Source organism: Amblyomma maculatum, chromosome 3, assembly GCF_055883805.1.
Source record: "Amblyomma maculatum isolate TAMU_Amacu chromosome 3, ASM5588380v1, whole genome shotgun sequence".
NCBI classification, from domain to species: Eukaryota; Metazoa; Arthropoda; class Arachnida; order Ixodida; family Ixodidae; genus Amblyomma; species Amblyomma maculatum.
In genome coordinates, this window is record NC_139346.1 from 59,032,742 (window position 1) to 59,104,830 (window position 72,089).

Sequence of the window (72,089 nt, forward strand, 5' to 3'; positions counted from 1 at the left end):
ATGCATTTGGTTTCACTGACCTACCTGAAGTACATTATTTTGTAACCCTTGGTTCAAGTTAGCTGGGACACCCGGTATATATATGTATATATATATATATATATATATATATGGGAACAGGCGTTTAACACAATAAATGTACAAATCTCTGAAAAACAAAGTTCGTTATAGAGGTTAGCCAATAGATAGAACAACGAGGTGCACGCCTAATTTCGGAAGACAGCATAGGTGTAAAAAACAACAAAAAATAAAATATAATAGAAATGAGATAGGAAGCGTGCAGAGTGGGTCATAGAAATAACTCAAGTTGCTGACATTCTAGTGGAAATTAAGAAGAAATGGACATGGGCAGGACATGTAGTGCGAAGAGAGGATAACCGATGGTCGCTTAGGGTAACAAACTGGATTCCAATGGAATGAAAGCGTAGCAGGGAGCGGCAGAAAGTTAGGGGGGCGGATAAGGTTAAGAAGCTCGCCGGGGTCGAGTGGATGCAGCCAGCCCAGAACAGAATTCTAATTAAACCTTGTAGAGTTACGAGAGCTAGATACCCTGGCTCTGTTTCGTTTTTGTTTGAAAGTAATCCTCATTGCTTACGTAACGCCTTGATATTTATTGTTCATTTATTTAAAACACATTCAGGGTACAGATATGCGTTACAGAGGGTTGGGGTGGTTTGGTTTGTGGGGTTTAATGTCCCAAAGTGACTGAGGCTATGAGAGGCGCCAGTAGTGGAGGACTCCAGGAATTTCTACCATCTGGGATTCTTTAACGTGCACTGACATTGTACAGCACACGGGCGCCTCGCTTTTCGCCTCCATCGAAAAGGGGCTACCGAGGCCGGGATTCAATTCCGCATCCTTGAGAACAGTAGTCGAGCGCCATAACCATTGCGCCCCCACGGCGGGGTGGAAGGTAGGGGCGGATACAGGATATATATATATATATATATATATATATATATATATATATATATATATATATATATATATATATATATATATATATATATATATGCATAGAGCGAAGTGTGCGCTTCATTTAAAGAAACATTTTATTGGACCCGATGTTGCGACCAGAAGCTGGCATTCATCAGGAGTGCGAATGCAAGCGACGGGGGTAGGTTCTATATGCAAAGAGTGGAAAAAGAAACAGGTGGCGCATAGGCGTACAGTGGCATGGTAGTGGTGGGTGGGGTAAAAAGCAGCTGCAGGCGGGGAGCGAAAGAAAGTGCAGGTGGGGAGTGCGAAAAAAAATATAGACGGCACAGGGAAGGAAGCATAGTAATAGGTATGATCACAGGCGACAAAAGCAGGAATTGTGTGACCTTCGTTTTGTGTATGGTGGGGGAGGCTGACATTCCTTCGGTCTACCGGCAGTAAGCTAGTATATATATATATATATATATATATATATATATATATATATATATATATATATAGGGAAGGGGTTGAAGCTCGAATGGGTCCGGTAGGGCATAGACGTAAAGTAGTTGACACACGGTAGAAAAAACAACACTTTATTCCGACGTTTCGGCCGGGGTCCGGCCTTTGTCAAGGAATGTACATTCCTTGACAAAGGCCGGACCCCGGCCGAAACGTCGGAATAAAGTGTTGTTTTTTCTACCGTGTGTCAACTACTTTACGTCTATATATATATATATATATATATATATATATATATATATATATATATATATATATATATATATATATATATATATATATATATATATATATATATATATATACTAGCTTACTGTTCCCATATATATATATATACCGGGTGTCCCAGCTAACTTGAAGCAAGGGTTACAAAATAATGTACTTGAGGTAGGTCAGTGAAACCAAATGCATACAACTGCTAGCTTGTTTGCGCACTACAGGCAATTTTTTGTTTTGCAATTACTTAATTAACTAATTATGTTAATTTCTCTAATTTATTAAATATCGACTTTAGAGCAAACATGTGAATTGGCAAGTTGTAGAGCACCTTCAGAAACCCACATTCCATTAACTGCGATAAAGAAAGTCTCACTTGTATCCTTTTTTCCGGGCTCAGAAGAAAGCGCGCGAAATACAAATATGCCACGTGACTAGCGCATTTGCGCACCGCGATTGTGGTGCTCTCAGTCGTGGTTTGAGCGAACGACATAAGCTGCGGCTGTGACCCGATGGTCCCGTTGCAGCGGCAGGCAGGAATGTTGGCGATGGTTCGAGCGAGCTCGAGCTCGCCCGTCGCCACCGCGATTTTGGCCAGGCCTGCGCACCGCAGCAGCCTACATCACGACAGGCGGATGGCGATAAAAAACCGGCAAATGAAGGTGCAGCGCTAATTTTAGTCGAATCACATGATGTCATCTCGCCCCTTTACCCAAGCCTGTATGCGCAGATTCAGTGGCTGATACCTTATCGCTCATTCGTTTGTCGTGACGTTCGCTGATGGGAGAGAAGGAGGCCTTGTTACAATGTCGGTTGTGTTGGCTCGCCGCTCTTGCTGCTACTGCACCGTCACGTGGGCCGGCTGTCTGACGCGGGCGAAGAAGCCATCGCTGGCATATCGGCCTGCCGCTTTAACGGGGCTAAGAAGACACGGCCGCAGCTGATTTCGTTCGCTCAAACCACGATTGAGAGCACCACAATCGCGGCGCACAAATGCACTAGTCACGTGGTATTATTTGTTTTTCGCGGGCTTTCTTCTGAGCCCGGAAAAAACGATACACGTGAGACTTTCATTATCGCAGTTAATGGAATGGGGGTTTCTGAAGGTGCTCTACAACTTTCCAATTTACATGTTTGGTCTAAAGTCGATATTTAAAAAATTAGAGAAATTAACATAATTAGCTAATTAAGTAAATGCAATACAAAAAATTGCCTGTAGTGCGCAAACAGGCTGGCAGTTGTATGCATTTGGTTTCACTGACCTACCTGAAGTACATTATTTTGTAACCCTTGGTTCAAGTTAGCTGGGACACCCGGTATATATATATATATATATATATATATATATATATATATATATATATATATATATATATATATATATATATATATATATGGGAACAGGCGTTTAACACAATAAATGTACAAATCTCTGAAAAACAAAGTTCGTTATAGAAGTTAGCCAATAGATAGAACAACGAGGTGCACGCCTAATTTCGGAAGACAGCATAGGTGTAAAAAACAACAAAAAATAAAATATAATAGAAATGAGATAGGAAGCGTGCAGAGTGGGTCATAGAAATAACTCAAGTTGCTGAAATTCTAGTGGAAATTAAGAAGAAATGGACATGGGCAGGACATGTAGTGCGAAGAGAGGATAACCGATGGTCGCTTAGGGTAACAAACTGGATTCCAATGGAATGAAAGCGTAGCAGGGAGCGGCAGAAAGTTCGGGGGCCGGATGAGGTTAAGAAGCTCGCCGGGGTCAAGTGGATGCAGCCAGCACAGAACCGGGTTAATTGGAGAAATATGGGAGCGGCCTTCACCCTGCAGTGGGTATAGTCAGGCTGATGATGATGATTAATAGAAATGACAGAATACAATATGATAAACAATTAACTATAGAAAACGTTTATTACTTGTCAAGAAAGAAGGCTTCCAGCGTGAATTAAAATTTTTCGTCTTCAGGTATACTATTTAGGGATACAGACGGGATATTCCAATTTTTACATATCCCGGAAAGAAACAAATTACAATTGGCAACTATGTTTGAGTGCAAGATGTTTACCCTTTGACTGTGGTTACGGTGAAACGAAATGTAGGATGGTTGTTGACCCTATAAGAAGCACAATGTCTAAATATGGGAATATATTTTATGAAAAAGTGACTGGTGGGATAGTATTCTTCGAGTCGTCGATAGCAGCAGGAGATGTAAGAATGCTTTTATGCTTTCAGTATGCTTTTATAGCACTGAAGACATGAAGGTGCTCCTGTGGTCAGTAAAGTAGTGAGATGGTTTCCGCTTTGTCGATACCATGGGTGGAATCAGTAGAGGTGCCCTGAAGGATTCTGTTTTGGGGCTCCTGCGCCACTCGTGGCCTTTTGAACTATCTGCACTCATTCCACTCCGTCTTTGTGCGCGTGGAGGTAGCGCAACTGCTCCTGTGCAGACTTTATCGCGGTGCGTGATATGTGTTCGGCATGAGAGTGAGCCTTAATGAGGACAGTGGAAAGCCAAGAACGAGGATTCCGAGACAACGCGGCTGGGACACGATCATGCTGCTAGCAAGCGGTACGATGCATCCTGGGTGAACACGGACACGGAGCGGAGCCAGACCAGGATGAAGACGGAAGCGGTGCGTCCGGAGAAGGTTGGGCTGTTTGCTTGAATTTTTGCACGCGCGAAGCATTGCATCTGGTGCCGCTATGAGTGGTTTTGCCGTGCCGCATCCCCATATTCGCGCCCAAGTTGGTTTTGCCTTGCCGCGACGCGTAAAAGCACAGTCCCCTTTATTTTAAGGCGAAAGCCTTTAATGAGTCATCGTTGTTAGCAGGAGCTGTCGGCAGAGACGGCTATCAGGGCAGAGGGTGTCACACTTTCGAAGGAGGTAGTTAAAAATGAATAACTAGACTTGCCTCTACCGGAATCGAACCTCTATTCCTTGCATCCGCAGCCGAGCGCTTTACTAACTGCACCACACCCCGGATCAGGAGCAAGTGTTCATAATTCCCGTTGTCTATCGTAAGAAAGCGTGATTCCGCTAGTGACAGATACTGCGTGTTTAATTTTCTTGTAAACAAATTCTAGAACGCCGGGAACTTGATACGTTCAATAAAATGCTGGTTGGGTTCAACAAGGGACGCGCCATATATGCCGTAATGACTGGTCATGACTACGTCACCAGGCGATAAATGCATAGACAAAGCTGCAGCCGTCGGGCGCCCAATACAGGCGTCCGTGCGGCGCCTTTATTTTGTCGCTTTCTCGAACGCCACACCACAGAGTAAACAGAAGCAAACAGACCCAGATGTCTAGAGGCGTTACTAAAGCAGGCATCAGCGGATTTCAAATTGATTTACAGGGCATAAAGGGCGCAATATTTGTTACAGTTCTCCACGAACACATCTACCATGTAGTAAAGTAAGGGAGGAAGGTGAGGGTGAAAGAAGTGAGGGAAATAGCGATGCCTTAGGGGAGGGCTACTATCCACCGCGCAATAATGGCTTTCACCTCATCGCACTTTAAGGGTCCTAAGCGCCCTCTAGAAGTTTTTATAATATTGGCATAGCGCTACAACCAGCCTCGAATGTACGGTTCCCTCTAGTGTCTTCCGATGTATCATTCCGAAGTGCCCTTTTCTTTACCCGGAATAAACCGGCGTTTTAGAGCGCAGCTCTTTGGCGTCCGTTCCTGGGTTTGCGTCGGCGTCGTCGTCGGCCTCGTAACCAGCTCCGCCCCCCTTTCATCCCCCCAGCGCTAGCAGCGACCGACTGATACCGCTGGATGCCGCTTACGCCGCTAGAGAGTCAAGATAACGTGACTGCATAGAGCACCGTCGCCGCCATGCAGAAAGAGGAGAGGAGGGTCCCCCCCCCCTGTTCCTGTGTGGCGGATAGGGTGCTCTTCAGTTGCCGACGCGCCGGTTATTTCACGTAGGCCCCGGCAAGTCGACGAATACGTGACCACCTTCCCACGGCTAGACCTGGTTGTTGGCGCTGCGGAAGCGAGGGTATCATATTGTTTGCGTCGGCATCGGCGGCGTTGTCCCTGAAACCAACTCCGCAGCTGGGGTTGACTCACTATCGGCGTCAGCAGCATCAGTCAGTCGCTGCTATCTCTTCCCTCCTCCCTTTATCGCGTTGTCCGCTTGCTGCGCGCGCTTCTGCCCCGATCGTTTGCCGCTGGGTGTACACGCCGCCCCCCTCCCCCCTCTTCCTGCGAGTCTCCGGTTGTCAAAGCACCGGCTCGAACTTAATTCCTTTCTTCGCTCTTCCTCCAATGCAACCCCTGTGCGGTGGTAATCAGAGAGCCAGATCGGTGGCGGCGGATCTGTATATGTGCACCGCCCGAGCCGACACAGATGTTAGTAGTGGGGGACTTTAATGTTGACATAAAGACAAACAGGAATTTCTTCACACTTATGCGGGAGAACATGCCGTTCCTCTCGCTCGTAACGCGTCCCACGGCTGTGACAACCTCGCGAGGCACTTGTATAGATCTCGTCTTTGAGAATCAAGCATTGGTGTACCAAGTCGAACATATATCAGTCTATTTCTCCGACCACAAAGCTTCCTTCATGACTGTCAAGAACTGTTAGTGGAGTCTTTGTTAAAGGAATACGTGTGAAAAAAAAAATCTGTGATAGCGCATACATGTGTTGCTCGATTTCTTGCCTCAATCTATCGAAAAGGTGAAACAGCTTATTTGCTGCGCTCAAATTTCGCATTAGGAAGTAACGTAATCGTTGGTAATTTTTTTATACAAACTGTAGATTTGTGACTGGTTAGGCAAGACCATTTCCCGCGGAGCCGTTTTCTAGAAGGTTGAGCCTTCATTTGGCGTCCAACGCGATTTCTGCTCGAGCATTGGTTTGCCCCGCGAGTGTCGTAGTTTTAGTTTCATGCGTTTCATGCGTGGCCATGTCGGACTATTTCAATGTACCGTGCGTATGCACCCAACTGACAGATGCAGTTCAGCCTCCCACCCATGCGCGTTTTGTACAAAAAGGGGCATTGAGGGGCAATTCACTTTTTATTGAGTATTTGTCGAATCTATAAACACTATAAATTCGCAAATTTAATTGAGTAATTTCTATAAAACGCCAATATGTTATTTATTCATATGCAGGATTTGAGAGTTAATCGACACAGTTTAATTGAAACTCAAGCCACACAAAATCAATTAACAGCTGATTTCTCACTTAGTCAAAAAAATAATAATATGACGAATAAAAAGTTGATTGCCTGAAACCTAATTAAACATCAATGAAAAGTAACTTAATATACAGTCAATTCCTTACAGAGTGAATAAGAAGTAAAATTTCCTTGATTCATATGACCAATATAAAGTTAATTGCCCGAAATTCAATTATAACTGAAGTCATAGAAAACGAATTTTTTGCAAATCATTAAACAGTCAATATATTCTAGAGTAATATGGCCAGACACAAAGTTAATTGACTACAATTTAATTAAAACTCAAGCAACAAAAAGATAATTTCTCACCAATAAATAAACAGTTTTATTGACAGATTCGTGTAACAGAAGGTAATTGAATATAACCTAAATAAAACTCTAACAAGAGAAACCTATTTCTCATGAATCATCAGAAAGCCTATATGTTCTTCACTGATATGGCCTAATATTAAGCGAATTGAATACATCTTAAAGTGGTCACGCAGCTAACATTTAAGCAAAAAACTTATTATTGCATTTCACTCCACACACGTTAATTATATATCCTCGAAATTTGAGCTCATTCGCTGCAGTATAGATATAGTTCTAAATTAAAAATTTTATTGTTATTGTTATCGAAAACAGCTTCCTGGTCTGGCAAACGTTGGCCACTGAAATCATAACGAGATTCCATCCGCATTACATCTGCTATTCGCGGTGTCGGCTGCACTCTTCTGTGCACGTTGTGGACGGTGGTAACTGAGAGCGTTTTTTTCGGCAAAACTGTTTTATGCGTATATTCTATTTTTAGTTGAGAAGTCTTCACTATAATATGCGACCTTAGTGATCCTTGGACTTGTTTTAGGCTTCATTTAGAAATTGTCGAGAAGGCCGACATCGATGGGCTCGCGCTGTATTATTTAGGTATACAATCAGAGCATATTAGTCTTACGTTATGTGAGTTAACTTCGTTTAACAACAAACGCGGCCACGTGTAGAAAGGTACATGTCCAACGTTTCCCTCCGCCGCTTGAGCCGTGACAGGGAGGAGGGGTTGATGTTTCCTTGCTGATTATTGAGCTATTGCCCTTCGCTCTTTCAGTTCAAAAACTAAGAGAAAATCCCAGACAAGCATACGTTGACGCGAGAGCACATCTTGCAACATAGATGAGCAGACAAAAATTTTGAAAGAAGCGGTACCTCTTGATTTTCTGGTATAGCGCGTACGTGTTAGTCAAAATGAATTATTTCGGCAGGTAAAGAATTTTTGCAAAACTATGTTCAGTCTGGCCAAGGCCAGCGCACGAAAGCATGCGCAGCCGCCGTCTCAGGGCCGTCATCGCAATACCCAACGCCATTCGAATATGCTGTATTGCCCGCACCGAGCAAAACCTACCATATGCCGCCGTCTCCGTCTTGCCTCCGCCACAGCCGCGCGCGCGAGTTGCGGCGGAGGCGCAGCGCGCGCCTCGTGTTACTCGCTGCAGTGGCATGCTTCCTCACGTGCGTTCTGATGCGCGGACTGCTCTCAGCGTTCTTGTGTGTTACGCCTGTCGTTGCGGCTCTCGCTCATTTGTGGTCCGCGCGAGTCAGCACGCTGAATACCGTCCTCGTTTTTCTGTTCTTGGCTGCCTGGTGTAAAAACGTTTTCGTTGGAGTTTCGAAAACAAGAACGATCTCGCTTATAATAGCCCACGGCGAATATCTCGCGATAACTTCTTTATTTAGCTTCAATGCTAAAAGTGCTACGACAAGCGACGGGAAAAGTTTTAATAAAGTAAGTGTTGAGCCATGCAGAGGGGTGGGGGGGAGAGGGCATGTTCTGTATTATGCAACTTGCGACACAAGACCTCAACGTCTTCAAGAATTCCTTTCTCGTCTTAATCAAAAATTGCCCCACAATGAAGAATTCAGGAATGATTGTCTTTTTAACCGCTAATGCTTGTGCTCTTAATTGCACCAGATTAGGGTTAGAGAGGAGTTTATTGCTCAAAAACAATTTTTCGAACAAGTAGTTTTTTTGCTTTGATGTATGCAGTTCATACAGCTGTAGCAATGATTATTCATAATAGAAATCTAGGAAATCAAAATGGCGTTTATCGAATTCCCAAGATCAAGCTTACATCTATTACAAAACAACAAAAATGGCGCATTTTCATTTTCTCTCCATTTTTAATATTCTGTGCAAATGCTATTAGATAATTGCGACTGTAATTAAAGTTAATTTTTTATACTTACTGACCTGTGCTTAGTTAATTTAGTATTATGCTGTATGGTAGTGGCAATGAGTGAGTCATCATATGTGAAAAACGCTATTTCAACCCAACCCGCCAAGCACTCCATCTTCTGTTGATGTTGACAGGCTGCAAGCAGAGAATGAGCTACTCCATATTGAAAATTAAGGTCTCAAGTGGGAGTAGACAAGTTTGGAGAATTTTCGAGATTAGGCCGCAGTGGTTATTTGTTTGACCTTGTTGGGCTTTTAAAAAGGGTATGCCATTTTGTGAGTTTTTCATCCCCTAGCACACAGTGGTTTATCTGTGTATATGACAACCGAAATACGCTTGACCACTCTCATATATCTCTACAGATGGACATTGTCAGAGGAGGTCTAGTTGAAGAGGGTGCCCTGGCAGTACTCCAAAATTGCCAGGGGTTTGTACCGCCTTGTTTTTGCAGCGGAGAACATGCGAGGCAAATCCCTTTATGGGAGGCAGTGCAATGTGGGCAAGGACATACAGCCCAAGGAAGCCTTGCGTCTGGTGCGACTTAATGCTAACCATGGTATGTTTCGCTTTTCATACATGACTCCATAATTATATGAAGCAGCTGCTTCATTGTGGTACTCATTTAAAATATAAGCATATGAGCTGTGTCGAGGCAAATAAGAAAGCAAGACTAGCCTTACAGTTGAGTTGCAGGAAATAGTGTTCATTCTGAACAAAAGAGCTTGGTTTTCAACACGGAAGCTGAGGTTTTGAGTCCTATAAGTGATGTAGACCATTAAAATTGATTGGCCTGCATGAAAGCAGGAATGACATGCCTGATGTTTTTCTCCTTATGGATACCAAAACGGTCCAATGTTTTCATGTAGAAGTTGTTTCTGCTACTTATGCCAAAGATACAATCTTAGTGCCATCCAGATGCACCACTGCCATGGTCAATTTCAATGAGAATGGGTAGGGAGCATGTGATTCGAAGCAGATATTGAAGTTCAATTTTTATGTGATAGCTGATGCAGCTCGCTCGGTCAAACATCTGTCGGATACGTTGTAGTAGTAGTAGCAGTCGTCGGCACCGAATTTCGTAAACAATCGGGGGCTCCGGTAAAAACTTTGTATTGTCGGAATTTGTGGTTGTAGTGACTGATTAATTATTGCTGTTTTACGTGCAATGATGAGTTGAGGAAGTCATTGTTTGATTAAATGATGAATAAAGAAATGTGAAATACGGGGAACAAGAGGGGTCAAAAGTGTCAATATGTTGAGAATATAGAGCCAGTGCTTGACGATGTTGAGACAGGCTATGTGGTTGTCAGTTATTTGATTGAAGTAGCAGAAAAAAAGAAGTTTGAAAAAGTTCAATGTGTCAAATTGCACAGAATTTTAAGCTAATGCTTGATGATGAAAATATAATTTAAAGTATATACTTTATCCATAAAAAGAAATAACTTAAAAAAGCAAAACTTAGAAAATGGGTTTCAAAATTGTAGAATGTGCAGAACGTAAAGTCAATGCTTGAAGGTACTAAGACGATTTAGAGTATGAAGTTTGTAATTTATTATTTGCACTTGACAAATTTTGAAAAATTAGGTTCAGAGATGTCAAATTGTGGAGAATAGAAAACCAATGCTTGATGAAGCTGATTTAAAAAATGAGAGTAATTGATCATTTAAAATATGAGAAAGTGAGAAAGGATGCTCAAAGATGTCAAAATGATCAGAATGAGAAGTAAATGCTTAATGCTAATTACAAAATTTTATGGTTATTGATCAATTAATTGGAGGAGTTGAAAAAACGAAAAATGCATTCAAAGTGTCAGACTGCTCAGAATAAAAAGCCAATGTTTGCTGATGCTAATATTGATGTGTCAAAAACAAAAACAAATTCACGTAAATATTAATTTAAAATTAAGTGTCTCCCTAATTTTTTGTAATTTTTGAAGGCTATTCAAATACTTCACAGTTTGGCATGGTATACAAATAGTGATGGCCAGTCAGATATGTTGTTGTTGTAGTGGTTATTTATTGTATGTACAATACAAAAGGAAAGAAAAGATCTTTGCCAGCCCCAGTATCTGCTATCTTATATCTGAAGCACCTGAACTGGGGCGACGGAAATAAAGGGATAGCGAGGAGAAGGTAGAGGAAATCAAAGAGGTGAGTGATAGGGAGAAAGAAAAGGGTAGGTAAAAATTTGTTTCAGGAGCATTCACTGCTTGCTTTTGGAGCTGTAATTTCCCAATGGTTTGTTTCATTTTAGCCACAATCAATGCTGCACTCTGCAGCACTAGGGTAGATGTAGACGCTAATACTTACTTGACTTGGTTTTGCATATTTTGTTTTCAAGAAATAGTATGAGCACTCCAGTTAAAGTACGACTTACTGGTTCAGCATTCGTATCAAAATTGTTTAAATTATAATTCTGTGCAAAACAGCATGTTGCCATACAACTCTGCCATGATTTGAAGACTATATTCTGCTATATAAGCAATTTTTTCTTGCTTATTAAACTCGAAAAAGGTGTACTGAAGCATTTCTTGAGAAGTACTAATTACTCTAATTGCATGCCGACCTGTATTTCGTTTTAGACTTCCCCACCGGAGAGTACAAGGGATGCAAGAGCTGTGACACTGCTGGCCTGAAGACAAGCACCGCAACAATACTAGCCAGGAAGGTCAAATAAACAAGTAATATGATGAGTTTCATTTCAACATAGAAAAATTTGTGCCAGGCCTCTTTTTTTAATTCACAGCACTGGGTGCCTGCGAGGTACATTACATCGATGGCAACTAAACATATGGAATTCTTCAGCGAAATTCACAGGGCAACAAATCCTGAGCAGGAATGTGCCATATAAGACTAACAAGTTTTGCCAAATAATGCTTTTGTGCAAACATGCGACTGCATATTTTAGTTGTCAGTGTAGCACACACGCATGGCGGATTCTATATATATATATATATATATATATATATATATATATATATATATATATTCCAGACAGTGGCATCGTGATCTCCGCCGTGTTGGACCTGACGGTGTCCGCTGTTGCTGTGCTCGCCGCTGGCCTGCCCAGTCCTGCTGATCGAGTCCTGCTGAAATGATCAATAAACCCCTATCTTACATTTCGTGCAGCTGCCGGTTAAGATCTATCCTCTCGCCCTGGAACTACCCAGCCGCACATTACGACCTCCTGCGATGCCTGAGGACGTTAACCAACAAGCCGTACAAGTTGGCTCGGCCATTATCTGCCCCGGCTCCCTCCGCCAGCGAGACTCCGCCATCTTCAGGGGCGCTGACGACCATGACGTCGAGGACTGGCTCACATCATATGAGCGAGTGAGCGCTTATAACAAATGGGACGCGGAAACGAAGTTAGGCTACGTGATATTCTATCTTACCGGCATAACAAATTTATGGTTTCGCAACCATGAAGCGGACATACCATCATATTCCGTGTTCAAAGCTGGCTTCGCTGAAGTTTTCGACCGTCCGGCCGTGAGAAAACTCCGCGGTGAACAGCGCTTGCGTGCGCGGTCTCAGCTAGTTGGTGAGAATTTCACAAGTTATATCGAGGACGTCGTCGACTTGTGCAAGCGCGTGAACGCACAGATGTCAGAGGCCGACAAGATTAAGTACATTCTGCAAGGCATTGATGACGACGCCTTCCAGATGCTGAATGCTCGAGATATCCGCACCGTCGCCGAAGTGGTCACACTGTGTCAAAGTTATGATGAACTGGGCAAACAAAGGGCCATAACTCGCGCGAACACCATGCACTCTGAGTCGCTTTCTGGCCTGACAGATACAGCTGAACATTCTGCGCTGCTGCCACAAATCAAGAGCTTCATTCGGAAAGAAGTTGCTCGACAGCTCTCCCTTATCTCCGTCCATGAAGAGCCTTCCTCACACCTAGCTCCCAGTTTGCGCCAGATTATTCAGGAACAAGTAGCTGAATCTCTTCCTCCAGCCCCTCAATCTATGCCTGTCGCAGCCCCATTGATACATGCGGCTGTTGCTGCCCGACCACCACCTACGTATGCTCCGCCGCAACCTGCCTACGTTCAGCCGCCTCCTGGTTCTGCTCGAGGACCTGCGCAGTTTATTCGACCGGCCCCAAGACCGCGCAATCCCTGGCGCACGACAGATAACCGCCCAATTTGTTATATTTGCGGACTGGCTGGACATATTTCTCGTTATTGTCGAAACCGTCTCCCAGTGTCGGCACCACCTACTCATGGTTCTGGGTACTGGTCTTCGACGCCTCAGTATTCCGCGCCTATTGAGCCTCCGGCCAGCCGTCATTTCTCCCCAGACCGTTCAGCCATGTCCGACCGCCGTTCACCGTCGCCGTGACGCCGGTCTATCTCTCCTATGCGACGTCGACAGAACGCTTCACTTGAGGAAAACTAGAGGCCGCAGTTCCTGAGGCGAGAACTGCGACTCCGTCGAACTTCCCAAGTACTCATCTGTCACCGGCAAACCTTATTGAAGTTTTCATCGAGGGTGTTGATGTCATGGCTCTAATTGACACTGGTGCTGCGATATCGGTTATGGACGCTAAACTATGTAGCTCTTCTTGAAGAAAAGAAGACGCCTATTGCGGGACTTTCGCTGCGAACGGCCAGCGCTCAGCATATCAAGCCTTTAAAAGCGTGCACCGCTCGAGTAGTTATCCAGAACTGCCTTTATACGATTGAGTTCGTCGTGCTACCAAGTTGCTCACACGCTGTTCTTTTAGTCTGGGATTTCCTATCGCGTCACGCTGCTATTATCGATTGTGCTCGAGCTGAAGTAGGGTTCTCGACTTTGCCCAATGCCTTACCAGACGCTGATCTACCAACTTCCTGTACTAAAGCCCTCGTCGGCGAAGATATCGACCTTCCTCCCTGCTTTTCTGTGCTTGTTCACGTCGCTTGTGCCTCTGTCAGCGATGAAACCGTTCTCTTCACACCAGCCCATACTTTCCTGCGCCGCAAGTGCCTACCATTGCCCTACGCTGTGCTCGTTATTCCCGCTGGCCTTTCAATGTTATGGGTCTCTAACCCATTTAACTCCCCTATTGCATTGCGCCATGGTGAATGCCTCGGCAGTATCCAATCAATCACATCTCTTCTGATCTCTGAGGAACCTGACGATGCGCCGCACTCTGCCGTGAATGCGCTCAGCCCCTTCACCTGCACCCGCTCCTCCCTCTACAGACTTGTTCCTCCGTTCCATCGACGCCGATCTTCCTCCAGTGCAGCGCACTCAGCTTTTGAACCTACTACATCACTTTCGCTCCTCCTTCGACTCTCATCAAAGTTATTTGGGTCAAACTTCTACAGTCACTCATCGCATCGACACCGGCACTCACGCACCACTGCGACAGCGCCCCTATCGTGTGTCTGCAACCGAACGCCAGGCTATTGAAGAGCAAGTCGACCTAATGATTAAGAATGGCCTGATTCAGCCCTCCAGTAGCCCTTGGGCGTCACCTGTTGTCCTCGTAAAAAAAGAAAGATGGTTCTATCCGCTTCTGTGTCGATTATCGCCGCCTTAATAAGATTACGCGAAAGACGTCTACCCTCTCCCGCGCATCGACGATTCTCTCGATTGCTTGCAAGGCGCCGAGCTCTTTTCTTCCCTAGAATTATCTTCCGGGTACTGGCAAGTCCCCCTGGAAGCGACTGATCGCCCCAAAACTGCCTTTGTAACTTCCGACGGCTTGTACCAATTTACAATTATGTCGTTTGGCCTTTGTAATGCTCCGGCAACATTTGAGCGGATGATGGACACCATTTTGCGTGGCATAAAGTGGAAGACGTGCCTCTGCTACCTCGACGACATTGTCGTCTTTTCTCCTGACTTTGACACACACCTCTACCGTCTGAAGCACGTTTTGACCAGCCTATCTGATGCCGGACTGCAGCTGATTTTGTAAAAATGTCGTTTTGCCGCCCGCCAGCTCAGCATTCCCGGCCACGTTGTCTCCGAAGAAGGTGTATCCCCAGATCCTGCCAAACATCGTGCCGTAGCAGCCTTTCTCAAAGCGATTTCCATCAAAGATCTACGTAGCTTCCTCGGGCTGTGCTCTTACTTTCGCAGCTTTATTAGAAATTTTGCTTCAATTGCTGCTCCTTTGACAGACCTTCTGTCCGGCAGTTCCGACCTCTCGTCGTGGTCGCCAACGTGCGACTATGCCTTCAATGCTTTACGCCGCATCCTCACGGTACCGCCTCTCCTACGTCACTTCGAACCCAGAAGCGCCTACTGAAGTCCACACGGACGCCAGTGGTATTGGTCTCGGCGCTGTGCTCGCTCAGCGCAAATCAGGTTATGCTGAATACGTGGCTGCCAATGCTAGCCGTACACGCACAAAGGCTGAATCCAATTACTCTGTCACTGAAAAGGAGTGCTTAGCGATTATTTGGGCTCTTAAAAAATTCCGCCCTTACCTCTATGGCTGCTCTTTTGACGTAGTGACGGACCACCATGCGCTTTGCTGGCTTTCCTCACTGAAAGACCCGTCCGGCAGACAAGCAAGATGGGCTCTTCGCCTTCAGGAATATGATGTCCGCGTTGTTTACCGCTCCGGCCGCAAGCATCACGACGCCGACGCACTTTTCCGTTGCCCCCTTACAGCTGAGGTAGCGAGCCTTTCCTCTTCCGACGATTCCCCGCCATCGCTTCACATCAATGACATGCCGTCAGCGCAACGGCAAGATCCTTGGATAAATTCTCTTCTCAATTTTATCTCCAATCCTACAGCTGCTTCTCCACCACGTGCTGTCCGCCGCCATGCTTCCCACTTTGCAATTCGTGATAACCTCCTCTACCGCCGCAACTACTGCGCATATGGCCGCAAGTGGTTGCTAGTTATTCCCCGGCAGCTACGTTCGCAAATCTGTGACTATTTCCACGCTGACCCACAATCCGGTCACGCAGGCGTCTTCAAGACATACACTCGTCTCAGGCTGCATTACTACTGGCGGGGCATGTACACCTTCGTAATCAAGTACGTTCGCTCATGCCTCACCTGTCAACGTCGCAAGCCATCTCCTCAACATTCTGCTGGAGAGTTGCTGCCATTACCCAGCCCCCCACGCCCTTTCGACCGCGTCGGCATTGATTTGTACGGGCCGCTTCCCTACACTGCAACCGGCAACCGCTGGGCTATCGTAGCCGTTGATCATCTGACGAGGTATGCAGAAACCGCCGCACTTCCATCTGCCAAAGCGTCAGAAGTAGCTTCCTTCATTTTGCAGAGATTTGTTCTTTGCCACGGCGCAATTCGAGAGCCGCTCAGCGACAGAGGACGCGATTTTCGAGTGACGTTGTGAAAGCCTTGCTCACCAAGTGCAACATTATTCATAGAATCACCTCCGCCTATCATCCCCAGACTAATGGCCTCACTGAGCGTTTGAATTGTACCCTTGGCGACATGATCTCTATGTATGACTCCTCGAACCACTCAAACTGTGACCTCGTCCTTCCGTATCTCGCTTACGCTTACAATACCGCAACGCAGTCTACTACTGGCTTCTCTCCTTTTTTTCTCCTCTACGGCCGTCACCCCTCTGCTACAATTGACACCATACTCCCGTATCAGCCAGACATATCAGAGTATACTCCTGCGTCTCAAGCAGCCCAGCATGCGGAAGACTGTCGACGAATTGCCCGCGCATTCACGGCTAACACCCAGTACCGCCATAAATCCAACCATGGCAACCAAACACTCGATACCGGACTTCTGTTCTGGCGCACTTGTGTGGCTGTGGATACCCTCAAATGCTCCTGGACTGTCTTCAAAATTTCTTGCTAAATACCATGGCCCATACTGAGTTCTGGAGCTCACTTCCCCGGTTAATTATGTGGTGGAACCTCTTACGCCGTCTCAAGATTTACGCTGGCGCGGACGAGAGATTGTTCACGTCAAGCGCCTCAAACCCTATTATGACCCTGCCCTCTTGCTCACACCTTAAGTCGCCAGGACGTCTCCTCTTCGTCCCGGGGGTAATTGTGAAGAGGAAGCAGTGCACGAGAAACATTCAAGGCAGTGGCATCCTGATCGCTGCGCGTGTTGGACCTGACGGTGTTCGCTGTTGCTGTGCTCGCCGCTGATCTGCCCAGTCCTGCTGATCTGATCAATAAACCCCCATCTTACACTATATATATATATACCGGAGAGTACAAGGGATGCAAGTGCTGTGACACTGCTGGCCTGAAGACAAGTAATGCTACAATACTGGCCAGGAAATTCAAATATTTCATATAAAGTCAAATTCATATTTTATATCAATTCATATTTATTTCCCTGCAGCTGAACCTTGAATTGACATTTCATCGCATGTTTATTAACTGAATTCACATGCAAATATTGGGAAGTTGACTTTTATTTGCCTGTTTATTATTTGTCATTCGTATATAAATGATGTGCAGTTCACATTTACCTGAGTGTTTATTGATAGACCTGTATACATACATTCGGTAGCTGAGTATAGCTAAGAAGGGTCAACTACTGACTGTATACAGATCTATCAATAAACCCTCCGTTGAGTGAGTGTGAACTGCATATAGGAATGACAAACAATAAAGAGGCAAATAAATGTCAACTTCTCAATAATTTCATGTGAATTTAGATTTTGTAAACGTGAAAGGAAATGTGAATTCAAGGTTTAGCTACAGGAAATTAAATCTGAAGTTTCAGCTTATAAAGCTGAGTAATAACCAGGCATATATAACGCGGTGGCCAATTTTAAATTAAAACTCAACACAGAAACCTATAGGGTCTCAGTTAAATCTCAAATTGCTGACAATTCAATGTTAATTCACACGAAAACAAATGTGAATACAGAGTTTTTAAATTTGCAAATAGGTATGAAATTCCAGGCAATTAAATATAAATTCAGAGTTTATATACATGCAACTAAATCTGAACGTTCAGGCAAATAAACACACATTGAGAGTTTTTAAACATGTAACTAAACGCGAATTTAAAGATTGTGGTCAGGTAATTAAATATGAATTACCTTGTCTATTAAGTTGAGTCAATAAGTAGTGATTTAAAACGCGGTGGCCAATTTCAAATTCAAGCTCGACACAAGAAATATATAAGCTCTCAATTGGATCTCAATATATTACATTGCCAAGAGTGAATAAGCATTCTATTAAAACGTGATACAAACGTTTGTTAGGGAGGAGTCGGGAAAAACGAACTGTGTGACGTCGATAGCGGAGTGCTTGACCTACTGGCCTCGATACTTGAATTGAAGGCACATTTCAGACAAATGTTGGGAAGCGACTGAGTTTCGATAGCGCCCACTCACTTGTATTGCAATAATCAGCTACAGCTAAATTTGCCCGCACCGATGTTTGAAGAATGCGCCGATAAGAAATCTGTTATTTCATTCATTAAACTGATGACCATCAAATGGCAATCGCAATTTGGAACAGCGCTCTTATCACTCGTGTGCTTCCTGTAGCCTTAGAGTGTTCTGGAGCAACCTGGAGATGTAGACGCTGGCCATTCACATAAAAACAGGAGCTTGGGCACGTTGGTAATTCATTGTGTAGAATAGCGCGGAAAAACGACAGGGAGGAAGGCAGCACTCGTACGTTTGCACTACTCACCTCGTCAACATATAGAACGTTTTTGTCGCAGCTGTATTGAGTAGGCATGCCTTGACTCTGGTTCTCCTGAAGCCAGTATGGAACTCCAGGTGCATGTTTTTAAAGAATGGTGTAGCCCCTTCATGGATCACTGCCTTGTCGTGGCGGAGGGGCTTGCGAAACTCGATGAAGTCGTGAGCTCTGCGGTGTAGGGCCACCCAAGATAGATAGGTCATCGCAGAGAGTTCTGACAAAATGTGATTCACTGGAGAAGGTAATGGCAACCCACTCCAGTATTTCCTGCCAAGAAAACCCTATGGCCAGTCACAATACCATTAATGATATGGCGCCGGAAGATGAGCCCCCCAGGTTGGAAGGCGTCCCACATGTTACTGGGGATGAACAAAGGGCGATTCCTAGTAGCTCCAGGACGAATGAAGCGGCTGAGCTAAAGCCAAAAGGACGCTCAGTTATGGACGTGTCGGGAAGCGACCGGAAAGTCCGATGTTGAAAGGAGATATATCACATAGCAACATGGAATGTAAGATCTATGACGCAAGCTAAACTGGATGTCCTCAAGCGAGAAACGGACAGATTGAACATTTATATCTTGGGTATCAGCGAGCTCAAGTGGACCGGAATGGGAGAATTTACCTCCGGTGACCATTATGTCTTTTATTTTGGGCACGAATCCAAGAGAAGTAATGGGGTCGCTCTCATAGTAAACAGAAGAATGGGCAAAGCAGTGCTAGGGTACAACCCCAAAAACGACCGAATGATTACACTTCGGATCCAAGGTCACCCTTTCAACATAACAGTTATCGAAATCTATGCACCGACCATTACTGCTGAAGAAGCTGACGTTGAGAGATTTTATCCGGACCTACAATGCCTTTTAGACCACAGCCCATCATCAGACATCGTTTTTCTCATAGGAGACTGGAATACTAAGGTCGGGAGTGAAGAAATATCCGGAATTATAGGCAAGTTCGGCCTTGGCGAGCGAAATGAAGCTGGGCAGAGGCTAGTAGAGTTTTGTCAAGAAAACAACCTTACCATAGCGAATACTCATTTTCAACAGCACAAGAGGCGCCTGTACACATGTGCTTCACCGGACGGTGTGCACAGGAATCAGATCGATTATATTCTTTGCCGGCAGAGATAGAGAAGTGCTATACAAGCAGTAAAATCAAGGCCTGGGCCTGATTGTGGCACCGTTCATCAGCTTCTTGTTGCCAAAATTAAGCTTCGATTGAGGAAAACGCAGAAAACTAGAAGGCCTTTCAGGTATGATCTGGATTAAATTCCATCAGAATATGCTGTGGAAATGAGGAATCGAGTTCAAGAATTAGATCTAGAAGACAGAGAGCCCGAAGAGATGTGGACTGATGTTCGTGATATAATACAAGAAGTTGCTACTAAGGTAGTTCCAAAGCAAAAGAAATGCAAGAAAGCAAACTGGTTATCTGAAGAGGCTTTGCAAATAGCTGAGGAAAGGAGGATGTCAAAAGTTATGGGGGAAAGAGAAAGATACAAGGTTCTCAATGCGGATTTTCAGAAAATAGCAAGAAGAGATAGGAATGCCTTCCTGAACATACAGTGCCAAGCAGTTGAGGACAACAGCCAATTAAGGAACACAAGAGCTCTGTATAAGACAACGAAATATATCAAAGGAAGCTTCTGTGCTAAGCTGGACATGATAAAGGACAAACGAGGCAAGGACCTCACTGAAGCCTCAGAGATAAAGAAGAGGTGGCAGGAATACACAGAAGAACTGCACAATAAGGACCCGAATGTGCAAACCCAACATAATACGGTTGTGGTTACTGATCTCGAGACGGGCATCCTTAAGAGTGAAGTTGAGTGGGCCTTAGCTAGCCTTGCTAAGAACAAAGCTAGCGGAATTGATGGCATTCCAGCTGAGTTGATTCAAAACCTCAACCATGACGCTGTTAACATTCTGCATACACTATGCCAGAAGATTTGGACAACCCTGCAGTGGCCACAGGATTGGAGGAGGTCAGTTTACATGCCCATTCCAAAGAAAGGCAGTGCCAAGGATTGTTCCAACTACCACACGATCGCGCTTATTTCGCTGCTCAGCAAGGTGATGTTGAAAATCATCCAAGGTAGGCTGCAGCACTATGTGGATCGGGAACTTCCGGACGTTCAAGCTGGGTTTCGCAAGGGCAGAGGAACTAGAGACCAAATTGCCATCCTTGCTGGAGCATGGAAAAAGCAAGAGAATTCAAGAAACCCACCTACCTCTGCCTTATTGATTATGTGAAAGCGTTTGACTGCGTAGATCAGAGCAGATTGTGGCAAGCTCTCCAAGAGATGGGAGTTCCAATTCACCTCATCTGTCTCCTCAGGAACCTGTATGAAGGGCAAGAGGCCACAGTCAGAACTGGGCATGGTCTTACTGATTGGTTTCCGATCGAGAAAGGAGTGAGGCAAGGCTGCATACTGTCGCCCTGCCTATTTAACCTATATGCAGAGTGCATCATGAGGAAGGCCGGTCTGGACGAGTCTTCAGCTGGAGTGAAGATTGCTGGAAAACGTATGAACAACCTCAGATATGCGGATGATACCACCTTAATGGCAGAAAGTGAAGTGGAACTCAGGAGACTTCTGATGCGCGTACAAGAAGAGTGTGAGAAGTTTGGGCTTGAACTGAACACTAAAGGGACACTAATGAGAAAACTGAAGTGGGCTTGCATCGATAGAATGCCAGATCCAGATTACAAAAAATCTACTCCTACTGAAAACAGAGCTGCTACAAGGTAGTAAAGTGGAAGAACACAAATACAGGTATCGCCGCCAGAGCCGAAACGCGCAACTACAAATCACATAACGCGCCAGGGATCACGGAGGCTGACAAATGCGAATTACGTTGCCCGTTTGGATGCGGTCGTAGGTTTTGTCTCGAATATAACACGCTTTTATCATATGTAAGCGACGGCAAAAAGACAATGTAAACGTTGCAAGGCAAATACAAAAATATACTTGGAGGCGCCACAGGCGCCCACTTCAGTTTTGGTTATGTTTCGGCTCAGGCATTTCGTGCGCACTCGGGTTGTTTGTTGGACCTGCAGCGCCTGAATTACGAGCTTGGAGCAACAAATGCGCCTTGATGGTTCCCATTTGAGCATTCGGAGGCACGAGCAAGCGAAATCCGCTGCCGCCGACACGCTCCTTCGTTCACACTTGTGCGCCAACATCTCGCCGCCGTCGCCGCTTCTGCTGCGACCTGACCGCTTGACTGCAGCTACGTACGCCACGAAAAGCATACGTATGCTAAGTACCGAAGGAAACACGCATTATCATTCAATTGTTCACTAAATAATGGCACATCTGACCAACATACTGCGTCAACAAGACCTTCAACGTGCTATTTGCAGGCGTCGTAAACAAAATGGGCATACTTGCCTCTCATACCAAGGAGAGCGTCGATATATTGCGCTCGTCGCCCGGCGAAAAAAAGGGCCTCAGGTAAAAAGTAAAAACTAAACATAACGAAGCACCTGAAATACATTACAAAAGGTAAAAAAAAAGTTCGATTTGTAGGGAAAAAAAAACACCATTAGCGGTAAGATTCGTACTCTCTACTGCTTGCTCCGTAACGTTCGGCGCTAACCACTCGGTTACACCGCCTTTTTTTTTCTTTATTGCCGACTTGGACATTCAAAACACGGCGGGTTAAAACTTTTTCAGTTTTACCAGACTGTCAAGCACATGAATCCATTGTGGCTGCTCGGGGAGTGTCATATGCACTTCCCTGAACTGCACAACACTGTGTATGAAATGTTCTCGTACAGGATTGACTTGTATATCTGCATTGTTAAACTGCATTCTGGTTTTCCGCAAGCTGAGGAGGCCCAGGAGCATTATTGTATCAAAGGGAAACTCCTCTGTATTAGGAAAAGGTAAAAATCGTATGCCATATGCATCTATAGGTAGGTCTTTTTTTAAAGTTCTCTGAAGCACATCCCAGAAAAAAATGGCATCCCAACAGTCCAAAAACACGTGTTCTATCGTCTCTGGTCTGTTACACAAGAAACAGTTTGTTGACCAAGGGACGAACAGGCCTTTAGCGTGCATCCATGTTTTGACTGATGTGCTAGGGTGGAGTTTAAAAAAAAAAATGATTTGACTGGTGGTGATATTGGCATCTTCTTAACTCTCTTGAGTACATCATTTCCTGGGCCTAGACAGTGCAACAAACGGTATATCGGTACAGGAAGCACTGTGTCCACTAGGTCCGCATAAAATTTTTTCCGCCTAACATTGCACAAATACTCCATGGAAAAGCGCACATGCAGCAATCTGTACGCGAGCACCACTTCTCGCAAGTACCCTCTTACTGTACCACCTACATTGAGACACGAACTGACAAGAAAATTAGGGAGGAGTCGACCAAGCCGAACTTAGATTACTGTTCTGAGGAAGACATCATTTTGGTCACGAAGGTACATGAAACGCGAGACAACTTGTCGCAAAAATAAATGCGCCAAACCAAGCCCTCCTTTTTGTAGGAAAGAAACAAATTTGTTCGGCTTGTCCTCTCCCAGGTCGACGCCCAAATGAAAACGGCAAAAACACGGTGAAGTTTTTGTATGTTCGTCCTCGAAGCACTGAGTACCGCTCGGTTACACCGCGTCACAGGAACCTTGGAAATATTTTCGCTTTTATGTCATCGCCCCATTTACAATAAAGTGTTTCTGCTACCGGTATAAAAATTACAACTTCTTGACCATCGGCGCATGCTTCCTGTTCTCACGTCTTGCAACTAATGTTCTGGATGCCTATGCGCACTATATTGTGCACTGGATCCATTATGACATGTGGAATTTCGCAGCGCTGGCAAATGTAGTGGCGCCGGCACTTCGGTTATGCTCTGCTACCTCGGACGTAATTTTCACTGAACATGGAGCTGTAGCACAAACCTTCAAGGAAAAAAGTGCGACGAAGCTTAAAAACTGACAAGCGCAGCAGCGAGGACACTATTTTGCTGGTAACTAAATCTTATTTGTACGTAAACATGTCGGGAAGCGTTGCGATGACCGAGGGCTCGGTTTGTTTATACACAGTGCAAGAAGGAGCGCAAAAGCTTCACAAACATGTAAAGTATTGTGCGTTACAACCGCTCTATGTTTTTTTTTTTTTTCTTACTTTATGGGCCCATCGCTCGGTAAATTACTCTCTTCATCGTTTTATTTATTTCGGCTGTGGCCGTCATTGCGAGTACGCTGTTGCCATGTTGGCCCTTGAGGGATGCGACGCCGCGGGCCGCGCCGGCTCGCTAGCTATCACGGAGTCTCCGCTTACGTCATAGTGTGCGTCACTCAACTCCGACTACGTAGTCGGAGGGCACAGTTTGAATTCGACCGGCGGGAACAAGAAAAAACCTCAACTTCTTATCGCAATACCTCAGCAATTATTCAATTTTTTGCTGCAGTATATGCGGCGACAGTGTCACCAAATGTAGTTTATTAGATTTTCATACCATCTTTGGATGCCTTTAGTGTCCCTTTAAAAAGACAAAGATCATGGCGTCTTGCCCTATCAAGTCCTGGAGCATCAATGGACAAGAAGTGTAAGCTGTGACAAATTTTCTATTCTTGAGCTCCAAGATTACCTCGGAAGGAGACTGCAGCCATGAAATTAGGAGACACCTGCTTCTGGGAAAGAGAGCAATGGTTAGCCTTGACCGCCTAGTAAAGAGCACAGACATTAGTCTGCCAACCAAGATCCGTATAACTCGTGCGATGGTCTTTCCAGTTGCAATGTATGGATGCGAGAGTTGGACTGTGAAAAAGGCTGACCGCCGAAGAATTCACGCGTTTGAATTGTGGTGCTGGCGAAGACCCTTGAGAGTTCCTTGGACGGCCAGACGATGAAATCAGTCGATATTGTCGCCTATAAACCATTCCAATGTTAAAGCTCAGCAACTTTGGTCATCTGATGAGAAGAGAGGAGTCGCTGGAGAAAGATTTGATGTTGGGAAAGGTTGAGGGTCGCCAAAGAAGGGGTAGGCAGCGAACGTGATGGTTAGATGGCATCCTCGAGGCACTGCAGATGAAGTTATGTGATGTTAGGAAGATAGTGAGACACCGGAGAGCATGGCGTGACATGGTTCATAGGGTCACGAAGAGTCGGACATGACTGAACGACTGAACTGAACTGAACTGTAACTCTGATCTTAGGAGGGTGGTATGCTGCTACTCCTTGAAATGACGGATCGGCTCCGGGTTGCCTATAGTCGGTGCCGAATGGCCCCCACACCTTCCGTAACTTCGCTTACAGTCACGTGAGCTGTCCCGTCCTGTGGACTTTCGTCAGCTTTTCTGCTGTGCTAAGGTCTAGATGAAGCAGGCGGTTTGCCGATGAATATAGGAGTCTCGTGGCTTGTTTAACCACCGATCGCAGGATAACCAGGCGATTACGTTCAGGTCGATTCAGCCGTTTATAAGGCGCGAAATATCATTCGGCGGACTGACAATGGCTGCGCGATTAGCACGGTGTTGCCCTCTTTCAGTCCACCACGTGTGTTGGAAATGAGGCGGATCAAGTGTATCACCTGCTCGAATTGCTTCTGCAATTGTCTATAGTGTATGGCGCTCGACCGTTAGTCTCCAGTACAGTTTCAGCACTCTTAGTCTGTCCACTCTGGGGATGGGACTGCCTTCTAGGTGATGGTCGATTATGGATCAATAGCTCAAAGCGCGCACCTACGTGGCGGGTCCTCGCGCGAACCCAAATAATAAGCAGTGCCGACTTTTCAGGTGGGCATATGAGTCCACTCTCAGTCATGTAGCGTTGCATTACCTCGATGGGTTCTCGAAGACTTTCTTGGATCTGGCCTTCTGAGCGCTTCGTCACCCATAACGTGATATTGTCGATGTAGAGGGCATGATCAACGTCAGGAATTCTGGACAGCAGCGGTCGAAAACCAGCCACTCACAAGCTGAACAATGTGGGTGGCAGTACTGAGCCATGGGGGGCTTCGACCTGTTAGACGGATCGATTCAGGACGCCTATCTCCGATGCTGCCACCCGTTAATAATTAGGGGGAATTAATAACGATGCGCCCTTAACGGTGCGCACACTCCCAGACACCCTTAGAGTGAGTGGGGGTAGCTGTTCCGGTCGCGAAGGAGATGCCCTCGACTTGCGTGGCAAGCTCAGCCGGCATCCAACTACCTAGTAGTGACAGAAGGGGGTGGCCGTTTGGTGCCCAGCTGTCGCCGGTTCAAACCAGAGTAAGGATCGGAGTCAGAAGTAACAAACAAAACACAATTTATGCACAGCAAGAGACGATACAAAGGAGCACACAAGATCACTTGAAATACAACAGACGAGAGGTTCACAGAATACAAACGCTAAACATGCAACTACAGAATGATTCAATAACACAGGCTTTACAACAGATCAAACACGAGAGAGTTACATAAACAAACACCAAATTATTCACCGGGCACTGTTGCAGTCCGACGCCTCAAGAGTCACGATGTGGCCGCCATACGAGACGAGCGCCGCTTCCTTGAAAGTCCGTGGGCTTGCCAGCAGCGGGTGATCCCCGGGAGTCCAGCCGAAGTACAGGCGAGCACGTCGCAAAACACTGACGAACTGACTGACTGACTGACTCATCAAACGGCGCGGTCTCTTTAAATAGGGCGCGCCGCGTCTGTTTGTTAGCACGCGTCAAAGCTAGCGCGCACACACACTTAGCTTCGCTGGTTATAGCGCTCTCTCTTCCTCCCGTCGAGCCGCGCGTCGTCATTGGCTAGGTCCCATAGAAGATGCTGGAATTTTGTGGCGCATTCCAGTCCGATGAACCACCGTCCTCCCCGGGCAATGGGAAAGAGGGTGACGACAACGCGTACAAAGCTACGCGCTCTCCCGCGCGGGGAAGGGGGCTTTTCTCTCCATGCCTTCCACGCGACGCCGTGCGGGCCTCGCGCCGTACCGGCTTGATGAAAATGGGCGCCGATTTCGTGACAGATGCCTAGGGCAGCTGTTCGAGCCGTGAAGAAGACCCTCGTTCCATTTTTCGTTTTGGTCATTTGCCAGAGCTTTCCACTGAGGCAGCCCTTTCCATTTATTCTGAATCCCTCCTTCTTTCTTTCATTTACGGCACGGTTCAAGTGTCCACAGAGAAGTGTGACAGATAGTGCACATTTCTTTTATTTTACAGTACAATTTCACTAATGAGCATAGAAATCGTGACAGTTTATTGCAGTGATCTCAAGGCTCTGTTTGTGAACGTTACATTTTGGAAGAAATCGAAAAAAAAGAAAATTAAGAGAACTATCTGGACATTCGGTTCAGCGTTATTGAATGCCTCTAAAGTTTTTCACAGCATATTTTTTTCCGGCGCTCCTAACTCAGCTTTACACCGTATTCATTGTGTAGTAATAACCCTCATAGCTCCATCGATAAGCAAGATGAAAGCAGCGAATGGACTTGCCCCCTATGCACTGTTCCTTTTGTTTGACTGGTAGAAACAAATTCAAACAAGACAGGCTGCAAATAAACCGTGACAGCAACGTCCATCACTTCACAAATTCACATCCATCACTTCACATCACACATTCGTCCAAAGTTTTCGGCGGGTTCCGGACAAGTCCTGCAAAAAGCGATTCTTTAACGCCTCGCATTAACAATTTCACTCTCTCACCTTCGGTCCTGTTAGGGTCGGCGCGGCGAAACAGGCCCTTCATCTCCTCTACGTACACCAGGATGGGCTCGTTTGGGAGTTGAAGTCTCGATTAGAGGAGGGCCTGAGCTCATTCTTTTCGGACAGAACTTTCAAAGGGCATCAAAAATTCTGCTTTGAATATCTCCCAATCCTTTAAAGAAGTCTCGTGATTTTCGAACCAGACTCGGGCATGTCCTTGAAGAACAAAGTAGACTTGCCTGAGTTTTGCAGCGTCGTTCCAGCCGTTGAATTCTGCCACATGGTCGAAAAGGTCCATCCAGTCTTCCGCATCTTAGTCCGGTCATCCATGAAAGCAGGTAGGCTCACTGGGTTGGACGGAAACGCCCGGTGCTGTAGGCTGGGCCATTGACAGCCTTCCGAGATGGAATGGGATCCGGCAGCAGACCGTGTTCAGGTTGGAGCCCTTGAAGCCGACGACTGGTTCGGTGGCCTGTTGGCTGGTTCTCCAAGGTAACAGGAACAAGCCTGCGGTCTTCGCTTGTAGTATCAAAGGCAGCACCTCCACCAGATGTAATGCAGTGGTGACAAGGCCGTTGACGCCTAAAGAAGGCACAGGCCTGATGATACTGAAATTAACTCCTTATTGGGCTGACTAGCGCCCGCAAAAGAACTAAGCCACTCGGCGGCGGCAATAGCAACAAAGGTGATCGTCGATCGTCGAACCAAGAATGCCCGTCACACTCGTCAACGCTCAATTTAAAGGCTACTCCGAACAATCTAGAAAACGTCGCAAACTGTTACTAGCACAACCTGGAACATTGTAGAAACATACGCATCTTCGAGACAGATGTCGGCACATCGTTCGCGACAAAAAAATGATAACGCGTCGTATTGCGACAACGAGTATTAACAAACAAGGGATACAGAATTGATAGGGGTGTCAGAATCACAGTGATAAGGCCGCATGCCGGCAGCTGTTAAAACAACAAATACAGTTTTGAAGGTTTCACGGCATTATATATAAAGGGAAAGAATAAGAATTCTTATGCCAAATATTGAGCTTTGGCTGGACAGTAAATCGTATGCCAGATATTGGACTTTGGACAACAGGAACTATTTTTAACAAAAGCTATGAAAAAACTACATTTCTAATTTTGCTCAATGACAAACCATAAAAAAAAAACAATTCCTAATTTTTCTCAAATTTCTACAGGCGATGCTCAAGAGATAGATAATAAAGGATATTCGACGGTAGACACTTGACACGACTTGTGATGATGATTCTTGGCGCTTTTGATTCTTGTAACTCAAAGCATCAGCCTAGCTTTGGATCTCTACTTGTACCCTTGATAGCTTTTGATAATTTGATTATGCTATTTTTGTGCATATCTAGTTTATACCAGACCGTCTGCGCTATTTCACTGACTGACAGTTTAAGATGTCACTCTGCCCCTGTCAAGCGGTTCGTAGCAGCATTTATGAGTTGTACATCTCCATGATGTAACCTTTTTCCTTTCTGGAGAAATAAAGAATTCAATTGGAATGAAATTTGAGCTGAGCTGTATATAACTATCTAGACTGCATAAACCCAGAAGGAAGCACGCAACGATTTAAAGATATTCTTGCTTTGCTGGGGTCTCAGCTCAATGGAGGAAAGATAAACCCTTCTAGGCAACTCAATACCTTCATGTTCCATGAGTGTATTCCTGCTACCATTTGCAAGTATTCATCCCTTTTCTGGTCAAGCGATTGTTCCATTTTGTCCGCAGGCTCAAGGACCAGTTGCACGTTCTTTAGCCTCCCTGAAACGAGACCATATCAGACGTATATGTTATCACATTCGTACTGCCTGTTCTCTGTTCTAAGGTTGTTAAGGGAGTTTTCCCCTTAACCCGCCAATGCCACTGCAGGAGTTTTCCCACTGTCCTGTTGTAGAGAACACCAACATTATGGACGCATTTTAGCAACACTTTGTACAATCGATTTTTGTTTTAAAATGCTTTGCATGCCTAACGCTCAACTATGATACATTATCTTGAAGAAAGTCTTGGTCTTGGCCCTCATAAATTCCGCTAGCATGAAGCAGGCATGTGCTGCGTATGGGTCAGTTGCGACTAGTGCTTTTTCATGACGCACATTTTGGGTCTTACAATCCTGAAACCACTCCATATAAAATGATTTTCTCAGAAGAGTGACTATGTACATAAGACATCGGGCAAACCGCCTCCACATGCAGCTCGCAGTCACGAGAACCAGCCAGAAGCACCGATCATGTGTTCTGCGACGATTTACTGTTAGCTTTGTCATCCTATTAAGGCGATTGCGAACTGTCTTCCACTGAAGTTCTATAGGCTAGGAAAATTTGCGTCTATGTCTACAACTAATGTACAGCATAAAGCAGCATGTATGAATACGCGAAACAATAGGCCAATTCAGAGCAACAAACAGCTATATCAGTACAAGTTATGAAAAAGCATTTCTTTCTGTCGAAACCTCCGAAGTCATGGATGCATTATAAAATCATGGTGCAGATGAGCCATATGGGAAAAATACTGGACGATACCCATAGTAGCTGCAGGGCAACAATGTTTCTGGATAAAGAAAGGGAAGAAAAATGCGCAGAGGAAAGGAGTTAGGCAAGGACACGCGATCTCCCCAGTAGTATTCGCAGTTTAGAAGTGTTCAGGGACTCAGAATGGGAGCAGTTAAGGATAACGGTTGCTGGAGAATACCTCAGTAATTTACTATTAGTTGATGTCATTGCCTTGCTAAGTAACTCAGGGGATAATTTACAAAAATGATTAATGACCTAGACAAGAAAAACAGAAATGTAGGCTTAAATATTAATGTGAACAAGACTGAGGTAAGGTTTAACAGCCTAAGAAAACAACAGCAGTTTACAATAGGTAGCAAAGCACTCGGAGTGGAAGGCGAATGCGCATATTTAGGGCAAGCATTAACCGCAGACCTTGACCATGATTAGGAAACAACCACAAAAATAAGATTAGGATCAAGAGCATTTTAAAAGCACTCGCAGATCATGACTAGCAGCTTACCGGTATCGCTCAAGAGGAATGCATATAACAGTATCATCTTACTTGTACTCACCTATGGGGCTGAAACGTGGAGGCTAATCCAAAGAGTTCTACTTAAGCTGAAGACAACGCAGAGAGGTCTGCGGAAAGAATAATGGTAGGTATAGAGTTAAAGCTAGGAAGCGTGCAGGGCGGGTGAGAGAAATAACACGAGTTAACGACATTGTAGTGGAAATCGAGAAAAAATGGACACCGGCAGGGTACGTAGTGCGAAGAGAGGATAACCTATGCTTGCGAAGGGTAACAAATTGCATTCCAAGGGAAGGAAAGATTAGCCGGGAGACGCAGAAAGTTAGGTGGGTGGATGAGGTTAAGTTCGCACTGCTCAAACGGATGCAGCTAGCTTAGGGCCGGAATCGTTGAGTAATATGGGCGAGGCCTTCACCCTGCAGTGGGTATAATTCGGCTGATATTGATGACGACTATGATGTCAGTACACATTAGGAAGGGGCAGGGGCGGTATCTGCAAAAAGGTTTCGTGATAATTTAAAACTTTTTCATCTTAGAAATAAGACTGGACACTTTTAAGGATGTTCTTATAACAACTGCCTATAAAGAGATAGAGAGAGAAAAAAACACCTTTGTAAGCGAAGGTTTTTGTCTTCGGTTGCATTTAGCTGCTCCCGGTAGCTAGCAATTTAAGTCTGTTAGCGACCGCTTGCGCTCTTGCCGATGCCCGGGACGGGACGTCTGGGTCCCGGCAGGCGAGAACAGCTTCCCAGCGTGCGAGCGAGGGAGACGGTACTGGATCTACCGCAGGCGGATCCTCCGAGCAGTTTCAGATTATATAGTCTAAAATGGGCTCGCCGCACAGTTGCTAGTACGGATTTACTATGTCGGGAAAGATTTTGGCATACGTCGAGGGGTTTGGCTGCGACCGCGTTTGCAGCCGCCGCCACGTGGTAGCCTGTTCTCGGCTGAGCGAAGCGTGCGTAGGAGGCAGGCTCGCCCTAAGCTACTTGTAATTAGTGGTAATAGCCTCATGGTATCCAGTGACTCACCCCGTCGGGCACCCGCCGCCGAGATCCCATCACCAACCCTGCTGACAAAACCTCGAGCATATTGGTGAGCGGTCTCGTTCGCCGGGGCGCTCGAGTGAGCCGGGACCTATACGAGATCCACTGTGTTCCTGTCTTTTGGCAACGCGCCAAGAATTTTGAATGCAGTGGCGGAAATAAAACACCTTGCGAAGTTGCGAGGGGCTGTTTTAGAATCACTGAGAGTGGTGCTGGTTCCGTTTTGAACAGTTCCAAGGGCTATTGCAGCCTCTTCTGCCTCTTTTACACAATCCGTGACCATCGTAGCTGCTACCCTGCGGGAGATGCTCACCACGCTAACAGCGAAGGCCTCCTTTCCTGTATTGTTGTATTTCGCCGCATCAGCATACACGGCATTATCATCCCCTTGATACTTTTTGCCTAACATCTTCGCCCTGGCATTCTTCCGACTTTCGTGGCTATCCGATTGCATGTTCTTGGAAAGTGGTTCAAAGCGAACGCGTTCACGCATTTCTACTGGCAAGATCACCTGGCTTGAAGGGTCCTCGCCCTTTAAAACGAAGCCTCTCAGAACACACAGCGCAACCCCGCCCCAGTCAGCCTTAACCGTTGCTCTTGAGCTGTTAGTTATGCCTCAATGAGATCTTCGAGGGCGTTGTGCACCCCTGGTGACAGAAGTCTCGAGGTGAACGTTTTTCTGGGGAGACCGAGAGCCGCTTTGTATGCCGGCCTTATCAGGCAATTCAATTTTCCACTACTGGCCTTTTTGAGGTCCATACACGAGCAGACTGAGGACGAAAGCCTGAACGAGCCGACATGCGTTGTGCTCTTTGGTCACTATGGTCTGCACGATCGAGGTCGATAACCTTTCCAGGGTTACCTTGTCGCACCTGTTGGATTGCATAAACATCCCAAACACACGGATCGTTTCTACCTCCGGTATTTCGTTTTCCTGGTTTTATAGCTGTATCTTGTTCGGCTTTGTTTTGCAAGCACATCCGTTATCACGGATGACCAACAGTTCCAACATCTGTGGGGAGCATTCCAAAACTGCCCAACGGGCGTGGGCGTCTACGAAGTCCGCCGCCTCTTGTAGGGCTTCCTCGCCCGTCTGATCACTGAATCGTCTAAATCCTGACGTCATCAGCGTATGGGGTGTGTCTAATACCTTGCATGGCGTCAAGCTTTTTAGGGAGCATGATCAGCTCAGCGTTTAATAGAAAAAGGGATAACACCGACCCATGCGACATGCCCCGGTTTCCCAGCGTTATGTGTCCCTACTTGAGTTCCCCTACGGTAAGCTCCGCAGTCTTGGTGGACAAACAATCTCTTATATATTCGTAGGTGTGTCGCCCTACGTTTAGTTCCGTCAGTTTGGACATCATTGCCTCGTCGGAGACGTCATCGAACGCATTCTTCAATCAAGCCTTAGCATGGTCCGCGTACCATGACCGTCCCCTGAGTCTCCTGATTCTCTAGCGAATTGAAGCATCCCGTCCAGCGTTGACAGATGCGACCGAAATCCGATCATTGTGTGCGGTATGTGGAGATGGGTTTCTACGTAGTTCTGCAAACTCGTGCTCGATGAGCTTACCCAGGCATGACGTAAGGGAAATAGGTCGAAGGTTATTGATGTTTAGCTTTTTGCCGGGTTTCGGTATAAAAATGACTGTCACGTTTCTTTGTTGGCGGAAAGTTTCCCCCTTCCAGCGCTTGTTCATATAATCTGTTAAAACCTGGATCAAACTGTCATCAAGATTTCTAAGGATTTTGTTAGTTATTGCGGCCGTCCCCGCCGGCGAGGCCGTCCGGATTTTCTCCATCGCAGTTATCACCTCCGCGGTGCCGATATCCGCGTCTAGTGCCTCATTCTCCGCCCCAATATATCAGGGGAGGGGGGGGGGGTGCCTTCCCATCTATTGTCGTGTTGAGGTATTTATTCTTCTGTATTGGATGAATGGAGAAAGAGAACAATATATTGAAATGTCTGTTAACATTCGTCTGCGTAGCCTACACTTTCACGTCGAGTACATAGCGGAAGCTTTAGAAATACCCTCTTACGTTTTATTCTTGTTTTCTATTTTGGTGTTCGCGGCTTTTATTAAGAAAGGATGAAAACGCAGGTGCAGAGTACCACAAAAAGACGAAGTTTTCTCTGCATGAATTATCAAGGCCATTCCCGCCACCTTTATTTTAACTCGGCGACACCAGCACCACTACGCCTCACTGATGTCAGAAATTGATGTCGCTTTATCAAGAATAAGTTACTTTATACCATCTATGGAGGAAAATGATCTCCTCCGGCATTTACAGGAAATGTAAAGCAAGGGAAGAAGTAGCAGTTCTTCACGACTGCCACTGAGGTTCTATTACAATGCTGACAAAGTGAGAAGTCTGTGATTATAAGAAACAAAAGAATGTAACTTGTTTTTTCACGTACATCTTTTGCTACGCCTCGAGCCTTGTGTGAAGAATTCTTAGCGGAATTAGAAATGTGGTTTTAGAGCTTATTTTTGAAAAAAGTCCTATAATCCAAAATTATGTATTTGGCATAAGAATTCTTATACTTTCCCCCGCTACGTAATAGGTAAAATTACAGCACTTTATTATTGTACAAGTGCTTATCAATTCTCAAAACTTTGAAAAAGGTATGGCTTCTAGATAGATAGATGGATTTATTGAAAGGAAAAGGCAGAGAGGTTGGCCCGAATAATTCAAATCTGGCCTGCTGCTCTGCACTGGTCAAGGGAAGGAGAGAAGAAAGAAGGTCATGATGGGTGACGATGTGGGAGAAGGCATATGAAATATATATACAGACACAGCAGCTTGCTTTACAAGCGCGAATCAAGTCCGCTGGCGCACAAATAACGGCAAAGAGCACGCACTGCCTGGACGCCTTTCCCCTTGTCCTGCCAAGCGCCCAGCAGCAGTTCCTCCGACAGAGGTCTCTTGTCTAAACGCTTCAAGGAAGCAGCTAGCAAATTTCTTTCCTTCGCATACTCTGGGCACACCAATAATACATGGTCCACAGTCTCTGGGATGCCCCAAGTTGAACATTCCGGTCAGTACACCTGTCCAATTAAATGTAAGTACTTGCGCGTGAAAGCCACGTTTAAACGAAGTCTATGTATCAAGTATGCCTGATGACGCGGAATATCACGCAGAACATTAAATTTAAATGTTCGATCGAGCCTTCTTAGACGGATGTGTCGGGCGTCTGATTGAGCCCAGTAAGCTGCTGTAGCAATATTCATACAACTCTTTAGAAGACACGTCGTATCCGCTCTTGAAAAAGGCACAGGGGTTTGGAAGCCATTGATGACTGCGCGTTTCGCTTCAACATCGGCCTGCTCATTCCCATGGAGGCCGCAGTGGGCAGGGATCCATTGAAACATTATCATGTGGCCTTGCAGCTGGGCAGATGTGATGAGCTCCATATTGTTTAGTGCCAGGGACTGATAGGCAGTGTGGCGTAAGAAGTTTTCCAAAATTTGTAACGCAGTCTTCGAGTCCGTGAATATACACCATTTTTGAGGTAGTTCCCTACATATATAGCGAATAGATTCCCGATTGGCTACAAGTTCGGCAGCGGTTGATGTAGAGGTATGTCCCAAAAGGAAATGCAGAGTCGTTTTCTGAGCTAGTATGACCACAGCTGCAGCGGATGCCTGTGCTGACACAGATCCATCGGTGTATACGTGAATATAATAGAGGGTTTACAAAAGTACGTCTGGCAACCGTGAGCGGCACGCTGATCCCGGGCTGGCCGCCATATTTTGTTCGCTCCATCTGTTCGCTTCGTGTCCGTCCGTCAGCGCTCGCCGTTCTGTTCGCGCTTTTCACGCTTTAACCTAGTGTGGTGTGCTTGGGCCTCTCTTCGGTTCCTGGCGGTTTCTGTAAGCGACGCCTAGAAGCGTGTTTTGACAGCCGGGACGTGGCGGGGCGCACCGGCCGCGCTGCCGAGCGCAGTTACAAATTGCTTTACGAGTCGTGCATGGGCCCCTCGGCAATCCGCAGCGTCATCCTTATCCAGGTACAGTATCTAGAGTTCTGCAGTGCGGACTTTTTTTTTTGTCTGTGCGCCTTTGCTGTGTACTTAAACGCCTATGAGAGATCATCGCGAGTTTGTTTACTTGGTTTGCGCAATCATCGTCGCTCATCCTACTGGAAGATACTTGGTTGGTGAAATGAGCGAGGATGCATTTTATTTTATGATAAAAGGATCGTGCGTAATTTGACGTAAGTTGGAGTGGCGATTAGCACTTTCCTTCCCATACCGTCGACGCAGTAGTTGGCACGAGTTTCGGAAATAATCGGGGAATGCGTAAAAAAAAGTGCCATGGTAATTTGTGCTTCCAGTGATTAAAGATTGATTGGTGTGTGATAGGCGATGACGAGTTAATAAAATCTTTGTAATTAATTGACCAATTGATGAAATAAAGAAACTAAAAAAGAAAAATTGGAAAGTAAGGGTTTAAAGGTGTCAGAATGAAAAACCAGTGCTTGGTGATGCTAAGGAACAAAATTTGGAACGTGTAATTGATTAATTGAAATAATTGAAGAATGTGTTGAAATATTGAAATAAGTGAAGAACGTGTCAAATTAGAATGGAAAGCCGATTGTTGTTGACGCATGCGTATTGGTGTATAAAAATATGAAACGTCAAATAGAATAGAAATAAATATAAAAATGATGAAATATAACATAACATACATAACATAGAAATATAACATACATAACAAACATATAACATACTACACACAAGTGTAGTATGTTATATGTATGTTATAACGTACTACACACAAGTGTAGTATGTTATATGTTTGTTATGTATGTTATACTTCTATGTTATGTATGTTATGTTATATTTCATCATTTTTATATTTATACATACTAAACTTGTGTGTAGTATGTTACTTTTGATGAATTCATATTTCACTGCATTGTATTCTTTTCGCCCCCCCCCCCCCCCCCCCCCTGCTAGGGCCCAGTTAGGGCCTGCAGTATTCGGTAAATAAATATCACACGTGAAGAAAGAAAACATCCTGCATGTGTGTGTATGAGAGAGAGACACTATCGCGTTATACCTTTAACGGCGGAGCTTAAGTGACCCCCTAATTTGTCTATAACGATATGATATAATATAAATCTTATTTTATGAACACAGCCAGTTGCACAAAGCACAAACACTTCGCAGTAATGTGAGTTGACTTTTCAAATTTCTTTTCGTTTCAGCCGAGTTCCTACTCCTCCGAGTTCCTCGAAGCTTCCAATGTCAGCGCTTTCATATGAGATTACGGCTTCAAATGTTTACATTCTGACAAAGGGAATAAACAAGAAATCGACATATTTAAAAATTCCAGTGAATTTCAGGTAGCTGTGAATTAGCGAACCATCGGGTGACTCGAAAAAACGCACAAAAGTGAAGCGCACGCTTCGTTATTTTATCGACCGCGCTGGCAGGTATAAAACCTGAGCTGCGCGCTTTGGACGTGGACCGGTCGAAACGGGCTGCACGTGAGCATGTTACATCACATTAGTGGGATGTCATCTTTTCCTGCTTTTCTAGACGCCGCGGGTATGGCAGGCGCTTGTTTTTGCAGCGTGAAACACGCACCTCGGGCGCACTAGACAACCGTATTGCTCTCTGCACCAAGCACTACCATTTCGTACGACTGTGAAAAGTAGTTTGGGTAATTATGCCCATGTCTTAAATCCAATACACAATGGTAAATGCAACCTACGTACAAAATGTTTCAAAGAACGTATTTGCACAATAGCGTTCGTTATGCATCCATTGCTTCTTCTCCCGTGTCCTCCATCGCACTCAAAACAACCTTGCTGTTTTAGGTGATAGCACGCTCTGTGAACTAGCTCCCAGTCAGAGGGACGTGCAGTAATGCTTTACATGATGCAAGTGACCCTTGTCAAGCTGATCAGGACTGCAAACGAACGGTCGCATACACGCGTATACCTTGATTCCGCGCGCCGCTACGACGGTGCGCTGGCTGCAAAAGGGCACGCAACAACATGCTGGCATCATTCCGAATAGAGCTTGGAGCTAACAGCGACTGCTGTGATGTTATAAATGAAACAATCGCTTGTGAGCACTCCAATGCACCTTACGGTGCATGCACGGGTTCTACGAACGCGCACGTTAACAGCGTACTCGATGAGAGGCGCGGGCGGACTGAGCAAAACATGGCCGCCGCACGCAGTTTCTGTTTCTTTCACTAGATGGCGCTAACTTTTGTAAATTCTCTATTGGGATATTCTGACCAGATGTGTGCCAGAGTAAGTTGTTTGAGTCCACTAATTGGTACCATCGATTTCTTTAGTATTCCGGGAACACGAAGGTGCATTAAAGGTTTATCTATTGTCCATGGTGGTTGGGTGGGACGATATGGGAGGGCATACCCTTTCGGTACTTGCGAATGATGGCAGCGGAGTGCACTTGTATAACTGCAGTCCGGCCTCTCATCCAGAATCTTACTGAGTGGGTGAAAACGGTGTCTTGTAAGAGCTCGTAAATATACACGAAGTGGTTCGTGTGACAAGTATATGGACATTGGGCGAGCGTGTGCCTCTTCAATTGTGCCTTTGTTAGAGTTGCATCTGGGCAGTCCAAGGCATATTTTCAGTGCCTGCGCTTGCACGCTCTCTAAAGTCCGCAAGCAGGAAATGCTCATACTAGAGAGTACTGGGAGACTGTACCGGATGTAGCCAACAAACAGAGCCTCGTAAAGCCGTATTAAGGAGCGCTCAGTTGGACCCCATTTGATGCCAGCTATGTAACGAACTACATGGCAAAAATTAATTAGCCTTTTCTTCACCATAGCAATATGTTTCGACCAAGATAGTCGGTGGTCAATAATTACTCCCAAGAATGTGTGCCTGGAGACGTATGGTATTACGACTCCATGAAGGGTAATCGGGTAGCGGCTGACACATTTTCCCGTAAACGCGATCACTGCACACTTTTCTGCTGCTAAAAATAAACCTTGACGCCGTAAGTACATCCATGTTGATGACACAGCTCGTTGCAGTCTCGCACGTAGTTGTGGGCGCGTCGAACCAGAGGCCCAGATGCAGATATCGTCAGCATATGCACTTATGCGGATGTTAGTTGGCAGTTCACTCACCAGGCCAATTAGCGCAACGTGAAATAAAGTTGGGCTGAGACCTCCTCCCTGTATAACTCCACGACCGACCTGAAAGCGGGTAGTATCTCCTTCAGGCGTAGTCATGTAAACAGAGCGGCCGCTGAGATAGCTTACAATCCACAAGTACAGCCGGCCACCAACTCCCACGTTGTCAAGTCCATCAAAAATAGCTTCATGGAGGACGTTGTCGTAGGCTCCCTTTACATCTAAAAATGCAGCAGCTACTAGTCGACGGTGAAGCTTTTTGTGTTCTACTGTCTCCACAAGGTCGATGACGCTGTCAATGGAAGAGCGTCCGCGGCGAAATCCAGGGGCAAGATTTCGCACTTTCTCGCCGAGCTAAACGACAAGTTTTGCGCCACCTGGAGAGGTTAGGACGACCACGTTGGAGACAATTCTGCTCATCACTGGATCCCCGTAAGCCGCTCTCGCGTATCTGGCATGTTGCGAGAAGCTTGCGCACACCTCCACGAGAAAGGCACCCTTTTCGTGCCCTGGCCCTTTACCAACGCCGCAATGAAGTTGACGTAGCTGAAGATTTTTGTAAAATGGTTGTGGGCACAAACCAGGCACAGTTACCAATTTCAGAGGTTTTTGCACCACGTTCGCCGAGTGATCAATACGACGTGCCCTTTACAATAGCTGAATTAGACGCCGCTCTTGCTTCTTGTCGGCGTTCATCTGCACCTGTTCCTGACGGGATTACTTATCCAACCTTATCAAACCTAGGCAAGGATGGTAGAACTGCACTACTTAATTATTTCAATGATATATGGACTTCTAGTACTGTTCCTGAACACTGGAAAATTAGCCGCCTGGTTGCTCTTTTTGAAGCCTGGAAAGCCTCCTCTCGAACTTACCTCATACCAACCAGTTGCCCTAGCAAGCTATGTTGGAAAAGTTATGGAGCGCATGGGGCTGGCAAGACGTGAGTGGTATCTAGAGAGTAATGATCTTTATCCGAATATGATGACAGGTATGGCTTCTAGTTGCGGAGAAAAGAAATCGTAAACATGGCCCACCTGTAATTTCAATGCACAAAATATATGTCATTTGTTGGTCACTGCAATATTTTTTTACAGTAACTAATAGCATAATAACTTACTCTATAGCATCCACTCAATGCAGCCTTATGGCTAAAAGCAGGCATTGGTAAGCCTTAATTCCCTTTTCAAGACAATCATAAACACAATCCATCTCTCATGAAATTTTGTGGTGAAACCTGCATATGTCGTAGTCCCTTGTCGCACGTTAATTTTCGAAAGCAAGTCTAATATTAATTATAATTCGCGTTGGGAAAGTTCGAGGAGTTCTTTCTTCTTATTATTTAGTAACATCAAGAGCAGCTTATCAAACGCATATTGACGCCAAATAAGTAGAGATTTCTCGAGACACATGCTCTTCGACGCGCTGAAAATAAGCAATGATATGAAAGACGAAAAATTCTAGGTATATTTATTGAATTTAACCAGTCCTTTTCGGTTGGTCGGTTTGGTCTGGATGGAAATGAAGAGTAAGAAACCGGTGCAATGTACGTGGCACTGGAGCAACTGCTGTACCATTTTCATTATATATACTCCCAGGGAGATCAAAACTCCCATTCAGTAGAATATCTCTGGTAGATGAAGCGAATAAAGTACTGCTGCTCTTCTCTGTCGTTTTGGTAAACGGTAAAACAGCACGTAAGATACCGTTCGTTTCGAATTCCTGTCATAATGGGCTCGGAATAACACGCGTATACATTTTTAGATACTTTGGAGTCTTCTTCACGTCTAATTTAAAATGACACGCTCACGTTGATACAACATGCCCTGAAGCAATCAGAAAAACGTCAATACCTAAAACGCTATATAAAAACGTCACTACATAGTACAACTTCACCTCCTACGCAATTCTTGAGCGGCAAATTCTTGAACACGACTCAGTTGTCTGGCCCCGCACTGTGCATGTGACACTGAAAAACAAGAATTTATTTAGAAATAAGTTTGGTTTGGTTTGCTTTGTGAGGTTTAACGTTCCAAAGCGACTCAGGCTATGGGAGACGCCGTATTGGAGGACTCCTGGAATTTCGACCCCCTGGGGTTCTTTAACATGTACTGACATCGCACAGCACACGGGCGCCTTGCTTTTCGCCTCCATCGAAAAGCGGCCGCTGAGGCCGGCCGTCGGTCCCGCGTCCTTGGGAACAGTATTCGAGCGTCGTAACCACTGCGCCACCCCGGCGGGGTCATTCAGAGAAAAGCGTAAAGAAGTGTAAGATTTATTCGCCGTCCTTACGACCGGAACTTTGCACCGTCTTTATGTGCAAAGGAACTATAGACAATCCCTCGCACAGAACACGCTGCACTGACCCCCAAATATCACGCCTTTTCGTGTTTTTGTAAACTGTTTAGAGTTTATTTTTTCTCCCATGTCGACTGAACTGAAATCTGGAGCAACCTTAAGGGTTCCTTACTTAGTCTTCCTCCGGCAGATATATACGATCAAACAACGTTTAATTTGTAAAATGCGTTCAGCTGGAAAGCTAATAAAAGAGTGAACAGCGTACTTCGTCACAGAGACACTCGAGACTATATTTTCAAGTGATGAAGAAAACTAACGAGACCTTTACGATTGCTGTTTTGATAATAATTAAGATCGATCAAGAGATGATGTTCTGTTTTGAGACCCACAGAGCGTTATTCGTTTTTGCCAGAAAGAATATTCTTAGCTTTATATAGTATATTTCAAATTGAATATTTTCACTAATACATATTTGATATCGAAATTAAATCCAGTGGCATAAATGTTCCAGGTGAATGTGTGCATTATCTGGCCTCTTTCAGCAAATTGCCGAAATAACATCCTCTTGCTTTTTCACAGTGCAAGTGGTATCTCAGGGCTGAGCACAAAACATCGGCATACGAGAGAAGCGAGTGCAATGAGCAGAAAGAGTAATGGTTTAAAAAGAGGTTAATAAATAGAAGAAATGTTTCACATGAACAGGCTATTTCTGTCCTAAGGCTTCCAAAACTCTGGCATGGAGGCATATCTCATTACTTTCACAAAGCTGCTTTTTATTCATATTTCGACAGCTTTAAATTTAAAAGCCAATACATGGATCATGTCGAGTTGTTCTACCACGTTTCTGCGTTACACAGTTAGAAAATGCACTGACTGCAGTAGTTGCACTGTATTACAAGGACTAACGTTTCCTAAGGTTCGCGTTCTCTAACACGGGCAGCGCGAGCAAAAATTGAAGAAGATGGCATCCACGTTAGTTCTGGAAGCCGAGTGAAGGGAAATAGTGGCCCTCGAATGACTGAATATACAGACCAAACATCGGAATTGTCACGTCGAATCTGCTTACTCGTTTCTTTAAGGAGCAAGAACAAAAAGAAGAGCGAGATGTTCTTGCGCACACGCGGATGTTCGGAGGAGGAGAAGTGAAGTTCACTTGTAGAAAGCCGATGTTGCTCGTGCTTCGTCTACGGGAGAGCACTGGCGTTTTAGAGTACCCATCCGTTTACACCTTCCGGAAACATCTGTTTCAGAAGACGTCGTACATGGCATTGTAAAGTAGATTTCCTTCGGGCCTAGTTTTCCGTTCGGAGGCTTCCTTTATTCATCATTATAGGCAAAATCGTAATACAAGAATATTTTCTTGTTCGTATTTCTCAATTGAATGAACCCTGAGCAAGTTATTATCTATCTTCCGAGGGCGTCCTTCCGTGCAACTGAAACCGTATAACTCACGGATAATTATGCGTGTTAGCAGCAAAAGAGCTTCAAGAACAGCCGAAGAAATTCCAGAAACAAAATTCAACTCCAGCCTAATATGAAGCAGCAGGTAATAAATAAAATAAATACAATAAATAAATAAATATATATATATATATATATATATATATATATATATATATATATATATATATATTTATTTATTTATTGTATTTATTTATTTATTATCTGCTGCTGCTGATATATATATATATATATATATATATGTATATATATATATATATATATATATATATATATATATGCAGCAGATAATAAATACAATAAATAAATAATGATTGGGCAATGTTAGCCACAGATGTTTGTTTTTTATTTGGATATAAATTGTGGTTTAAGCGGTGGGTGAGAGATCATACTTTTGACTTATTAATTATTGTTTGTGCGATCCATTCGGGAAATTTTGTTTGCAATACATTACAAGAAGAGGGTTTTTGCAATATATGTTGCGTGAGGCAAAAGTACATTAGGTGTCCTAGCTGAATACATAACTGTTTTAAAAACCGCGGCGTGTGCTAACACAGTGAAAGCAACTCAGAGCTGTGTAGAGTCGCGCTTACCAACTCTATAGAAATCATTCCTTCGCCGAAGATCATTGATGACTAATTGCTGGTATAGTAACTTTTTCAATTCTCGGATTGATCGAAAAACACAAAGTCAATACACACGGACAGTCCACATATGGGCTGCTGTCGCACGAAGCGAACTTATGGTTGTCCGATGATTAACAAATCACAGCCCCATCGGCGCAACATTTTCATCCATGACCCGTTTCCCAACCATTTCAGCCCAGAAGAGCCGAACACCAGGCCGGGAAAAATCTTGTACCCACTGAAAAATCCGTCGGCATCCACTGCCGAAACAACCAGCTGCGATGTTTCCAACAGCGTACGAATTGCTTAGATTTATTTTGTGGTCTTCAAAGAAAGCTACCACATGACGAGATGCTAATCTTACATCTGTCGCAGTGCACACAGAAAGTCTCAGGTCTCATCATGGAGAGCACTTTAAAGAAAATCGCATTTTGTTCTCTGAGGCGCATCAAGCGATTTTGAAGCTGCATCGCTTTCACGTGGAAGTGTGTTTATGTATTGCTGAAGCTACGTTTAAGACGGGTAAACACTGAATTACGTACACGCTTTCTGGCTGAAAACGCTTCAGTCAGCTATTCTTCAATGCAATCTACAAATTCGGTTTTGACACTTGATGATTATAACAAATAATGAAACGTTTACAAATTAGATTCTACTAGTATAGACTAGACCACGCCATATTCTGTTTTTTTTTAACCTTGGTTACTTTTAGCTGGGACACCAGGGATACGTAGGTTAGGCGACCATAGCTGCATTCCGTTAAGAACAAATCAGCCACGGTCTGGTGTGCATGTGTGGTGTGCTTCTCAATTGCAATAGGAGGATGAGACCGGAATGCATCCTTCGAAGGCCATTGGATTTTGTGTTCGACACACTTCCCCTATTCCCGCAGGCATGTTCGAGCGGCCTGTTCGGAGGGGACGGCTATTATATAAATGCGCATACGTACCTCCTGGCAATTCGGGCACCATCAGTCTCGGTGCTCTTCCCGATCGTCCCTCTGGACGATTTTTGTGGATGGGTAACGCGGCCGGGCACTGATCCGTTGGCGATTTCTGGAACGTCATCTGTCCTAAATTTGTTTGTCTTTGCATCTGCATCAGCTGAATGTGTGTTCAATGTCAGCAGTGGCGTATGCATTCCATGGTTTAACCGCTTAAAGATGTGAGATGCGCTGGGCAATTCATTCTGCATTGATATTGAAAAGAAAGCCTTGTCTTTCAGCGCAATTGTCTCAGGCTGAGCTACGCAGCGCCAGACAGGGTGAATGGCAGCGGGCGAAACGACAGTCGGTATCTGCCATTAACCCTGGTAAACTGCGCCAAACTAGCGTTTTCGCATGTTGCACTAGGATTACCTACGTTAAACATTTACCCTCTTCTTCAGTTTTATCGAGATAGGACAATTGAAGTATTCACTTTTTAACACTTTCTTGAAGGGTAAATACCGACCTTTTGTGTCCGTTTTTGTGTCGAATTACAAAATGTAAAAAATATAGAATTCAATTGAACATACTTCCCGGTTAATTATTGTGCGGTCGCACTCGTCTGGGAAAATTGTTTTCATGGGCCCTATCGTTCAGGCAATGGCTTCTTTTTATTTGAACTTTTTCGCACTTTTATTCTAGCTTGAACTTTCAATTATTTACATGTGTTTAAACGCCGCAAAAAGCAATACAGTATCTTAATGTTACCTCCCAGAGGACTACGCACATAGTGCATGCAGGGCGCTTTATGTAACCTTTGTCACGGCTCGAAATGATTACCGCGCCTGGATAAAACCAAGCCAATATTTGTTTCCATGTGGCAGCTTAGGGTACATTAGACGTTGTTGGAAACAGTGAATAGATCAGAATGAAACTGTAATATCTATTTTAGCCCCAAGTTTGTTTAGTAATAGGGAAGTGTGCTTTCAAAAACATGCAGCCGAATTTCCTGCAGAAATGTACTACTTCTGCGCAGATGTGCAGCGTACTGCACCCGTTAGGTTCTGGGTAATGCATTGAGGATTTTTTTTTATTGTCCCGCTTCAAAATTTAGCTATTCACGTTTATTATTTAACAAATGCCTCAAAGGCCATATTGATGGCGTATGGAATGAGGGAGTTACACTCAGCAAATGAAACTTTCAATAGATGATCTGAAGGATGATGAGTCGGTTTGGTAAACGATGGCATTTGGCAAGTCATTCCAATTCCTTGCTGACAGATTAAAAGAAGGTGACAAGTGTTTCACTGCCCAGAAACAAAACAGTTAACACCGGAGCAGAGGCAGGTTGTGCTCTCCAACGAAGAGCTGGAAGAACTAGTCAACTTGGTCTACCGGGCATGCGGTGCGGCCGTGGTCCCCACTTCAGCCCTGGACTGAGGCATCCGCCCGCTGAATTTAGTTGCGCACCCGCTTCAGAGACAATTACATTTTCATTTACTCCCTCCCTCCTAAATTGCAGAAAAAAACAATGCAGAAAAAGTTTATTACTTTCTTCGAAACAGACTGATAGAGATAAATATCAAGAAAATATCAACGTGCTGCTATGCTTACATATGGCAGCCAGTTGCGGCCCTTAAAATCAATTTAGACTCTCGAATTATCTCCTTAGCGTAACGTGACGCCGTTTCCGGCCCTTCAAGAAGAAGAACATTGGGGGATGCAAACAATTTTCAATTTCGAGCTCATCCTCACATTATTTACTAAGTCTACAAATAATCTTCGTTACTAAGAATCTTCGCGAAACCGGTTCCAGTGGAGGCATGCTGGCTGCAAAAACAAAGAAGAAGGAGAACAAATATGAATCCGCAAATCCAGAACATTGGCGTGACATCTACCAGTTGCGGCCGCTTACCAGCTTCCACAGTGCCTACACTGTGGCCAAGGCGAACAAAATGGGCCTGGGCGAGCACCGGCTTCGTCTGCTCGCTGTTTGTACTCGTGACAACATGCTTCCTGCTCTGGCTCTTTGTCATGCCGCACAAATTATGGCAGCGACGAGGGAACGCCACCGACTCACCCTTCTGCTGCCCCGAAGAAGCTTCCCAGCTGTTTGCCGTCATCAACAGGAATGTTTCGCCCTGCATCGACTTCTTCGCGTACGTCTGTGAGAACGCCATCAAGGATGGCGTCATCCAGGAAAGCGCCAGCCTGGATATATTGGTAAACTCAACACTAAAATGCACTTTGTCTCTAATCAGGGCCGTAATGCGTATTTTATTCTTCCTGCTATGGTGACCCTGTATAAACACGTTTGGTAAATATAAGTTGACCTGTTTTACTGATCTCGGCGTTCAAATGACATAGCCTTGTTTCATCGAAAAACGGAGTTTTTATATTGTAGAGAATGTACATAGGATTGAAAGCGATGTTTCTTTGACTGTTTCCTCAAGAAAACTTAAGACTGTAAAAATTCAACGCATATAAAAGATGGCGAAAACAGTGAAAGGTCGATTAAACACGAATAGGCGGATGATGATATTCAGATCATCCGCCTATGCTTTTCAAAATAAGTGGCGTTTACCTTGAATTTTGCTGCCACACATATGTTTGGGATGATTGTGATTACTTTCTGGTCAATAAATGCCGCATTGTTTATTTGAAAACAGTATTTTCTTTGCATGGGGTTTTCTGTATTTAATGTAGAGCGTTTGAGGTCAGGTCTTTCGTGAAGTTTCATCTCCTCACTGTAAAAACAACAACACCTTATTAGGTGTTATCGCATGTCTATAACTAACACCCATGCACCCTTGAATAAAAGTGGCTTCAGTGTGCAGTACACCCTCAAAGATGGTGATTCGGTTGGTCATAACACCCTTTTCTGGGGCCAATGCACTGGGGTGTTTTCATCACCTTTACACCCTGTTGTAGGGTGGAAACAGTGGCATTGCACCCTTACACCCTTTGAAAAAAAGCAGTGCGGACAACCTGCATACACTGCATTCCCTAATTAGGAATTACCTTTGCCACTACACGTTCCTTAATGCTTTTCCTATGTGCACATTTGCAATCAAGCTTAATGGTATTCCTTTTAACCACCTGCAATGCCTAATGAGATGTAAAGAGATGCTGCGTGCCATTATTTTGACATCCCGAATGGCCCATGCCAGTATGATTGTTTTTTCAAATTCACAGAGCATGTTACAAAAAAATGTCACACAGAAGGAAACTGGAAGTCTTTTATTCGGCATAGAAGGGTCAGGGTTCGGGCTAGTGGGTGCTCGGGTGCTGGTGGAGGGGGGGGGGGGGCACTTGTGTCCTGTTTCTTCATTGATGCGCGCTATGGAACATTATTTATTTAACAATACTGCCACTCTCCACCGAGAGCCTAGCAGACGGGCAAAAACATACATGGTATGTACGTAGATACCTAAAAAAATGAAAGAAGCAAAACAGTTCCAACGAATGCAAACAACAAAGTATACAATTTTTTTTTCAAAAACAGAACCGAACAATGAGCACAACAGCATGGTGACTTTTCTTAAAAAAAACAACAAAACTTTTAGTCGTATGCAACAATAATCGCAGTACACAATATTAATCCTATGCTTTGTCAGTGTCAACGCGTGCGCTTGCATAAAATTCGGCCTTAAGCGATGAAATAAAGCGTCGTGCAGCGCATCTTGGCTTCGGCACGCAGACGCCGAAAAAGAGGTGCTCTATAAAGCAGCACAAATTGTCGGACCCCTTGTTATATGTCAGATTGAACAGCCAAAATCGACCCATTACGGGAACAATACCCTAAGAAGAGTCGATGACTCGAAGGAGCTTCCGCTGCTGAATGAAGGGCAAATGCTCTTCAGCTTCTTTGATGCTGCTCCCAGTATATCCGACGCACGGCGTGGCAGGCTTTTCTTCCTCTTCCTTGATAAAATTGTGAAAGAAGTGCATAACAGAGCAGCTGTATAAATATGCACTGCACCTGGCAAAAAGCAAATTCAACATATTTTCTACTCTATATTTAGAATACGCCAATGCCCCTTTAGTGTACAGCAGTGTGCTGGAAAAGGGCCCAATCAGAAACCACTGGTGGTTATCTCAGAATTAACAATGCAGAGTATACTGTTATGGTTGGTTCAGGAGGCACAAAGCCAGCAGTCGGATCAAGTCATAAATGAGAGCACATAAGGTCAACCCATTTTTATTGATGCAGCATGCTGTTGCATGGTCATTTTAGATTATGCAAGCTATTTTATCAAACAAAAATGGCTACACTCATCAAAAGCACCTGGGTTAGAGAACTTCTATGCTGCCCCACGAACTTTTCATTTCACATGAACTGGAATGCTTATTATGATAGTTAAAAATGTAAATAAACAATAAACAGCACTGGAGCACGGTGTTTACTACTAAAATATTAACAGCTGGCTCAATTGAAGGCTACACACAAGGCCTACAGCATACCCTGCACTGGCCAAGTAGATACTGCTGAACCAAACAAAAAAAAACGTGGAAAGAGCATACTTAGTGATGGGGCACTACAAAAAAAACAAAGTGCATGTAATACATAACACATAATGCATTTCTGAACTTTTGCACGTCTTCTTGTGCTAAGTATGAACCAGCCAAGCCCTAGGTCATCGCAATGCTTCCTGAAGTGTTTACATTTAAGGTTTAGTAACAAGGAAAAAGTGTTCTCGCTGCTCTATGTGGCAGTTCTGAAACTTCATCACACATTATTCATTGAAAGTGTACACTGGAGCTTTCAGTTCAGCGACAATTACATGTGCAACAGCAGAGCATTACCAAACAACCAAACAGCAGAAGCTCTAAAAAATGTCAACACTGAAGCATGGCATGTTAAAACATTTTCCACGCATAGCACATTGTATGCATAGACATCCAGAACATCAGTGGTGAGGCGGCAGGAAGCTCAAGTGTTCAAGAAGTTGTAATCGTTATAGCAGCAGGCAGTCTAAAATACTAAAGGTTCGAATACTAAAAATATGTTGACTAACTTGAAATGCAAAAATAACAATTTGGATTTATTGAGAATGTTTACGATAAATGAGAATGTCTATGACAGTGCCACATGGTTAATGCATAAAATGTTAGCATCTGTAGTTGAAGGCATTATATTTATACAGCATGAACCTTGAAACACAGCAGTATTTTCTCCCAACCAATGTGGTAAACCTAATCTCAGAAGAATTAAAATTATTACATCATTTCAAACTTGGCTAGCAAATTACAGCATTTTTTTAAAACAACTATTAGACTGCATTACCCACCTTCAGAAGCCTGTAGGATAAGACAATGTGGCAAATATTTCTTTTGAAGCAGTCTCAGATTATATATTCCAGACATTAGGAACATGCTAGGTACTAGCATGCATGAGCAGGTTAAGAGACCCCTTTCCAGCAAATGCTAAACCCCACCAAGCTGCCTGCAAGAGCCATCTGATAAAGCACTGCTGGTCCACTGCAGCAGAGTGCTTAGTCAAATGGCACACAATGGCCAATTAGTCAAATGGTCAATCTTGACATTACCAGTGCTTCATCAGGTGACTCTTGTATGCAATACGACGTGGTAAGCATGTGATGGCAGGAGTCTCTTAAAAGTGCTTTTGATTGTACTTACAGGGCAAATAATCCTTTCACAGCAAAGAATTCACAGTTGTGATGAAAACTTGTGTAGTATTTCTATTTGAATTATGAATCACTAATACATATTACAAGTTAGACTATACACCATTATAGAAACACAGAAAATTTGCTAATAATGTCGGTTTCAAGTAGGCTTCCTGAATATTCAAATGACAAAGAGAAAACTTACAAATGATACAAACATAACATCCTGAGCTCCCGGCTGGTTCCCAATGTTGGCGAAGAGTTGCAGAATGCGTACTGTCTGTACGTCTAATAGAAATAAGCAACACAGCAATGGTGTACCTCCTTACAGGTAAAAAAAGAGCCGAGTTTTGAAGCGATAATTTATTGTCTAATTTAGGAAGGCAAATAAACAAAATTGAAAACATATAGTGGCACGCAAACTGAAAGCCAAACATCTGACAGCAAAAATTAGCAAAGCTTGTGAAGATTTGAATCAGGTATCACCTAATTCTCTGCTACTAGTTGAACAGATTCGAAAAGGCTGCACCATTACAATGGAGAAGAACAATAGGTAATTTAAATTTAGCTAATGCGAAAATTTTTACATATGAAGAAATGCACAGGCTAGTTACGGTTTTATTATTCTTTGTGATGTTCAGCCATGTTTTTAGTATATCTATAAGGCAATGCAAAATGGCAAAAATGTAGGCATATAGCGAAAAACTGCCAATTAGATAGCACCAGCAGCAAACAGAAGGAAACAGCTTAATACTTACGCTTCTTTCTCCTTTCAACATTCCCTCAGAACATACTTCGAGCACCCGGGCAATGTCCTTTTTTCTTGCACGAATGGTGTCCTTCAAAACCAAGTATCTTGTTAAGGCCAATTTCAACTCCCTCTTTGCCGTCCTTCTCGATCAGCATGTTGACGTCATGTAAGAACTGCAAGTTTGTGTGAATGGCAGCCATAAAGAGTTCATTTTACTCAATGTTAGTAACTGAATATTAAAAATCATTGTACAAAAGCTAAAGCAATTGATGCCTTTGTACATATCTGGAAAAAAAAACTGGCATTAGCAAACAGCAAACACAAATATTTACTAAGGTTAGAAAACTGCAAAAACCATCAGTATTTTGCCACTCATCGCCAAACTGCAAGCAATATTAAGGAAAGTCTAATATAAAAAATAAAGCAAAAATTATGATCCTCCTTCCCTCAACTTGGCACACTACTGAATGGCAATAAAATGTGTAATATATCTCTAAACTAAGGGTCCCCGCTCAGCTTTAAAAAGTAGGCTTCAATTCTTAGAGACAATCTACAGACATGCATCGTTAGCATATGAAAGTCAAATTGTTTTCTGGGCCCTTCAAATCAGTAAACTGCTTTCAACACATACATTAAAAATTTTTTAATAACAGTAAGTCACAAATTTGCCTGCAATATGCGCACTGTGATGAGCAAAGAAGGTAAACATATGCGACTAAGGCTATGATAACCGCTTCATATGTACATTTAAGCAAAATACAAAAAAAAGTAAACATCTGGTCAGAATCCAACTCTCAATAGCAACATCCGGTACAATATTTGGCCACAGAATTCAAGCTGTCGACCTCTACTTGAATGCTGAGGCATCAGTATCGAATATCCATTTATTCTAGTCTAAAGACACTACAAAAATCAAGTAATGCGGTCAAACAGTTATGTTGAAATGTGACCACAAAAATAATGAAAACTGGATGGTTTGAACCACATCAGCTGACTTAGCACGTGTACAAGTACCTTAATTAAAGTCTTGCTGAAAATAACATACGTACCTAAATGATTCTTCGAGAGCGAAAGTAAACGCCATAACAAAAGCAGCATAATAAAAATGCAAATTCACACTCCATGCAACCGCAAAATATGGTCCCCGTAAAATGAAAAATGCTCCCATTGTGATTAAAAAAGGTAAATCCAGACGCGGGGAAGTTAACATGGGCTGATGATAGCGGCATATAGTTTACGCAGTTTGGAATAAACTATTATGCAACCAGGCCGGCCGACCAGCGCACTTCGATGCCGAGAGCACGAGCGCAGAGGCGTGCCGCGCTGAACAGCCGCCGAGAACGAACATAGCCTCCTCGAACAAAAAGTTTAAACAGAAGGGCTGCGGGAGGACGCTCCCCGAGCAGCAGGACGGTGCGCGCCTATGCTCCGAGTAAAAAAAAAAAGGGGGGGGGGGGGGGGGGTCACAGCGCTCCGAGTGAAAGAAGATGACGAAGCATGAAAGAGGTTTCAGGAGAGCGAGCGGGAAGTGTAAGAGATAAGGGAGGAGGGGGGAGTCGAGAGTGCTCCAACATGACCTTGCCGCCCGAACGGAAACGGTAGAACAAAACCGAGTCGTTGCGAACTGAGCGCAAGTATCAAACTGTCAAGAAACGAAAATCGTTTCGTGAACCTACCGCTCGTACAAAATGCAAGGAAACGTAGCACATACATTATTTTTGTTCAAGAAAGTTGAGACTGATGTTCTTGGGCGAAATCTGCGTAACTCGCCGCGACGTCCACCACATGTGCGATGTCATTTTGGCAGCCAGGTGAAAACAAGCGCGTGTCTCACGTTTTCATCTCAGAACATTCTGGAGCGTTCCGGCACAAAAAGACACAGAATGCAGCAATCCGGTAGGACACTGTTCCCACAAAGCGCAATATGCGTGAGAATAGGCTTACCTTTACAGACGATTGCGTCAGCCGCAAGGTGCGCTGTCCGCCTTCGTATCACCGGCACCGAACCAACCAGCGCGATTTCAGCGCGAGTGCCATGTAGTCGGCGCATATACCTCTTAGTCACGCAGAAAAAATAATCGTCCATGCCTTTTTCTTTCGAACATCTCAAACATAAAGCGGTGCAGCAGTCCTTCGGCCTGAGCAAAGCAAAAAGAAGCCCGGACACTTGCCGACACGATAAATGCCCGTTTGCGTTAAACACCACATGTAGAAGGCACTTCACAAGCGTACACACTTCTGTAACACATATGAATGGGAAATGCAACATATTTCACGAAGGTACACAATCGAAGAAGCACATTCAGCATTCGCCGAAACGTGGTCGAAACGCAACCCACAATGCTAACGGCCATATTGTGAAATTTGAAAAGAGCGTTCGTAGCTACCGGCGGCCTCCTGACGGTGAAATTTTGTTTCAGTTTCTGTTTCATTTTTAGAAAGCACTCGTGTGTAATTTTAATTTTAGCGTTACTTTTGGTGTTTATTTAGGTATTGGGTTATATTAGCAGCGCCGCTTGTGTATAAAAGGCTACAAAGTTACGCAGCCATATACCCCAAGCATGTTAGGTGATATTGCTTGCCCGTAACACCCTTAGGAATATTCTCCAACCAAAGCACCCCTTTGGCATGCAAGAGGTGATTTCTAGTGGCACGAACACCCTATGCTCAGGGTGTAAAGGTGTTTTGAATCAGACAAATGCCCAAAAAGGTGTTTTTGTTTTTACAGTGCTGCGCATCTAGCAGAATTTCCACTCGCCGCAGATCAGCTGTGTTTGGCCGCCTAGATGATCGCAGCGTTCCCAGTACGACACTCCACTTTCCTGCGTCCATGAGTCTCCCTTCACCGCTCGTGCACTACTGTGCCGGAATGGAAGATGGCATGCCATGCTATTTCGTGTTGTTCCCTTGCGAGACAGAGCTTTTTTGTGACCGGGTGTTCCAATTATCCTCCTCGTTTTTTTTTCTTATTTTCTTCTGCACATCGACCATACGAGGTGCCCGTTTACTTGGCAGGTGACGTGAGGTAGTGTTGACATGGGAAAACGAAGGCCGATTCATGCGAGCAACAGCCGCTGACTATGCTTCTAGCAACAAGGACTGGATCTCAGATAAGCGCATCATCTGTCGCGGTAAACGAGACACGAGCACACAGATCTCCTCCACCTATTACTCCGAAGCCGGGGCCTGCCTGATTTTGCTGTTGACGTCTCAGGTTCAACGATACATAGCAAAACATACATGCTGTCAAATAACCATGTTCTAAAGCTCGAGAAAAGAGAGGGGTATTTAGTGAGCACAAAAACCCCGGAGCAGGCGTTGCACTGCTCTGCTCTCCTCCGTTCGGCTAGAATCAGCTCAAACATTCCAGAAAGTGTGAGCAACGTGCTTTCTCTTCATCGTCACGATGATACAGGAAGGCTCTCATGGATTCAACGATGCTCTGCTGCTAGATGATATAGCGCCCTTATTGACAATGCGGCACCGTGGGTGAGAGCGCGCAGTCTTCCTTCGGGGATTCTGACGTTATTTCATTTGCGTCGCTGTCCAACGGGCTGGTCGAAATTGTGAAAGAACAAACGCAGCCTTACAGTTAGAACAAGCCACCCTTTCTGCATAATGCGGGCTCTTCGTTGCGGTCACTGGACATTCAGAACATATATCGCTGCTTGTACGTACTGGTCGTAGGAGAACAGCAATAGCTTTACTATCTAGAACTGTAAAAGGGGCGAGACAGAGTGCTGCAAACGTGGTCGTCTCATGACAAAATTAGAAAGCGTGGTTTTGTAACGCCGCGCACGATATCAGAAGCTCCAATCCTGTGGTGTGAACCGCGAAGTCATTATTGGCAGGGCGGGTTACACCGCAAGGTCTGAGCTATTTGCCCAGTGGAAACTCGAAAACGATTTTATAAGCGCCCTGTTTTCAATGGGAAAAAGTACAAGTGTTCGTGTGGTTGTGTTTTATCTTAGAAGCATTCTATAATATTTAATTCTGCTGATATAAAACTATGTTTACTTTCGCATGGCAGAACAAGATCAAGAGTGACATCATCAAAGGCACTGAAAGCTTCGGATCCCCTGCTGCCAGAGCGCTTCATGCGATTTACGCCTCCTGCCTGAGCGAGATATGGCAGCAAGACAGGCGCCAAACAGCGACCGCGTCTTTTTTGATGAGCGAGTTCAAGGCACAGGGCACCGTGGAACCATGGCAACTGCTTTGCTTCTTCCTGACCATGCAGATGCGATATCGGATATTCGTTTTCTTTACCATCTTTTTGAGCCAGGAGGCCACCATGTTGATGCCATTCAACCCTCCAAGCGACTACTACGAGGAGAAATGCGGTGACACCTGCTTCCCCATCGCGATATCAGCCGTCAACGCTCGCCTGAACACTAATTACACCCTGAGTTATTTCGTAACCTGCAAGAGACTATTGCCGCATGTCAGTGATAAATGTCAGGGATAAATTTGCCATAAAATAATTTCTCGACGCCTTAGGGGCAACTAACTCCTCATTGCTGGAAAACGTTCTGAGAGAGTTCTACCCCCCCTTTAGCCTATCAACACCTGCCTTCACTAGGTCGAAAAAACACCTTCTGGATAACATTCGTGTCTTATGGAATACCTCTAATCCGCTGTCGCTTCTTTGTATGTTGATGGCTGTCGTGCTGTTTGCAATGACCGATATTCAATTGATCAGGGGGCTAGAAAGACCGACGCAGTGCGTTTGGAGCGTATTCGACACCCATGGCGGCAAGTACGACGAGCTGTGGCACGCAACGCACGTCGCGGCCCTCACGAGTCCAGAAAAAAACCGCAGAATGCGTGCCATCTCTGAGGCGACGCGACAGGCCTCCAAAGTATACGCGCCGCTGCGGAGACTTATGACAGCCGGAAACGACACAGCGCAGTTCGACGCTTTCCTTGGGAATATGTCCCTTGTGCTACCCAGCGCCCTCCTCCTTAGCGATATTCATGTGCCTGACATTCCTCCCTATGGCTTCGTACGCAACTACTTCCAAGCGCTGAGCTTCGAACTCGACGTCCAAATTGAAATGTTGCGGCGGAAAGTACCGAAACCTCGGGTTGAGGATGACGAGAATGGTCGCATCCGACGCATCAGTGAGACGACCTTCTACGTGTTGCCGACGGCATACAGCGTGCTCGGCGACAACAGCGACGCCTTGCTCGCGGACGCACCCGTGATTGCGAGTGATATAGCAGCCATGATATGGTGGGGCGTAGTGCGCTACAAGAACTGGAACTCCCGCACAGCTCTGCTATCGAATCCTACAGGTGACTACTACTATTTCCATAAAAAAATTCGCATATCTAGCATGACGTCTTCTTTCGCGTAAGGTACAACCACACGACTCATTATGGCGCTTTTTCACTGCTTGAGCATTAGTGCCTTTTTACTAGAATTCGCGTGCGGCTAGATAACGCCAGAGCTATTGCGAAGGTAAATAAGGAGGAGCTATTATATAACTTATGGGTACTTTTCAGCTCATAATATTTCCAGTAGATGCTAGATCTCCTATATGCGCTCCTTTATATGGGGACGTAAACATCATGTATGAGCCTACATTTGACGTTCAAAGTTAGTCAAGAAAGTTGGGCAATGATAAATGCTCCAGATGCAATAACATTAGGGTGAATACGGGCAGATGGAAGACAGACAAAGAAAGCGCTTGTTTTGTCTTAGCCCTGCCACTGTCCCTATTTGCTGCACTGTTGTTCGGTCCCATTTCATTCGAACCGCCTGACGCTGTAAAGCATAACCTTCAAAACCAGTGTTAACAGCCCGTGATGGAAGCGTATCCCTCAAATAGAATAAAGTTATGTTTTTATTGCCTGGGTTCTACATGATTATGCTTATATAGCGAAACGTAAGTGCATCCTTGCTGAGAAATTGTTAAAAATAAACACTTGAGTGGTATGCGGCCTATTGATTGAAATCTTCGAGTCATAGGACTGGTGGTGTAGTCCCTCACCGGTAAATCCCCAACAAAAATGGTTGCAGAAAGAGAGGAGGAAGCTAGAGCTTACGAGTGCGCAACCGGAAGCTAGTTACAGTGGAAGCAGGCGGAGTGTATTTGAAGGTGTATATGGCGAGAGCGAGGAATTTTCAATCCGAGAATGGCTGCCTCGGAAACGCCTTTCCGGGTAGTAACCGGTAAAAAAGGACGATCGGATGACAGCGCATACATGCGCAACCCAAAAATAGCCACCAGGCGTGCAAACCGCATACGGTAAATACCCGCAAAAGAGGATGGAATTAATACTGTGAAAATAGAGTGCCTGTAAACTGCATCTAGTGCGCCGAGCGCCGGCGGCTCGCCAAAGAGGTGGCTGATGCGTTCCCCGTGACTGCCAGCAGTTACTGAAGAGCGCTTCTGACAGTGTGCGTGGCAGATTACTGTCATCGTGATTTTAAAGGAATGCAGAACATCTACAGTAAAACTTAAATATTTAACTTTTGTATTGAATATTTTCTAAATCGCCTTATCTGGAACTACTTGATCCGCTGCTACAATGGGAACTGGCCGTATTAAACTCAGAAGATCTTGCTTACCAGATAATTTGCCTTACTCGGAAATTTCACTTACTACAACATCACCACCAGTGCCTATTTCCGTTAGGGCATACCATTCCTCACGTAACTCATATTTGATGCACGTATATCACTCATGGGGTTGCCGGATAACAAAAAAAAAATCTAGAGGGCACTTTGAACCATTAAAGTGCGATGATGCGACAGCCATTATAGCACGATGGATCGTAGCCCTCCACTACGGCAACTCTATCTCCATCTCTTGTTTCACTCCCACTTTCCTCCCTTCTTTTACGGCGTGCTACGGGTCCGCGGAGAATTATGACAGATGCGGCGCCTTCTCTATCCTGTAAATAAATTTAAAGCACCGCTGTTGCCGGTTGTACTAACGCCTCCTATACATCTGGGTCTGCTTCTGTTTGGATGTGTGGTGCGGCGTTCGAGGAAGCACCAAATTAAAGGCGCCGCACGGATGCTTTGTCGGACGCCCGGTTCGTATATGCATGATTGTCTGGTGGCATCATGGCCTGTTGTGACGGTACATCGCGCGCCCCTTGTCGAACACAACCAGCATTCCATTGAACGCATCGAAGTTCACCGCCGTTCTATAATTCGTTTACAGGAAAGGAAATGCGCAATATCTGACTCACAGAATAGACAGTTTTAGTTTCACGTACGTGGGAGCTTAGCGTACGTGAAGCGCCTACGTGTGACCAGTGCGCATGCGCAGAACGTGAAGAGTCCGCGGGACGTTTACGGACGTACGTGAGATTCGGATTTTCACGTTGGCGTCTTTACGTTGCTGGCGTACGTAGAGTTGACAACATGGCGACGCCCTGCCCGCCCGCTTCACAGCAATAACAGCTTCGCCGCTAATTCCTCGGCGCGATATCGTGTTCTAAACTGTTGTATTCGCTTTCAGCTTACCCAATCTTACCCTCGCGTAAAGTTTCAAGTGACAAACAGCCTTTTTTTTTAGATAGAAGGACGATTTTTCAGCTGTTAAGCCTGACGCAGAAGCGTTTGTCGTCGTCATAGCAACGATCTCGCGAGATCACGCCAAACCAGAGTTGAGCGAGAAGTGGCTAGAGTGCCAGATGCAAGCCGGCAGCCAACCAGAGCCAATCTGTTGTAGGGGGAAGGTTGTGAAGTTGTAAGCATGAGTTCTGTTGGTTCTGTTGCTCAGCGAATCCGCTTCTCTAAAAGTGACGATCTGGATATGCTTCGCGACGTGAGAGAATGTAATCCATTCGAAAACTGCATGCGACACGCAGTGCGGTGGACGCATATAGGTATGCGCCTGTCGGAGGCAAAAAACAAAGCCTCGATGGCATAGCGCGAACTGCTAATTGTTCACTGTAGAGCAACGACGTTGAGAACAGCAATTTCCAATCCGACCGACTCTTGGCTACGGCCGCAGCGTGGCTCGGCTCAAGGCACCTCGACTAAACAAAATTAGTTTTATTCATCTGTACTAGATGGCGCGGCATAACACGTACGCAGTTTTTCGAGGCTTGTATGAAAGGTCCATACATTTTGCTTCACGTACACGTAGACACGTACGTGAAACTAAAAGTAGTCCTGGCGTAATGCGCGTAGCGCACGTAGACTTCTCACGTTTCCGTGCGTAACTCTGTACGTACGTGAAACTAAAACTCTCTAATACCATCATCCTCACGGTAGACAAGGGAATTTATGAAGAGCTTTGCACGATCCGGAGCGTGGCGCAGTTGGTAAAGTGCTCGGCTTGGGATCCAAAGGATGTGGAGGTTCGATTCGCGGGGAACCCAAAGTTTATTCACTTATTTTGAACTGTTCCTCTCTACGTTGTCAGCAAAAGCTGTCAGCAGAGGCTTTCGGATGAGAGGTGTGTGCGCATGTGTGTGTGTGCGTGTCCGGTTGACCCTGCAAGACTTTCACAGTAGGACGATAGAAGACGCACGAAGCCGGACGCCCTCAAAAGGGGCTCTAGCGCACTCCTGGCTGCTAGCTCCTCTATGCGGCAGCCGCTGGCAGTCGCGGTGCCCTCTATTCCCCCTCGCTGACCTCGGTCGGCACACTATGGAGTATTGTCTAAGCGCTGTAGTCAAGGGATGCAAAACCAGAGGGCCGTTGCAAAGGGTGCCTGTCCGAATGAAGGGAGGATAGTATGGCGTCAGTGGAGGGTTTTGGGATGTGACATCACTGCGAATAAAAATAGTGAAATTAGCTACAGTGTGTTTGCCACTATAGAGACGTATACAGTATTCTTGCCCTATTTAGACTATGCAGTGGAGGTTTGTCGTAGGTAAGAGGCATGATCTGACTATATATATATATATATATATATATATATATATATATATATATATATATATATATATATATATATGACTGGAAGTCATTATTAAGGGAGAAAAGACAATATGGCGAGAATAGTGTAGAGCAGTCCGTCCCCGGCGGCTACCTGCCAGACGAGCATAGCTAGGTTATGTGGCGGTAATCTCCACTGGCCTGAGCGTACGAGAGCACATAGGGGCTGTCTATAAAACGTAAGTCTCTGAATAATTTGTAGCAACGGCGATCTTTCCTCATTGCATGGGATGTTTAAGTGGCTTACTAGATGTTTAACAGAGTCTGCCTCCGCAATGAGCTGAAAGTGCGTAATAAAGCTCTAGCTACACCAAGCGTATTTACGTTTGATTCGATTTGCTTCAGCAAGGCTCAGCTGTTTGCTTGCAATCAATTTGGCATAATTCAACACAAATTGAAAACAAATTATTCAACAAATGTGTGCATACCCAAGAGCTATAATTTTGTTGCACATTTCGAACTGCAGGTAGCGCTGCTGTATTACATTGCATTAGCTTAAAACTTCCATGTTTGACTGGTTGCACCACTTTAAATTCCATTGGAAATGGGAGTCCTCTTGCCCGCCCCCGGCACCCGTCCCGGGGCAGACAGGGAGTCGTGCGTACGTGGATTAGAGGCTAGCAGGTAGCCCTTGGCTTGTTGCGGCCTCTTCCGCCAGGTGGATGGTGCGGTGCTGGATCGCAAGGTCCGCGCTTCGCAGCAGGGTATCCCAGACTACTCTACTTGTATAATTTTATCATATCTCTTTAGATTGTGGGCACTCCCAATTCGTGGTCGAGGGTCCCTATCGCCCCACAGTGTTTGCACAGAACATTGTCCCTAAGGTCTGGTAGCGCGTGAAACGCCCCAACCGGCTTCATGAACATATTAGTTTGTAGCCGCCTCCGCGCGACAGCTTTTCTATTATTTAGTCTAACATCTGGCGGGGGTATAAGTCTACGCCCCAATTTATAATGGTCGATGATTTCCCCGTAATCCGCCTTTTGCGGGAGGATGTGGCGCCACCATGCGGGAGTTTCAAGAAACACTTTGAGCGGCAGTGTAACAGACGACGCGAAAGCGCACTATACGAAATAGCCAGGATAGAAAGCGAAAGCTCCCCTCTTTTTTTGCCCTCGGGAGGAAAGTAATGCCAGTGTAATTGCAGTATCATGTTCCCGCTGTATGGGGGAATGTTTCAGCGTTTTCACAACCCACTCATAACGCAAACAGATACTGTCTCTGCACTGTAGGAACGTGTAGCGCGTGCCATGATGCGGGCCGTGCTCGACGTGACGGCGTGAGACGTCTCTCAGCGTGCAGATTCACGATATAGTGTATAAGGAGAGAGCGGCGGCAGAGGGAAAGAGATCTCAAAGGGCAAAGCAGCCAGGGGTTCGTTGACGCCGCAGCGCTCGATGGAATCGTCTCCTGTGACTCAATACGACCGGCGCATATGCGGTCTTGAGTTACCGAGCACATACGGTCACCGCGGCGCCGGCGCCTTGCGTCATGGTCTAGCGTCTAGCTATAGGGTTTCATCTACGAAGCTTAGCAGAGAGGTACAACCCCTGAACAGGGCATTGTCCGGGCCGGAATGCTTAACAGAAGCCTGCACGAAACGCGCGGCATGTTTCTCACAATCGATGATTCACACTATAGCCCTGCAGGTTTCTGCCGCCCAGAACGTATGTGGTCGCAGTGGTGAAAAGGTTTGATGCACAAAGAATGGCCTTTCCGTTGTGAAAGGGCCCACAACCTTTCAACCTCGGCAGCGATTTCTGCGGAATCAACGACCTGATGACACATGCGCATGTCGGTCAGGAACTGACACTGAGCATGAACCCTCCAGGAGACTCATTTGTGCCGAGCGGTTTCCTTGCCGTTGCAGACGGTTGGACAAAGACAACGAATTTTAAGCTCCCTAACGAAGGGCAGCTGATAGCATACACGGAGAAAAGTGGAACGATACTCGCGACAAACAGCGAAGGGCAAGAAGTACCGTGAAGAAGGGCATATACGGAACCTGATGTTTAGCAACTTATCATCGGATCTCTCGTATGCCCTCCTTCGCAGTATTTGTCTACCTTCAATGAAAGGCGGCTATTACATTGTGCATGCCGTTGTGGAGAAGGCGACAGGCAACGTGCTTTCGGGCCACTGCTTATGCCTGGCCGGGTGAGTAAACTACTGGAAAACTTTCATATGCATTGATACTTTGCTCACACGTACGTCCTCGCTAAACTGCAAGTATTGTTTTCTCGATCTTCGCAGCCTTAGTGGAACCTGCCAGCATGTCGTTGGGCTGTGCCTGGCGGCATCTGATGAGGCGACATGCGAAAGGGCCACGTGCACTGATCTCCCCTGCGAGTGAATTGTGCCTTCACAAGGTGGGGGAAAATATCAACGTTCGTCCTCATAATCAGTATAGAAATAAGTTTTCTTTTGTTGATTTTGCAAGGTTAGCAAGAATATTTCAATCTACATGCGGATTTTCTTAGCCAAGGTATTTGTGCGGAGATTTCCTGAATAGCACTTTTGCATTAGGTATACTTTGTTCTTGGTCCCCAGTACATTTGCTCAGACCTCTTCATAAGATATATTTTTAAAAACTTCAAATGGTACTTTGTGTTTTAGCATCTCGACGCTTGTTGCATTGACCTGACAGTGTATTCTTCCTTCTCCACTTTGTTGTACTCATATGGCAGTGCATTTTTTTTCTCATTCTGTTGCCAGCGATTATTGTTTTCCCGCAAAGTTATATTCTCATCCTGCTAAAATTCCTGGCGGATTTCATTATCTATAAATAAAGTTTATGTGGTGAACTGCACAAAATTAACACCAGGTATAAATTTTGATATCTAATACTACCATACTGATAACAGCACTTATAATGAACATACTGCCAACTTGCAAGGCTAAATCACAAAGCATTATTGGGAGAGATACCCTTGAATTTATTAGCAGTGCTTGCTTTCTGTGAAGAGCAAAGTAAATTCGTATATGAACTGTCAATGCAAATTATGAACTGCAGAAAGCGGATAGGAATAATTTTTAACTAATGGAAGTAATTGCCTATTCACTCATTTTTAATGATTATTCATTTATTTCAGCAAAAAAGACAGAACCATCAACGCCACTCTCAGATATTGCTTTCTGTAAAAGTGGGAGCAGGAAACGGTGCTACAATTCTACGCCAGGTAAAGAACCAGCAGATCCAACTGGCCTCCTACATGCACTGCAAGAAGCTTCACCGAACTGCCTTGTCCTGCGCTACGCAAAACAACAGGACACTGCAGAAAATGCACGTAAATATATTGGCGAATTACCTGTTAAAAAACAGGTACAGGTTTTAAAACTGCTAATATTCACCTAATCTGGCAGTGTAGAACTAAGCAGATGGGGATTGATTACCTGAAGTTGTATGCAGGGCAAAAAAAACAATCAATTTCAGTGCTCCAGAATTAGAATTACTGACTGTTGAATTATTCACCGACCCATTCAAGTGAGGAAGCTTCTAATCATTTGTGCATTCACCAGTTGTGTGCTTGAATGCATCTGCTAAGTGTAAGAAATGTGGGTGGCACATAGTGGAGGATATTCACCAGTCCAAGGGCCAAGAAAAAAATGTCAGGCATTAGAGAACTTACACTAACAAAAATCACTTATTAAACAACAGAGCCTTTAATGTAACATGTCTGACAGCTCAGGATAAACAAAATTTTGTTTTTGACGATACATAAGAATTGATGACCATCATCTTCTGTGTCCACACAGAACATTTTTTTTTTGCCTGAATGTGTGGATAAGGTTCACTCTTTTATGTCGTGGTATGTTTTGGTGACATCCATAAGACAATGAACAGGTTTGAACTGCATTTTCAACACTGTTTTCTCACTGAGGAGTTCATTTGAGGTCACAGACCAATCTGAAGGTGTGCAGAACTTTCATGGTAATGACACACCATTCATTCAAGACAATAAGGATCTCTTGAGTGCCTCAAGCCAAACACTAATTCAAGGAACATTTGATGGTAAGGAAATGAATGAATGTACACATCGTAACACATATGTGCCACAATTAGCATCACTGCCAAAATTAAACTAAACAGTTTACTTCCCAGCTATGTAGTGGAGCCCCCACAACACCCTTTACGACCAAAAGGTATCTAGAGGTGAGGACAGCAGTTGCTCTTTCCTTACACAGATTTAAAGCTAAAGGGGTGCAAAGTAGTCCACTGCACAGCTGAGAAATAAATCCCCATTCATTACAAACAGCCATTGTTAGCCTGATATCGTACCTTGACCTACGGTAATACCTCAACATCATTTGCATGAAAAGTGCTGGTTGGTTTTGCATCAATAGCACATCTTTTTTTTGCAGCTATCCAACCACTTACTACTGACACAGAGCTGCCATCCTGGAGTCAACTATAGGCCAAGCGGAAAGTGAGACATGGCATGTGGAGTGCACTGGACGTCTGACAGCATCAATGTTTCATAGAATTGTACGGTGCCACAAGCCTGAGAGTGTGGTCAAAGACATACTTTACCCTCGCCAAGTTTCTACAGAGGCAATGCGTTATGGAAGCTACCACGAAAAATATGCACTAGATGCATACAAAGATATCATGACCTCCAGGGGCAGAAGAATTTCTGTCGGGTACACTGGGCTGCATGTACACTGCCAATACCCATTCATTGGCGCTTCTCCTGACAGACTTGTCTTTGAAGGCAATGACATTGGCCTCCTAGAGGTAAAATGTCCATTTGCCTTAAAAGGCAAGGATGTCAGAGAAGCAGCACTTGCTAAGAAATTCTGCTGCCAAATCCTTAATGGTGCAGTCGAGCTAAAAAAAATCATACCTATTACTACCAGATTCAGGGCATAATGGGTGTTACAGGCCTACAGTGGTGCGATTTCGTTGTATGGATGAATGCTGCAAATGTAGAGGTCTCAACACATGTTGAGAGAATTTTCTTTCAACAAGCCATGTGGGAGCAGGAAATACTGCCGGGTGTAATTAATTTTTACAAGAGCTGCATTGTACCAGAGAACCTGACAGGAAGAGTAAAGATGGGGCTTCCTTTACATAGGGGAGGAAAATGAGCTTCATAATCACAAAGGAAGTACGAAGTTGTGCTGTTAGTTTTAATTTTATTTGCACATGCTCTCTTGTCAAACCTGGTGAAGCTTCTCTTTGGTTCATTAATGTACTGTTCTTTCTTCATCTGAACTGAACCACTTATCACGTAATAAAACAGAGTTATTCTTTTTTATTTTGGTTTCATGCTCTAGCTGCAGGCCTTCGACGAGATTTTTAAATCTCATATAAAATGTAAATCATGGGGTGTAACATTTCAAAGTAACATATAGGCTATCACAGATGTCATAGACGGGGGCTTCAGTTTCATTTGGACCAATAGGGTTGGACATCTTAGGTTACTGTTGCAACAGCTGGTGAAAATTTCCAAGTTTCACAACCATGTCCAATTGGAGCTCACTGACGCGCAGAAATTATAGGAACCTAAAAGCTGGACAGCAGAGCACAAGTCCTAACTATGCTACTGGCAATATCAAGCATGTTAATGGGAACTGGCTTGTCTAAACAGTGAAACTCTTTGATGCGCCGTATTACTCTCTCAGTGTGAATTCTAGCCCCGGCAAGTTTTTGTGTTGCAATGACATCAGCTTCTGGAAGGTGGCTTCCTTTTTAAATGGGGGTATGTGCACTTGATTGTTGGTGGAAAAATGATATCAAAGCGGAAGCCCTTGTCATCCATCACACCATCACCAGGGTCTAGGTGGTCCAACAAGCGGCTTTTCTGAACAATTTCAGTATCGCTGACATGGCAACCCTACAAGTCAGGAAGAAAGCACACATAACCATCAGGCGTGGCACCTACAAGTGCTTTGAAAGTATTATAGTGCTTATAAGGCGAGAAAGTTTGTCTCTGAGCAGTCAGCCTCGAGGACTTCTGTATTCTAACTTCAGTACAGTCCAACAAAATCCTAGTCTTAGGAAAATCTGCAAATGAGTGTGGCATGTGCTTTTGTACTTCATTTAATTTGGGCAATCTCATCAGCGTTGATAACTCTTTATCCAAAAAATTGACCCACGTGCAAAAAATGCGACTCAGTGCTGATTGTGAGATGCCAAATATTCTTGCGACCTCTTTGGCACACACACCTGTCCGAAGCCTGTAAAGAACCATAAACAGTTCCTCTCTTTTTGACAGTTTTCTTCCTTTTGCCTGCTGCTGCAAATTGCTCTTTTCGTCCAATAAATCATCTGCTTAGCATTTGTCTCGATGTGTTTGTACAGTGCATCAAACTGGGCCTTGCACTGCAGTCCTGTATAAAATTTAAAAGAGTCTGGGTGCACAGTATCCACTGAGAAGCTGCGAAACTGCAGCCTTCTGCACTTGGCTTCCAACTGCTGATTTTTTCTTTTCAAACTGGTAATCTCGGTCAGCAGGCTGGTCAGTTCACTTGCGTAGAGAGGTTCTTTCTGCCCGCTGCTGGCTGCTGGTGCATCTTGAAGCAAGAGCAATGTAGCAGCAGCTTCACTTTCTGCGGACACACTTGCTGCATCTGCAGAAGTTCATACAAATGTAAAGACAGCAAGAGCGCAGTGATGTTCCATGGTGCGTCCATAAATTCACTTAACAGACCAAAAAGTCATTATATCAGGTCTCTTTTACCTTTAGCATTCTTGTTTTGAAAGCTCTACGCACCACGGAGTACTTGCCTGTGTTTGAACTGCCGATTCCAGTCCGGTCAAAGCTGCAACTGGCGGTTCGCATGTCGCTGTCCATGTTATCTTCTTCACCTTAACAAATAATAAGAAATTTATCAGTTTTGTTTTAGCGGTGTACCACAGCCAGCCAGCTCTGTAACATTTCTGCGCACCGCCTTTGTAAAAACCTTGCTCTTACCTCTTGAAAACTCGCTGTTTGTTTCTTCGTTCTGCTCTGAAAGATAGAGTGTAAACCACTAAATCATTAAAAGGAAATACTCGAATGAAACACATGCTCGCAGAATCACTATTAAATGCTGAAATTATTAATGAAAACTATTTCGGTTTATCTCTGGACCGTGTGCTATCTGCAGTCATGCCACCGAAAAATATACAAGAGAGTGAATAACTCAGACCCAGGACAAAAACCCTCAGTGACATGCTCAAACTGCTCACAGACGCGAGAAATATATCTGCATAAAGTACCAGGCCTAATATATTTTCATGTACAACGAGAATCATGCGATCCTGTAGTATCTAAAACTAAAATAAATAAATGAATACAAATGAACGCGCCTCTTCCATTACGCTGTGGGGGCTTAAAAAGTAAACACCTGTGCTGAATGCGACGTCGTATGCTGGTGATCTCAGCTTGCTGTCATAACGCTTCCCTCTTTTTACTATACGAGCATCGTTTCGTTCAGCGGTGCAGCGGTGGCGTAGTGGTAGAACATCCGCCTCGCATGCAAGAGGACCGGGGTTCAAATCCCGGTGCCGCGCAATTCTCCACCGGATAAAAAAAAAAAAAAAAAAAAAAATTCGCGTGTCGATGGAATTGCATAAACAGGTTTGGGGTGCGACCTGATGCCGGTGAAAACCTCCGGCAACGCACTTCCTCACCAGAACAGGAGTTGGCCACCCTGGTGCAGTAATTGGCCGCAACCTCCTATGATAAGCTCCATAAAACCCCGGCCCTCAGTCACCAGCGGCTGCGGAACAACTGACCACGGCGGCGGTCAGACCTGTGACGCAGCAGGGGGTGCTAAGAAAGCCTGGCTCCGCTGGACAGGCCGCCATTGGAAACTGACCCTGGCAACGTTTAATGCTAGAACCCTAGCTAGTGAAGCTAGCTTAGCAGTGCTGTTAGAGGAACTAGAGGGCATGAAATGGGATGTCATAGGGCTTAGTGAGGTTAGGAGGCCGAATGAGGCATATACTGTACTGAAGGATGGGCATGTACTGTATTATCGAGGCTTACCAGAGAGGCGACAACTAGGAGTAGGTTTCCTTGTCAATAAGTGTATAGCGGGTAATATAGATGAATTCTACAGTATTAATAAGAGGGTTGCAGGCATCGTAATTAGGCTTAATAAGCGGTATAAACTGAAGGTTGTACAGGCCTATGCACCTACATGTAGTTATGATGACCAGGCAGTTGAAAGCTTCTATGAAGATGTAGAATCGGCAATGCGAAAAGTAAAGACGCAGTATACTGTACTAATGGGCGATTTCAATGCCAAGGTAGGGAAAAAACAGGCAGGAGACAAGGCAGTAGGTGACTATGGCATTGGTTCTAGGAATAGCAGGGGGGAGTTACTAGTTGAGTTTGCAGAGCGCAATAACTTACGAATCATGAATACCTTCTTCAGCAAACGGAAGAACCGGAAATGGACATGGAAAAGTCCTAACGGAGAGACTAAAAATGAAATCGACTTCATAATGTGTTCAACCCCCGCCATTATGCAAGATGTAGAGGTAATCGGGAAAGTGCGATGCAGTGACCACAGGATGGTGAGGTCCAGAATTAGCCTAAATCTGAAGAAAGAACGCAACAGATTAGTAAGAAAGAAACCCATCAACGAATTAGCGGTGAGGGGGAGGGCGGAAGAGTTCAGGATCTCGCTACAGAATAGGTTTTACAGAATAGGTTTTCAGCTCTAACTGAGGATGGCGACGTTACCCTAGAGGCAAGGAACAATAATTTCAGAGATATCATTACTGAGTGCGCGGTAGAAGTAGGCGGTAGGATAGTTAGAGAGGATACCGGCAAGCTGTCTAAGGAGACGAAAGATTTGATTAAGAAACGCCAGAATATGAAAGCTTCCAATCCAACAGACCAGATCGAATTGGCCGAGATATCAAAGCTAATCAATAAGCGCAAGGTGGCCGATATAAGGAAGTATAACATGGAGAAAATTGAGCATGCTGTAAAGAACGGGGGAAGCCTTAAAGCGGTAAAGAAGAAATTGGGCTTAGGCAAAAACCAGATGTATGCAATAAGGGATAAGGCGGGCAACGTCATCACTAATATGGAAAAGATAGTCAAAGTAGCCGAGGAGTTCTATACAGATCTCTACAGTAGCCAAAGTAGTCAGGACCGTAATGAGATTGGCGGTAGGGAAAAACAGTCAGACGTTCCAGCAGTGACGAAGGACGAGGTCAAGAAAGCACTAGAAACTATGAAAAGAGGGAAATCAGCTGGAGAGGATCAGATAACTACAGATTTGCTGAAGGACGGGGGGGATATCGTGCTAGAAAAACTGGCCGCCCTGTATACGCAGTGCCTGGTGTCATCGACGGTACCGGAACCATGGAAGAATGCAAACATTATCCTCATTCACAAGAAAGGGGACTCTAAGGACCTTAAAAATTACAGACCAATCAGCTTACTATCTGTTACGTATAAGGTATTTACTAAGGTAATCACTAATAGAATCAGGACAACCTTAGACTGCAATCAAGCAAAGGATCAAGCAGGGTTTCGGAAACGGTACTCTACTATCGATCATATCCATACCATCAATCAGGTGATAGAAAAATGCTCGGAATATAACCAACCCTTATACATAGCATTCATTGATTACGAAAAAGCATTTGACTCAGTTGAAACCTCGGCGGTGATGCAGGCATTGCGAAATCAGGGGGTAGACGAGCCGTACGTGAAAGTGCTAGAAGATATATATAGTGGCTGCACAGCTACCATAGTTCTGCATAAAGAAAGTAACAAAATTCCCATAAAGAAAGGTGTTAGGCAAGGAGACACAATCTCCCCAGTACTATTCACAGCTTGTTTAGAGGAAGTATTCAGAGGCTTGGAATGGGAGCAGTTAGGGATAAGGGTAGACGGAGAATACCTCAGTAATCTGCGATTTGCTGATGACATTGCCTTGCTAAGCAACTCGGGGGATGAACTGCAAATAATGATTGATGACCTAGACAGGAAAAGTAGAAAGGTAGGCTTGAAAATCAATATGCAGAAGACTAAGGTAATGTTCAACAGCCTCGGGAAGGAACAGCAGTTTACATTAGGTAGCGAAATACTGGAAGTAGTAGGCGAATATGCCTACTTAGGACAGGTAGTAACCGCAGATCCGGACCACGAAAAGGAAATAACAAGAAGAATACGATTGGGATGGAGCGCATTTGGCAAGCACTCGCAGATTATGACTAGCAGCTTACCGGTATCGCTCAAGAGGAAAGTATACAACAGTTGCATCTTGCCTGTACTCACCTATGGGGCTGAAACGTGGAGGCTAACCAAGAGAGTTCTACTTAAGTTGAGGACAACCCAGAGGGCTATGGAACGAAAAATGGTAGGGGTAACATTGAGAGATAGAAAGCGTGCAGAGTGGGTCAGAGAAATAACTCAAGTTACCGACATTCTAGTAGAAATTAAGAAGAAGAAATGGACATGGGCAGGACATGTAGTGCGAAGAGAGGATAACCGATGGTCGCTGAGGGTAACAAACTGGATTCCAAGGGAAGGAAAGCGTAGCAGGGGGCGGCAGAAAGTTAGGTGGGCGGATGAGATTAAGAAGTTCGCAGGGGTCAAGTGGATGCAACTAGCACAGAACCGGGTTAAGTGGAGAAATATGGGAGAGGCCTTCGCCCTGCAGTGGGTATAATCAGGCTGGTGATGATGATGATGATGATGATCGTTTCGTTTCCGCAAGAGACCTACCTGCTGTGGAGGCATCAAGCACCCTTTTCAGACGGTCGACGTGCCGCGTATAACGATGGATGGCGGCCTTCTTTGTCTCGTTGGTGTAAACGAACACCGAAGGGACAAAATCTGGGTGCTTTGGCGAAAACAAAGGCGAGCCTGTAAGGTAAAAAAAAACTGACTGTCATGAAAGAGTATCAAGCGGCAAAAACACCATGTTACTACAAGGCAAACTCATGACCGGCTCAACCATTCGACTCGCGAACAGCGGTGCCAAAACAAACGCCGTAATTTTTTTTTATTGTTAGTCAGGCGGTAGTCACGATGAAACATGCTGAATATTACGGTAGAGCACGCACAGCCGCCTGTGATATCTGCGCTACTCGGCCCATCCTTATATGAAGAAAACAAACGACAAAAATATCGTGGTCAGGCCCCGTCGCACATAAAGCAAACACGCACTAAATAAATGCTACTGCGGCTATCACTGGTGGGTTACAGGCTTGGTGCAAACTTTGGTAGGTACTTTTCATCATGCACATTTCCTTAGATGCATACATACTTGTAACGAAGTGTTTTTCGCACAGTCGAGAGTACGCAGTCGGCTGCCAAGGTCGCCCATTCACGTCTTGACGCTTGGTTGCCCTAATCCAAGCTTCACGCCGTTGCTGGTCGCGGCTCGCCGAAGGAAACCTAAAAAAACGCGTCTTGCATCTCTGCACGCCTCGAAAGGGGCAACCGTACGCGGCACAGGTGGCTGGCATCGTTTTACCGTGGCTGTGAACGTGACAGCGCCTCCAGCCCCCCTGCGTTGGCTATGAGTGCGGCGACGAGAAGCGCCGTCGACGCCGTCCAGTGTGTTTTCATCAGTCGCCGCTGGGGCTTCGCGCATGCGCAGAAAATTCGCGCAAAAGGCGGATTTTGCAGGGGCTCGTTGTATGCCCAATGTTCGGGGGGCTCGGCGGTTACCCGGAAGTAGAGAGCCCGGGCTAGCTTGTGAGCTGCTTCGTTACCAGGGACGGCAGCGTGAGCGGGTGTCCAAATTAGCTGAATTTTCCTATTCGGCGTTCTTTGAGTGAAGATTTTTGCCGCCACCGGCGATATCTTCCCCTTTCCAAAATTATGAACTTGACTTCCATTCCTACGCAAGCTAGCGCTATCGCAACTTCCTCCGCAGTCTCTATGTTGCAGCCTCTGATGGCTGCCGCGGATACCGGCGCTCCTCGGCCATCGACTACCGAAGCTGCCGCCGCACCTGTTCTGCCACTTGCCGCATCAACTTAGACGACTTCCTTCGCTCCCATGTTCTTGAACCATCGCCCTAAAGCTTCGGCACGTTTGGCCCTTTTTTCGGCAATAAATTCTGGATGCCTATACCAAGGTGGTCCTGCTTTCCCTATTAATTCTGTCTTTTTTTTTTGAACTCCTCTTTCTGAGTTGAGGCCTAATAGTTGGTCGGTATAAAAAACGAGTCAGATGATTACTCTATACAGTTTCAGTCGAGAAGGGGTTAAACTGCAGGGGAGAGGGGCGAAATATGACGGTTGGCCAGTGTATAGGAGGTAAGTCTGTCACAGTTGGATTGCTAGATTGAATCTGGAGGTGGAGCGTGAGGCGGCGCGTAACATGTTGATTGAGTAATTGCATCACTTTCTCAGTCGTACTGTGCGAGCCCGCCTGGTTACTCCTCACCCTCGCGGCTGGGACTAGTATGTCACTGCGGCTTGCGGCGGGGGCTCGCGTGCCACCGCATATTTCTCTGATGTAGGCCGCCATTTCACCAGCTACCGTTTCGGTGGTGGACGACGGCTGTTGCGACGCGCTTCTTTCTTTCCCTCTTCTTTTTCCTTCTACATTTTCTCTTCTGTCCGCACGAGGCAATAGAAGTGGCTCAGCTACAGAGCCAGTAGCACGGCAGTGCATTTCCTTTTCCTTCTTCTTTCAGTCACAACAACAACATGAGGCCGCCAAGGAGCGAACGCTAACGTAAACGCGTACTGTGGCGCTGTAATCGTACTGACTGCTGACAATTGTTTTAGTAGATATATATGTTAGTAAGTATGTTGCTTTGTAGTAAAGGGAATATCTTTTGAAAGTTGTGCATTGCTTTGATTCTAGCTCGAAACGGGTCTAAACGTGAATCTTTTTGAATACTCCATGTATGTGAACTACATCTCTCACTTTCACTGTAATATCTTAAAGACCCCCGTTAAAGGGAATCACGTACGAGGCTGGATAAATGGAAATTAAAAACAGAATCAGTAATGAATAAGTTCAAGA

At 45.0% G+C, this 72,089-nt stretch overlaps 1 protein-coding gene across 1 annotated transcript; it reads left to right on the forward strand.

Annotated features, from left to right (window-relative positions):
* The first annotated feature begins 9,521 nt into the window (after positions 1-9,521).
* LOC146194832 (uncharacterized) lies at positions 9,522-45,299 on the forward strand. The gene is made up of 4 exons (XM_084596648.1): positions 9,522-9,596; positions 12,326-13,042; positions 43,827-43,955; positions 45,201-45,299. The coding sequence occupies exons 1-4, from the start codon at positions 9,522-9,524 to the stop codon at positions 45,297-45,299; spliced, it is 1,020 nt and encodes a 339-aa protein (XP_084452774.1).
* The last annotated feature ends 26,790 nt before the right edge of the window (positions 45,300-72,089 follow it).

Coding starts and splice junctions, on each gene's coding strand:
- LOC146194832 (XM_084596648.1), top strand. CDS start 9,522: ATGCGAGGCAAATCCCTTTATGGGAGGCAGTGCAATGTGGGCAAGGAC. Junction 9,597..12,325: donor CCAAGGAAGCCTTGCGTCTG/GTGCGACTTAAT, acceptor TCCCTCCGCCAG/CGAGACTCCGCCATCTTCAG. Junction 43,956..45,200: donor TGGACGATTTTTGTGGATGG/GTAACGCGGCCG, acceptor ACACCGGAGCAG/AGGCAGGTTGTGCTCTCCAA.